Source organism: Thalia democratica, chromosome 5, assembly GCF_965202585.1.
Source record: "Thalia democratica chromosome 5, ktThaDemo2.hap1.1, whole genome shotgun sequence".
NCBI lineage: Eukaryota > Metazoa > Chordata > Thaliacea > Salpida > Salpidae > Thalia > Thalia democratica.
Genome location: NC_139169.1, coordinates 81173170 through 81244723, shown reverse-complemented (window position 1 = coordinate 81244723; position 71554 = coordinate 81173170). Strand labels below are relative to the sequence as shown.

The 71554-nt window shown below is 26.1% G+C and overlaps 4 protein-coding genes and 24 non-coding genes across 28 annotated transcripts in view; 11 read left to right on the top strand and 17 right to left on the bottom strand.

The window, feature by feature from the left end:
- Window positions 1-2970, top strand: part of LOC145835851 (putative peptidyl-tRNA hydrolase PTRHD1) — a 3977-nt gene extending 1007 nt beyond the window's left edge. The window contains exon 3 of the mRNA XM_082943589.1: window positions 2292-2970. Within this exon, the coding sequence (XP_082799715.1) occupies window positions 2292-2462 (171 nt within the window). The 3' untranslated portion in view covers window positions 2463-2970. The remainder of the gene's footprint in view (window positions 1-2291) is intronic.
- A 10101-nt stretch (window positions 2971-13071) lies between these two features.
- LOC145835621 (hematopoietic prostaglandin D synthase-like) lies at window positions 13072-15772 on the top strand. Its single transcript, XM_082943294.1, has 4 exons — window positions 13072-13219; window positions 14200-14402; window positions 15020-15121; window positions 15492-15772. The coding sequence occupies exons 1-4, from the start codon at window positions 13087-13089 to the stop codon at window positions 15672-15674; spliced, it is 621 nt and encodes a 206-aa protein (XP_082799420.1). The 5' UTR covers window positions 13072-13086; the 3' UTR covers window positions 15675-15772.
- Window positions 15773-16900: 1128 nt separating this feature from the next.
- Window positions 16901-22701, top strand: LOC145836958 (choline transporter-like protein 1). Its single transcript, XM_082944726.1, has 5 exons — window positions 16901-17452; window positions 20090-20523; window positions 20797-20971; window positions 21256-21650; window positions 21911-22701. The coding sequence occupies exons 1-5, from the start codon at window positions 16901-16903 to the stop codon at window positions 22470-22472; spliced, it is 2118 nt and encodes a 705-aa protein (XP_082800852.1). The 3' UTR covers window positions 22473-22701.
- Window positions 22702-41274: 18573 nt separating this feature from the next.
- On the bottom strand, window positions 41275-70671 carry LOC145835583 (cilia- and flagella-associated protein 20-like). The gene is made up of 4 exons (XM_082943249.1): window positions 70588-70671; window positions 63526-63717; window positions 44062-44250; window positions 41275-41385 (listed from the first exon to the last, which is right to left on the bottom strand). Exons 1-4 carry the CDS (start codon window positions 70669-70671, stop codon window positions 41275-41277), a joined length of 576 nt encoding a protein of 191 aa, XP_082799375.1.
- Window positions 42196-42277, bottom strand: Trnas-uga (transfer RNA serine (anticodon UGA)). Its single transcript has one exon. It is a non-coding gene; the product is annotated as a tRNA-Ser (tRNA).
- Window positions 42704-42776, bottom strand: Trnam-cau (transfer RNA methionine (anticodon CAU)). The gene has a single exon. It is a non-coding gene; the product is annotated as a tRNA-Met (tRNA).
- On the top strand, window positions 44867-44939 carry Trnav-uac (transfer RNA valine (anticodon UAC)). The gene has a single exon. It is a non-coding gene; the product is annotated as a tRNA-Val (tRNA).
- Trnak-uuu (transfer RNA lysine (anticodon UUU)) lies at window positions 45338-45410 on the top strand. The gene has a single exon. It is a non-coding gene; the product is annotated as a tRNA-Lys (tRNA).
- Trnas-uga (transfer RNA serine (anticodon UGA)) lies at window positions 45812-45893 on the top strand. The gene has a single exon. It is a non-coding gene; the product is annotated as a tRNA-Ser (tRNA).
- Trnav-uac (transfer RNA valine (anticodon UAC)) lies at window positions 46625-46697 on the top strand. Its single transcript has one exon. It is a non-coding gene; the product is annotated as a tRNA-Val (tRNA).
- On the top strand, window positions 47456-47528 carry Trnam-cau (transfer RNA methionine (anticodon CAU)). The gene has a single exon. It is a non-coding gene; the product is annotated as a tRNA-Met (tRNA).
- Window positions 48153-48224, top strand: Trnat-ugu (transfer RNA threonine (anticodon UGU)). The gene has a single exon. It is a non-coding gene; the product is annotated as a tRNA-Thr (tRNA).
- On the top strand, window positions 49242-49331 carry Trnai-uau (transfer RNA isoleucine (anticodon UAU)). Its single transcript is given in 2 exon segments — window positions 49242-49279; window positions 49296-49331. It is a non-coding gene; the product is annotated as a tRNA-Ile (tRNA).
- On the bottom strand, window positions 49839-49911 carry Trnam-cau (transfer RNA methionine (anticodon CAU)). Its single transcript has one exon. It is a non-coding gene; the product is annotated as a tRNA-Met (tRNA).
- Trnai-uau (transfer RNA isoleucine (anticodon UAU)) lies at window positions 50459-50548 on the bottom strand. The gene is given in 2 exon segments: window positions 50459-50494; window positions 50511-50548. It is a non-coding gene; the product is annotated as a tRNA-Ile (tRNA).
- Trnat-ugu (transfer RNA threonine (anticodon UGU)) lies at window positions 51601-51672 on the bottom strand. Its single transcript has one exon. It is a non-coding gene; the product is annotated as a tRNA-Thr (tRNA).
- Trnam-cau (transfer RNA methionine (anticodon CAU)) lies at window positions 52284-52356 on the bottom strand. The gene has a single exon. It is a non-coding gene; the product is annotated as a tRNA-Met (tRNA).
- On the bottom strand, window positions 53119-53191 carry Trnav-uac (transfer RNA valine (anticodon UAC)). The gene has a single exon. It is a non-coding gene; the product is annotated as a tRNA-Val (tRNA).
- Trnak-uuu (transfer RNA lysine (anticodon UUU)) lies at window positions 54334-54406 on the bottom strand. The gene has a single exon. It is a non-coding gene; the product is annotated as a tRNA-Lys (tRNA).
- Trnav-uac (transfer RNA valine (anticodon UAC)) lies at window positions 54805-54877 on the bottom strand. The gene has a single exon. It is a non-coding gene; the product is annotated as a tRNA-Val (tRNA).
- Window positions 57213-57285, bottom strand: Trnam-cau (transfer RNA methionine (anticodon CAU)). The gene has a single exon. It is a non-coding gene; the product is annotated as a tRNA-Met (tRNA).
- Trnav-uac (transfer RNA valine (anticodon UAC)) lies at window positions 58110-58182 on the bottom strand. The gene has a single exon. It is a non-coding gene; the product is annotated as a tRNA-Val (tRNA).
- On the bottom strand, window positions 59452-59533 carry Trnas-uga (transfer RNA serine (anticodon UGA)). Its single transcript has one exon. It is a non-coding gene; the product is annotated as a tRNA-Ser (tRNA).
- On the bottom strand, window positions 59936-60008 carry Trnak-uuu (transfer RNA lysine (anticodon UUU)). The gene has a single exon. It is a non-coding gene; the product is annotated as a tRNA-Lys (tRNA).
- Window positions 60401-60473, bottom strand: Trnav-uac (transfer RNA valine (anticodon UAC)). The gene has a single exon. It is a non-coding gene; the product is annotated as a tRNA-Val (tRNA).
- Window positions 61351-61432, bottom strand: Trnas-uga (transfer RNA serine (anticodon UGA)). Its single transcript has one exon. It is a non-coding gene; the product is annotated as a tRNA-Ser (tRNA).
- On the top strand, window positions 64411-64492 carry Trnal-aag (transfer RNA leucine (anticodon AAG)). Its single transcript has one exon. It is a non-coding gene; the product is annotated as a tRNA-Leu (tRNA).
- Window positions 65655-65736, bottom strand: Trnal-aag (transfer RNA leucine (anticodon AAG)). Its single transcript has one exon. It is a non-coding gene; the product is annotated as a tRNA-Leu (tRNA).
- Window positions 70672-71554: the final 883 nt, after the last annotated feature.

Sequence of the window (71554 nt, the reverse complement as noted above, 5' to 3'; positions counted from 1 at the left end):
CAAGATTATTAATTTTTCTATGCCTTCATCTGGTATAAATTAATAAGATATCCTTTATAAAACTGCAAAATTTTTCTAATAACATATTAAACAAGTACCCTACTTGAATGAGCAGTTTCTTTTATGCTCTTTAGTATTGATAATCTGTGGCAAGGACACTTCCATAGTGAAACTGTGATATATACACAGAATTTTCTTGCATTTCTTTAGTTATGTGATATCTCTTATGCAGCCTTTTTTGACATTGTACCAGAGTACCCAGCCTGTTGTTGCCTTTATGCGTGAGGACATTTCGTGCTTGGTAATTAAATTGCTGTGTATCATTATGAAAGACGTAACTATTACGAACCTCAGCTTAATCAGTTATTTAAAGTTGAATTAAAAGATCAAAGTTTCCCTAAAACCTGCCCTTGATCTTGGTTGTACTGTAACCAATTTGCTTAAAAATTTAAGGAAAAAAGACTTAGTTGAGGAACAAAAGGTCTTAAATTTCAACAAAGAATATAGATTATTTGTTATTAAAGCTGTTGAAAATCTCCGGAGCAGAATGGCTATTGGAAGTAGATTTGTAAAAAATATGTCATGCCTAAATCTGCATAGCCTTGAAAAATTAGGAGTCAAAGTTGTTGTTTGGCGTATTGCCAACATTGTGCACTCCTTAAAATAGTAAAAAATAATGGCTCCAACTGTGTAAGTGATACTAGCATTGAACAGTTTAGAACTTTGGTAAATTGTCTAATGAATGCATTAAAGTTCAAGAGCTTCAAGCAAAAGGAAGATTGTTTGGACCAGTTCTATTTTTGAAAACATTAAAATTTCCTACCAAATCTTCTATCGCAAAGTTGTTGCAACCATTATTTGTGTTGCACAATGACCAGGCTGAGGTCGAACTAGGGTTAAGTATTAACAAAGCTCTGCTTCAAAACAGTATAAAATGAGAAACTAATACATACAGAGGAAGAGTTTAAGATTATATGTATGCATACAAACTAGAATTGTTTTAAGTTAGAAAATACAAGTACTTTGCTGATAGAGCTGTTTATTGCTAATACATCAATCATACACAGATGGTTCAAGTGATGTGATGGAAGTTAGATGATTGAATTCATCAAAAAAACTGTTGTTTTAATCTGTATAAAAATAAAATTGAAAGATTTATATAGTTTCAAGTGTTTGATTATGTATTTTTCGAATAAGTTTAAATTAAGAGTTTAGATGTAGAAAAGTCAGGAAAATCTTAGTTAAAAGTCAGGAAATTTATCTCAGCTTGATCTGTGGCAACCATGCACAAGTGATTTGATTAATTAGTACACATTTGTGTTTATTTATCTTTTTTAATATTAGGGAATACACATCAGATCTTGATAACATGCATAAAGTTGTGCTTGGGGTTCGTTAGTTTTTTTTGGTTATCTGTTTTATTTTGAAAAGTATACCAAATGTTTAGACAATATAAGGGTTGCCACAAATTCAGGAAAAGTAAGAAAAAATGACGAAAGTCTAGGAAAATTGGGAGTTTTTGAAAAAAAAAGTCAGGAAGTTGATATAAACATGCTCTTAATAAGAAAGTTTATTATCACTATAAACTGCATTTTGCTAATAATATTTTCAAAAAACTTTTTGCTTTCGCAATTCGTTTTTTTTTTCAGGGGAAAATTTAATTTTTGGAATAAATCTTCTATGATCCCACGTGTGTATTTACTATGTGGTAGAGATATTTTGCTTATTGCATATACATCGGTCATACAAAGATAGTTCAAATGGTGTAATGGAAGTTAGATGATTAAGTCCAACAAAAAACTGTTGTTTTGACATAAGAATTATAAATAATTTTACATAATTTCTAGTCTTTGCTTATTTATTTTTGAATCGGTTTTAGTTAAGAATTTTATCAAAAAGTCAGGAAAAGTCAAAAAGATAAGTCAGGAAATTTTTTTCAGCTTGATCTTTGGTAGCCCTGCAATATTTGTAAAGCTGTTTTAAGGCTAGTTAATTTGTGTAGTTATTCTGTCTTAAATCTAGTTCAGTCTAAAAGGTATAAATTATTAATTTATAAATAAATATTCAAACTTAAGAATACATACTTAAATTCTGTTTTCATATGTAGTGGAAACATTTTGAAAATATATTAAAACTCGCAGTTAACTATGAAAACTTAAAAACTGTGTATTTGTTTTTATAATTCAGTGCAAAGATGAAAACAAATTTACAAGTTTCGTTCGCCTTCAGTAGATTTAAATAAATATATAAAATCTTAGACACAAAACAAAAATCAAAATTATAATTTTCAGTGCAAAAACGAAGAGCAATTGCGCAATCTAGCGGAGAAACTTTCACAAGAGGGAATTCACCACAAATTGTGGATTGAGCAGCCGGAGAACATGGCCACTTGCGTCGCTGTCAAGCCGTACAGCAAGGAAATCGTTCAGAAGCACTTCAAAAAGTTCAAGTTGATGAAATAAATTGGAATTTCTTGAAAAATAATTTTTTTGATAATGCTTTTAAAATTAGTAGTAAATGTTTTAAATAATGGTGTCTAGATAGGAAAATGTAGAAGTGAAATATTTTTTATCAAGATTTTATTACACTGAATTATTTGTTATTATTCCTATCTTTTTATGTTATAGTCAATTATTTATTTCAAGTTAAAATAATTAGTAAATTTAGATGAAATAAATGTTTATAAATATCTTTATTTAAGAAAAAGCTTATTGAAAGTTAAGAATTGAAAAAAAAAGATATTCATAAACCTGAAACTGTACACTTTAAAAACATAACTTACTACATTCATTATTTTTTATGCTCAACTATTTTTACCGGGACACATTCAAAATCCACCCAGTCAAATTCGAGAACCGCTTACCGATCGAGGGTTAGGGGTAACAGTAATTGTGAAAAAAAAAAAATTAAATATATGAAATAAGTTAATAAATATATAAATTATTGAAAAAATCCGGGTGGATTTTGATAGTATACCATTTTTCCCTATTATTTATAAGATAACACTATATTGATATTAGTAAATACTTGAAAAATGTTTTTTAGAAAGTTATTAATGTTTGTTACATCAATAGTTATCAACCAATTTATATAAAACATATCATGCAGAAAGCAAAATAAGAAAAAATACAGTTGTTGTTAATAGTGTGTATTTATTTTTATCAATACTTTACAGTATTTGAAACTATTTATTTATTTTACGTTATTTTACGTTGACTATTATCTGTTTATTTGTTTTTAAATATCTATATGTTTTTTTTATTAATAGTAAGTATAGAAAATGTTGTTCAAAGACTCTAACCGAAGAAAATTAGGTTTGCATAAATTTTTATTTTTTAATATTTTTAAATTTTTTTGAGATTATTTCTGACGATGCAAGAAAATAATATTTAATTACGGATAGTCTAACAGCAAAATAATTATTCTTTAAGTAGTTGTTGCATAAAAGTATAAAGCTTTAGTTAAATGGTTTTTTTTTTTCAATTTTTGTAAAACTAAATGCAATCCCATAATAGTGTAATTATACTTTATTGATCAGGCCGAAATCATGGATTTTTATATTAAAAAAAAATCGTGTAATTTTAAACAGTTTTCAAAGTCTTTGAAGATCTTTTAGTTTTTGACTACTACAAAAACATTGTTGTTTGATACTTTTGTTTATGTCTTTGTAGTTGTAAATTTTAAACTCAAGTACATATATTCCGGGATGATAAAAATCATCATTAATTAACTTTTACAAGTTTGTCTAATTGAAAAAACACTAACTCAGTTTTAAATTTTTTACATGCAAACAAAACTTAATGTAGTTTTGAAATAAAAGTTGATATAAAGTGGATTCGGTAGGTTCTATATACAAGGTGCGAACTAGATAAAAATAATTTAAAGTGTATCATTTCCCAATTATTTTTGTTTATTTTAATTGTTCCTCTTTAAAAAAGCTTGTAATCTTTTCTCGAAAATTTTTTTTAAATGCCTCATTAAATCCAAAATTTTAAAAGAACAGCTTTTGAAAGTTAAACGATTTTAGCTCCTAAAACAAATAGAAATCGAATTGTAGGAAATAATTAACATTTTGAGAGAATAAATAATTACGGTCATTGCATGTTATAAAAAAACTTTTTATATTAAAACTAAGTCTTATAATCTATTAAACGTGTCTTATAGTACATACTCTTAGAACTTGTAGATGTAAATAAAAAAAACTTTTAGCTTTCATGTATGAGCCAATGTTAATTTAAAAAATCTTAGCCCCTATGCCTTAAAAAATACATTAAAACATATTTTTAATAACATAAATAAACATTTAATCAACTAAAGTTATTTATAAAACGCATATTTTGGTTTTACTGAAAATTCTTACAGAAGCCAATTAGTAATACTTATATGGAAAAATATCATGTTATGTGAAAAAATACAGTTTTTACTTTAATATAGTTAACTTAAGTGAATGTTGTATTATTTTAAGTTTCTTAACTAACTTATTATTTGGAAATTTTTCACTACAGTTAGATCATAGTTTTTTTTTAAGAAAACATAGAGTATGTAAGCTATCACTAAGTATTTAGACTATCTATATGATATCAGTGATTTGACTTTAAATAATATTACAACCAAGACTTGAAAGAAAGAGAACTTGATTCGAAAAAAAAAATAAAACAGTTTGAATTTTTAAACAACGCACTACAACTTAACTTAAATAACTTTAAACTACTAAAACCGGCCTTTTTATTTTTAACTTAAGTTTTTACTTAAATAATGAAAAAAAAACTTATAGTTTCAAGTACAGGAGTTAATAAAATCAAAAAACCTGGAACAAATTTCCAAAAATTTTCCCTTTAATAAAAAAACTAACAATAAATGTTTCAATTTTTTATTGTTAGTTTATTTATTAAAAACTTTCACAAAATTATTCCATTCACAAGAATTTCGGCAAACTTTTTATTGTATATTTTATGAATTTTAAAAAGTAGGTAACCCAGCTTGGTACATTTTTTGATCACTGAAAAGTTTTATTCAATAGAAATCATGTATAACAGAAAAAGAAGGTTTTAATCAGTATACTTTGTTTTGTAAAAACTCGTTAAATCTGCTTTTTAATCTGTTTTTATTGTTATTTGTTCTAAAAATCTAAAAACGCTTTACTTTAAAACTCTGGAACGAGCCCAAAAGTCTTTTGATAAACATTTAAATCTTACGCCAACCGTGTACTCAAATTGTTTGTTGAACAAAAAAAAAAAAAAAAAACGCACTATTTGGTACTAGGACAAGGTTGCTACTCTTTGAGTCAAAAAATCTTTCCTGAGTAACCAGAAACTTCCCTGCGTAGCCTTAAATTTCCCTGAGTTTCTCTGAGTTTTTTTCTAATCCTTAAATATTTTATTACTTTTTAAAAATTACAATGCTAGTTCTAAGAATATTGAACAACTAGCGGCAAGGCTTAAAAATTTCTAAATAAACTTAAAAAAAAAATTTTTTTTTAATTAATATTGAAACTGGATTAAATATATTTCTTTTTAGATCTAGAAAAAACTTTCCCTGAGATTTTTGAAAAACTAAAACTGCCTGAGTTTCCCTGAGTTAAAAAAACAATTAAAAATTCCCTGAGTTTACCTGAGTCTCCCTGAGTTTCTCTGAGATTTTCTATAACTTGAAAATTCCCTGAGTTTCCCTGAAGTCCCTGAGTGTGTGGCAACCCTGTAGGACCTGTAGTCGTACACCACTTGGATACTTTTTGACATCTTATCCAGGACAAAATTCGTTTCAGAAATAAATTCAAACTTTGATTTTGCATATTAATTTAGGAGGTTTAGATCAGGCTTGCAAACAAAAAGAAAGTAATTACAAAACTAGGGAAATAAAAAATTTAAACTTACAGTTAGTTTCGAACAAGGGGTGGGCAGCAATGTATTTATTAGTTTGAAATAAGCTCGTTAGAACAAAATAAAATTGAAATCTTTCGAATTCATTCTTAAGTTAGTATCAGTATTGCGGACATTTTATTATTACTTTACTTTTAAAGAGTATTTTTAGTTTAATTTTTCAAAAATACGCAGCCTGCAAAGCATTTTTTATCAATACCGACCCGCAATAGTCTTTTTCTAATATGTCTTTCTGGCCGAATAATAAAAACTCCCTATGAAATAACAAATATATAAGAAATTAACCAAAAAAGAATAAAAAGTAAAAAAATTCAGTGTTGTAATCAAATTTTTCATACAACATTGTTAACAACTGAGATTGGTAAGAATTTGCCAAAATTTTCAATGTTTTTCTAAGTAGTTAAAGTTGTTAGTAAACATTACAAGTGGTAAAACATTTATGGTTTATGGATTAGATATATAATTTCAATCAAAAAACTAAAACTAACATTGAGAACATACTAGTAGTCTCTAAAAAATAATTTTTAGTTTTACATTTCTAGTGACTAAAAAATTTATTGTTACTGACGGTCTTATTTTAGACTAGAGCAGGGTTACCCAAATTTTAAAAATTGCCCCCTTTAAAGAAACTAAAAGACTACGGTCCCCTCCAACAAGACTTCTCAAAAACACTACCATTTAAAAACACCTAAGACCTTTTTTTTGCTCTTCATCTACAACTCAAGAATATATAGTGTAAGTTTCAAAACTTCATGAGTACGAAAACACCCCCCTTCCGCCCCTTTACTAGTTATTGTCCCCGACTTGCTAAAATTGCCCCCAGGGGGCGGTATCGCCCAATTTGGGAAACCCTGGACTAAAGTCTTGTGTAAAATAAATTTGTAAATAAAATGATTTTATACGCTTTTTATATGTTTTAGCTGGTAAAAAAATGTATTAAACTAATACATTAACTAATTAAAAAAAGTAATGAATCAGAAATAAATAAAAGTTTCAGTTTTTTTGTTGAATTTAAAAATGAACAAATTTTTTAATGAGTAAAAATATAGGTTTTTACAATGTTTAATTAGTTTTTATGGTTTCTTAATTGTACTTAATTTTTATATGTTGATAAAAAATTATACAACTTATAAGTTTGTTCTTGTTATAAAGAAAACTTTTTAAAGTTTTCCTTTCAATACAGTTGTCTAAAATTTAACTCAAATTAAAATCATTAAAATTTATAAAAATTAAAAAGTGAACTAAAGACTTTACATATAAAACAGTCAAGAAGAGGTAATTCTAAAGACTAACAATAAGGTTTTCAGAGCTTTCTTTTAAAATTTGCCGATTACCGAATGGTTCTTCTGTTCACCAAGTCCTTAGGTCAAAGTTTTTGAACGTTTTTTTTGTTGTCGCTTAATAAACAATAATGATAGTAAGATAATTAAGCCAAAGAGTGTGCTACAGTAGAAAACAAGAGAAAAATACTTTTAAAATTTTGCTGAATAAAAAAAGTTATTTTATCTTTTAAAGATTGAAAACAACACTTAAACTTCAAAAATTAATGAAATACACTTGTTTTTTCGTTGAACCTACTTTTGATAAAAAGATAATAACAAAACCTGTGATATATAAAATATTTTGTTATTATATCAATAAAAGGGTTTCTCAAATATTTTTACGTCTAAAAACTTAGGGAAGAATTTTTTTTTGTTTAGTAAATAAATAGCATAACTTTTAGTTAAACATAATGAAAAAACTTTTAGACTTAAACATACCTAAAATTAATGTTTTAAATAAAATTTCAGAGTTTTTAACCATATGTATGTGTTTAAAGTTATTCATAAAAAGTTTATTTCTATTTAGTTTTAAAGTTTCTAAACTTTTTAAATATAAATTGTTTAGATTGTATAACTGTTCTAAAGTTTACTAAATAGTTTTTAAATTTAGTTTTAAATACTTGGTAACTCACTTTTAGATAATTTCTAATGTTATACAAGATTTAATGTATAAAAAATGTGGCTATTATAATTTCTGCTTCTACAATACAGCATATTTATCTTCATAAACCGTTAATTTTAAATATTTTTGATGCTTAATTACGCGTATGTCGTATTTATCACCAACTCTCTCTGAAAGCTTTGAGCACCTTACAATTAAAAACTTTATTTAAAGTAAATATAAAAAGTCATACGATAAACTTGCCACTTAAAACTAATATTTATTTAGAAGAACGCGCAAAAGTTTCTTCTTTTAGAAAAACCGGTTTAGAAAAAGCTTTTAACTAACTTTAAGTAATTTTTTTTTTATATAATACAAGTAAAATTATAAAAAAATACTAAATAATAGTAAATTGCCACATAGGTCCTTCCTCGATATGTACAGCCGGTATGGTACATACTTTTTAACTGAAAAACGCGAATTCAATTTCTAAAAGTAGTAAAATAAAAGTACTATATTTATAGACAAATGACATTGTAGATTTAAATTAGAATTTAAATTTTAGTGTAATTAAAGTAAGTTAAGAACTTACAAAATTTATATCAAACATAATGTTTAATTCAAACATATTGCAGTTTGTTTGTTTAACGAAAACAAAGAACACTTCAATTAATATTAACAATGATTGAAACATGAATGTAAAAAGTGTGCAATAAAAAAGCAATAACAATGAAAAAAATAATTGTAATTGAGATTTATTAGAACTAGACTTTTTTGAAAACATTTCTGTTAGTGTAGGTTGCCTTTTGGGTTTAGCACACACTTTTAGTTGCTCGCTGGTTCTTTTTAAAATACTTTGAAAGTTTTTAAAAGCTGATTATTGCCGATTGTACCACTTTATCCTTTGCTGTTGTGTTTCTACCAAGACAAAAAGTTAAAAAGCGAAAATTGCTAATTAAACAGCAGCAGAAAAGTATTTTAAAACCCTAAACTAGCTTAACAATTCAATAAAAACATGATCAATGTTTTCATAAATGTTTTCATAAAATTAATTATTATTTATATTTCCTATATAAACTTAAAAAAGTACAAGGAAATACTACAAGAACTATTTAAAAACTTTGTAGGTGGAACATAGATATACGTTAATAAATAAATATCGCTTTATAATTTCATATGTTAAATGAATATTCAAGACGTTTAATATGCTTTTAACAAGTATGTTTTGTTTTTGTGTTTGTAACAAACTTATACAGTAGGTTTTAAAAAAAGAAAACTTAAAAAAAATATTACAAGTTATATTAAGAGTTATTGAAAAATTCTTGTTATGTTACAAATACAAAAAAAACATAACTTTTACCTGTAATAACTCACAATAAGTTTAACTTTAAATAACAAGATTAAAAAGTTACAAAAACTTTAATTTGTTTAGTTAAGAAATCAAACGATATTAAGAATAAAGTTACAAATCTTTGTAATATTTCTACCATCAAATCATTTAACACTTGTTTTGTTATCAAAAAAAGCAAAAACGTCTATTGTGATATTCCGTGCAAAGTTTAGTATGAATGACTTGGCGAAATATACAGTTTTACAGTTGAATGATATTGAGAAGTTAGTATGATACTTTGCATTGTCATTGTTAAATTGCATTTTCGAATATATCTTAGTTTAGTAGAAACTTACTAATTGTCATAAAATAAAAATATTTACAAAATTACTATTGTGAACAAGTCGTTATTACTAAGTTTTAATTACAAGTTAAAAATTATTTAAATTTATGTTTTTGCAATCATTAAACATGTCATTACTAAAAAATTTAAAAACTTTTGTAAACTTATTAGTATTTTTGTCAATTTAAGTACTAAACGGTATTTGTTTTCTACTGGAAATATTTTAATCTACAAATATTTGCTTAGTAGTAGACTTTACTTTTGCACTTTTTAAATAAAAAAACATTATTTGATCAATGAGCTATGTTGTAAGCAAATAAAATATAACTACTTATTTTATTTTTTATTTAAAAAACACAAAACACAATTCACAGAACTTTTAACGCATATAGAGAGTAATTTAGCTATTTTTTAATTACAATAGCAGTTTCATAAAGTCTTCAACTAAAATAATGATTAGTAATATTATCAATTTGTATTTATAAACTTAATAATTTAAGTGCATAAAGTATATAAAAGTTGTTTATAAGTTTTTAGCACCAACAAAAAGCTTTATAAATGTTGCTAAATACTTAAGATTTTGTTGTTGGCATATATTTTATGTAATAGTTTAGGCATAATAATTCTATCTTAATAAAATTTGAAAAAAATTTTTCACAAAGCGGTTAAAAAAAGCACTACATATAACGTTTAAGATATTTTTACATATTTCGTTTTTATTAAACTGCCTAAGCATGTATATGTACATTTCTTTCAAACCTTTTAAAGTTACAATTGTTACAAAAAGTTAAAAAGCGAAAATTGCTAATTAAACAGCAGCAGAAAAGTATTTTAAAACCCTAAACTAGCTTAACAATTCAATAAAAACATGATCAATGTTTTCATAAATGTTTTCATAAAATTAATTATTATTTATATTTCCTATATAAACTTAAAAAAGTACAAGGAAATACTACAAGAACTATTTAAAAACTTTGTAGGTGGAACATAGATATACGTTAATAAATAAATATCGCTTTATAATTTCATATGCTAAATGAATATTCAAGACGTTTAATATGCTTTTAACAAGTATGTTTTGTTTTTGTGTTTGTAACAAACTTATACAGTAGGTTTTAAAAAAAGAAAACTTAAAAAAAATATTACAAGTTATATTAAGAGTTATTGAAAAATTCTTGTTATGTTACAAATACAAAAAAAAACATAACTTTTACCTGTAATAACTCACAATAAGTTTAACTTTAAATAACAAGATTAAAAAGTTACAAAAACTTTAATTTGTTTAGTTAAGAAATTAAACGATATTAAGAATAAAGTTACAAATCTTTGTAATATTTCTACCATCAAATCATTTAACACTTGTTTTGTTATCAAAAAAAGCAAAAACGTCTATTGTGATATTCCGTGCAAAGTTTAGTATGAATGACTTGGCGAAATATACAGTTTTACAGTTGAATGATATTGAGAAGTTAGTATGATACTTTGCATTGTCATTGTTAAATTGCATTTTCGAATATATCTTAGTTTAGTAGAAACTTACTAATTGTCATAAAATAAAAATATTTACAAAATTACTATTGTGAACAAGTCGTTATTACTAAGTTTTAATTACAAGTTAAAAATTATTTAAATTTATGTTTTTGCAATCATTAAACATGTCATTACTAAAAAATTTAAAAACTTTTGTAAACTTATTAGTATTTTTGTCAATTTAAGTACTAAACGGTATTTGTTTTCTACTGGAAATATTTTAATCTACAAATATTTGCTTAGTAGTAGACTTTACTTTTGCACTTTTTAAATAAAAAAACATTATTTGATCAATGAGCTATGTTGTAAGCAAATAAAATATAACTACTTATTTTATTTTTTATTTAAAAAACACAAAACACAATTCACAGAACTTTTAACGCATATAGAGAGTAATTTAGCTATTTTTTAATTACAATAGCAGTTTCATAAAGTCTTCAACTAAAATAATGATTAGTAATATTATCAATTTGTATTTATAAACTTAATAATTTAAGTGCATAAAGTATATAAAAGTTGTTTATAAGTTTTTAGCACCAACAAAAAGCTTTATAAATGTTGCTAAATACTTAAGATTTTGTTGTTGGCATATATTTTATGTAATAGTTTAGGCATAATAATTCTATCTTAATAAAATTTGAAAAAAATTTTTCACAAAGCGGTTAAAAAAAGCACTACATATAACGTTTAAGATATTTTTACATATTTCGTTTTTATTAAACTGCCTAAGCATGTATATGTACATTTCTTTCAAACCTTTTAAAGTTACAATTGTTAGATTGTTTATAAGTGTGTTTCAAATGATAATTTTCTTTAAATTTTAGGAATTAGAGCCCGATAAGCTAAATAAGAATAAACTTTACTATTTCGAAATATTTTTAAAATATTTTATTCTACTTGAGTTTTTTTTTATTTATAGTAATAAGTATTTTTTGTTCTAGAAAAATTTTCCTTAATATTAACTTAATTAAAAAAGTTACTCCTCAACCAAAATTATTTAAAATAGCTTTAGAAGTTTAAATGTTTAAAACATTTTTACAATAAAATTGTTTTAAAAATAAACATAATAAATATATTTCAACATTTGCTATTCGTATTAAGTAATTAATAAAATATCAGGTTAGAAATATTCTTTTCAAATAATACCATAGTAAAATGAATTTCCTTAAAGTAATAAAATTTAGAATTTATTCTTTGAAAACTAATACTTTTGTTTTTGACTTTTATCTCACTTTTCAATAAAAGGTTAATAAAACTTAAGATAAAGCGTTGCAAATTTAACGGAAATTTCAACATTATAAATATTTTTATAGTATAAAAATTAAGCATCGACAATAAGTTAACTTTAAGTGGGTGTAACATTTAGTTTCTGGTCTGTTTACATTGAAATAACTTGGGTTTTGATAACAAAAAAATATCAACACCCCTTGAAAAGGACAATAAAACTATAAACAACGATGACTTTTTTTTTTGATGAATTACAGTTAATATTGAATGTCGAGTTTGTATTGATATTTGTGCAAGTCATTTTGATTTTTCTCGAAAAAAAATGAAGTGATATATTGGTTTCCCTTGAATAGATATGTTATGGAGGTGTGGCTACAACTTGTTTTCACTATATAATGCTTAGCAGATACAATAGCTAACACCATAAGCGATAAGTTAGTTGAGTGTGTAGCAAATTAGGCTTTAAACTTATGCAATTTTAAATTTAAAACTTTACATAACTTTTAGATTAAAACTTTTAAAAATGTTTTTAGTTTAAGGTAATGTCGACTTTTGAATAAAGTTTAAAAGTTTTGGAGTTGAAAACTTTACCATTAAGATTAAACAATTAAAAATTAGTTAATTAAACACATCTTCATTTGTAACTATTTGAATGAAAGTTGTTTTTATACAATGATTAAGTTTTTTAGCAGAAAAAAAAAATTGTATACAAACTAAAATAATCGCAAAATAATTAAATTTACTAGTTTTTTCACTATTAAGCAGACTTAAACATTAACTAAACTATAAAAAACATCACACGTTAATGCAAATGTTAATTAAACAATTTTTTTCGTAGTTTATCTAAATAAATCATGCCCTCGTACAAGCTTTCATACTTCGATGCCAACGCCAGAGCTGAGGTTGCCAGGTTGATACTGTCCTACAATAAGGTGGACTTTGAGGACCACAGGTTCTCTGGGGAACAATGGGCTTCCATTAAAGCTGGTTTGTATTAAAAAAAAATACATAAAAATTTAGTTTTATTTAAGTTTAAAATAACAACGGTCTGCTTTAAAACCATGTTTGCAATAATTTAAAAGTTAGACATAAAAAGTTTAGTTTTAGTTTGTACCAAAGAAAGCTTTGATTGTACCAAAAACTTTAAAAAATGGAAAATATAGTAATTGAATTATTTGACTTATATTAAAAAAACAACTTATAAGTTTTTACACAATGAATAAAAAAATTAAAAACCAAACTGTTAGTTTACTAAAAGTTATGAAAAAGTAATCATTTTAATGTAAACGTTTAATGTTCTAAAACTTTTCACATTAATTAAGAAGCATTTGTTTTAAAAAGTCTCACAAAAAATGAGTACTAATAGTTAAAGTAAAAGTTCACAGTTTTTAAAAATTTAGCATACATTGGGCTTTGTAGCCAACAATAACATTCAAGTTTATTTTTCTTGAGTACAAAATGCGTTAATATAAAAAATAATTTGTTTTGGATCCTAAAAATAAACTTTAAGTAATTTCAAATTGGTACAATATAAACTTAATGTGTGGAACGTTAATTGAAAATACAGATACGTTCATACAGTTGAAATAGCATGCAAGCAAAATTAAGTAATGTCATGATGACAAAGTTTTTTTAGCGATTAGTTTCGCTTCATTGAACATTTTACTACTGATGACATTTTTATTGTATCTGATTACTATCGAACTTAATACTTTATTTCGTTTTACAAATTACTTTTAAAATATCGCTTCACAATTCTATATTTATTAACTGAGATTTAGAAATAAATTTGATCGCTTTATATCTTTTACAAATAAATCTGCCTTTAGAACTTATTTAAACTAAATTTCTAACAGCAACAAAAATCATAACACTTAATTAAAATTTTCTACATGAATAAGCATTTAAAAATTAATTCTTATACAAGTAAGAAATAGTATTATAAATAAATTTCTTTTTTTTTTCAGAAATGCCCTTCGGACAGTGCCCGGTCCTCTACATCGACGGAACCCCGTTGTGCGAGTCTGGGGCCATCGTTCGTTACCTAGCAACCGAGTACGGCATGAACGGGGCCAACTCCCTGCAAGCTGCCTACATCGAAATGATATCTGGGGCCCTCGGGGATTTTTTCATGAAAATACCCTATTTCGAGAAAGACCCCGTCGAAAAGGTTTAAATAAAAATAAATTTTTTGTTCATAGATAATGGTTAATTTGTCCTTAAAAAAAGTTTTTTTAGTTGAAATGTTAAAGTTTAAAACACAAAAGGTTCATTATCATTTGTACAGAGGGATGCAAAAATATTAATTTAGTAGGTTTATACCGTCGTTTCTATTTCTTTAACTTATAAAATCGCAACACGTGGCATTATTTATAAACTGACCACCGTTGGTTTTTAACATTGCTTTTTAAAGCTTAAAAAGGGTTTTGATTTTGCCCTAATTCACTAAATTAATGTTTCAAATGAAGGATATTTGACATTTTTCCTCTGCTTTTGAAAGATTTTTAATGTGTCTCTTAAGCAATATAAGTATTTTGAAGTACAACAGTAAACTATCTGAAACATTGAAAACTATTATTTATACTTATTTTAAGCGATAGTATAAAACAAAATCTTTAAAATTTGTTACTTCCTGTTAAAACAAAACTTAATTATTTACTTAAAGTCAACTGAAAAAACAAACAGCTCTTAAATGTATTTTAAATTCAAGCCATTTCATACAGTATTTAAATTCTACTGTTGCATTACAAAAATAGTACAAAATCATAACAAACAACTTTATTCCAGGCAAAAAAGATGAAAGCAGCCTTTGACGATCATATTTGCCCAGGACTGGCAAAAATGGAAAAGAAATTTGCCGAGATGGGAAAAGACTATTTGATCGGAGATGTGAGTCAAATATTTTTGTTTTAAAACATGTGTTACACTACTTTTTAAAAATTTTGTTCTTGTTTATAAGAATTAACCAAAATAAATTTTTGAAGGAAAAACTTTTTGTTTTCTAAAAAAGCAAGTGTTTAACAAACTGAAAAGTGTTTTACAAAAAGCTTAACCAACAGTTTAGAAACGTTAAAAACAATTGCCTAAAACTGGTAGTCTAACTTATTTTGTAATAACGAAGCTAAACTGAGAAAAAAAAGTACGAATCATATTAAACATCATACTTGTTTTTTAAATACACAAAACTTATTTCTACTCACACAAAAAAATATTTCAAGAATATTTTTAAGTTTTAAACATATTTTTATTACTCACGCAGAAATATTCGTACGCCGACTTCGCCATGGCCAACTGTCTTCTGTTGACCGAGGCCCACGACGAAGCCACGGCCTCCTACTTGAAGGCCTTCCCCAAGCTGTGCGCCCTCAAGGACCGCGTCAAGAACCTGGACGGGGTCAAGCAGTACTACGCCAAGCACCCCCCGAAGGGGTTCAAATTTTAAATGTTTTTTTTTGTGAAGAAAAAGTATTTCTTGTCCGAAACTTGTTTTCGTTTATGTGTAGCTACCCCATTTTTATAATAAACTTTCTGTTTTTATAATCATCTTGATTTTTTATGTCAATTTTAAGCTTTTTGGTAAAAGTTTTTGTTGATAACTTAAAACAAAAAGTATAAAGTATGTGTTTTAAAGTAAAGGATATGACTGATAAAGTTTCTAATTAAGACGAGTTTCAATTAGTAAAACAAACAAAACCGGTAGACTTAAACTTTAAAATGTTTACAACAAAGTGTTTTTGTGCTTTCTAGTTAAAAGTAAATCACAAAAAACTGGATTTAAAAATAATTAACCGACTTAAAGCAATGCATTAATACCATAAAACTAAAAGTTTTCTAAAAAACTATTTAACAATGATTATAAAAGTTTGTTTAACGTTTATTAATTTTAAACATAAACTTTTCTAAAATGTTTTTGAGTAATAATAATTAGAGTTATTCACTAATATTTTAATGTTTTGACTTATAGCAAATTAATCTTAATATGTGAAAACTATTTATACCATAAAAATGTAAGTAAAATATAACATTTTAGTTATAATTTGCTCTACCATAAGGGTTATTTTAATTAAGCTTGTTTTCCTAAAAAAATATCAGTTTTATTAGTCAGTATAAAAAAAAGTATTTAATTACTTAATGCTTGTAAATTGTAAACAAAAAAACGTTTATACATATTTCTAATTTAATTTAACAAATTTACACCAAAATAACCGGTAGCTTACTTTCGAAAAAACGCTTCGAACGGATTAAATAAAACTTTATGCAACAAATTGAAAATATATTAGACAGTTTAAAATCATACCTTGGTTTTAAATTTATGGTAGTTTTTATTCTGCAACAAAAAGTAAGTTGTACTTTTAAAACTGTCAAACCAAGGTTTAAAGTAAAGTTTTCTAGCCAAGTAAATATTAAAAAATAAAAGTTACAATCCGTTTTAGTGACAGCGTATTAAAACGTTAAAAGCTGGTTAACAAAAATTTAATTTGTTAAATCTATAAAGCACTTTTGAAATTAAGTGGAATAAATTTTCTGGATTATCCATTAAAAAATGCAGCTTACACACTTCTATTATGACGTAATAATTAAAATCTCATGCAAAAGTTGTGCAAATAAATTTGAGTTTGAATTTTATTTAGATGCACACTAAATTACTTTACTGGTAGCTTGATAAACATGGGTTGTTTCAGTGCAGTGGCTGATATTAGCAGCCACAAGCCGAGAACTCCAATTCGCGAGTACAAAATTCACGACACCAAATTTCTCTTCTTGTTCTGCTTGGTCATCGGCGTTACGCTGCAAATTCTTTTCGACGCATCGGTGAAAGGAAAACCGGAAATTTACCTGGATGGCCATGACTCATGGGCAAATGTTTGTGGGAAGAAAGAAAACGAAATCGTGCCAGGTGTACCTTTGTCTGGTTTGGACAGAGCCGAGTATAAAAAGCAGTTCCTTTACAGTTTTGCCAAATTTGACATCAGCAGTGTCCTGGCAGCCCTAACATTTGGCTACGGCGAAGTCAATCAAACGGACAACATAAAGTTATGTGTCAAAGAATGTCCTAAGAAGTTGACGATGTGCAGAGAACTTTTAACAATAAACGGTTACGATTTGTCAAAATTAAATGACAAAGTTGTTACGGATAAAATTTGTGAAGGGTTGCCTTTTGATCACATTATTCCCCACAAAGATGTTTTTGGGTACTGCATTCCTGATGTAACAAAACTGGTTTGTTGAAAATTGTCCTATATAATTAAAATCATAAGTTATACAACAATTTTACTTCTGGCTTTAAACTTTTTTATTTGAAAGTTTGAACTGTGCAGTCTTTGTAGATGAAAATATAATAGTCATTAAAAGTATTAAAAATATTTTTTTGTTACTGTTATTCAAAAGTGTGTACTTTTTGTAGGTAACAACAAGTAAATAAGTGCTTAAGTTTCGAAGTGACAACAGTATATACTTAAAACTGTTAATGATTAAAAGGTCCAACAATTCAATTTATTTGAACACAATTATGACAAACTATAAAACCTAACACTTTATTAAACCTTACTGTGTCACTTTACAAAATTTAGTTAGTTTTAAAATTAATTCATTTATTTTATTTATACAAATTTTCAGGATATAAAACTGATAATTGTATATATAAAGGAAATATCGTAAACTTGATAAAATGATTTTTAAAAGACTGCTTTCAAAAATTTTAAAAGTTTTTTTAAGTTGCTTTTAAAGAAATAATTAGTTTTGTCGATACTAATGTACCAAAAAAGTTGTAAAACTTTCAGAAAACATTTATTTAGTTGTCTAGTTATTTATCTAGTTTTTTTAGTTGTAACCAACTTTTGAACTGATAAGAATAACTTTTGTGTTTAGTTTTTGACTAAATAACTATATTGATCTTAAAATTATAAAACAACATTGTCAAACTATAGGGCTTTTTTGTACTAAAATTGTTAAAATTTTAAACAAAAGGCTTCTAGCTGTTTATAAAAGGTACAGCATGTTTTCTAATAACCTACAAGTTATTATGAAGAATGTTTGTGCAGAAGGCTTTGGTTTTATTTGAAATAGTAACAAATTGCATTTAAAACAAAATGTGAAAAACCCCTTAACAATAAGTTTCTACCTGTAACATTATAAAAGTTTTAGGTTAAAAATAAATCAGTTAAAGTGTTCCAAAGTAGTCGATAGTAATGTAATAGTGTATTTTGTTGTTGTTATTACTTAGCTGTAATTGTTTTAATAATCATCTCCATTTTAAATTCAACATTTAATAACGTTACAAAACTTTTATTGCTTTGAGCCAGGGATCAGCAGTCTTTTATAAAATTATTTTTCTAGAAAAAAAAGTCTCGGGCCGAAGTTATTTAAAATAACTTTAGTAAACAACGATAAAAAGTACTCGTTTAAACCAAAAAGGCGATAAAATAGGTGATAATAAGGCACTAGTAATTACTAATGATTAAAATAAGAGCAAATTGCTCATTTTTTACTCAAAAACTACTTTTACTTGTTTTTGAAATTATTTCTCAAACTTACGGTCTGCATACTTTTGCTTTGCCCACTAATTTTCCTGTTTTAAGGTTTTATCAAAAATAAGCTTAAAAACTTGAGATAGTTCATTTGACAAAGTTTCGAAATTTGTTAGAAATTAGGGTCAGCCTAAAATTGTTTTAAAAAAATTTTGATTACATGCTTCACAACCATTTAGCATAACGTTTATCGTCGAAGAGAGTATAATAATTACTAATAATTTTTACTAATAAAATGTTTTAAATAAAGAAAGAATTGCTTTGTTTTTAATAAAGTTTGTAATAAATTACAAAAAACTCTTTCAAATAAGATACGGGTGTTAAAAATGAAACTTATTTTGTATTAGATAATTATTAATAATTTGCTTTACATTTTAGTTTTATGTATAAATATTTTTAAAGCTGATTCTATTAGATTTTAAAGCAAGATAACTAACTACATTAACTTATGAAAAACATAGAAGAAAATATTTCAAAAGTTAAAAAAAATGTAGTAAGCTTAGTTAAGTTTTTACAGAACGAAATAAACTTACTTAATTATACTTTTTGAAAAGTTTGTTAAATATTCTTTTTATTTTATGAAACACCCTATTATTATTACTTCACTAAAGTTGTATTGTTTATAGTGTAGTTGTTTATAAGTCTGTGTTTTTCAATGCATATTCGTGTATAAAGTAGCTTGAAGGGAAGCTTTTTTGTTGCGGGTGAAGAATTTGATTGGCAACTAAAATGTACATTTTAAGGACAGTTCTGAACGCTGTTTTTTGTTATTTTCTCATTTGTTCAAGAACAGACTATTATCTAAAGACAAGTTAAGTATTGAAAACAGAGTTATAATTAAGGGTTGAAGTTGTAGTAACCACATCAATATGTTTTAAAAAGCTATGCTAACCTGAATTCATGAGTCATTGTAAACTTAATCTGCTAAACCTTTGTGGTAAACAGTGTAGTCTAGTAGTTGTTCAAAATTTTTTAAATTTTGTGTGTTAGTGTTTCATCACATACAAGGTTTGATAAATAACTATTCTTATGCTTAGTAACAAAAAATGTTATTAATAATATAAAACTACTATTTAAATACGAAAACCTGATAAAAACTGAAAATAAAGTAATAAATTATGTAATGTATTAATAACTTTAACTTAAGAGACTCACCAATTTTTTACCAACAAATTAGAAAACTATAAGCACAACACTTTGAAGAAACATTTCAAAAAATACTTGTTTGTGTAAAACACAAGTTATATCTAACCAGGTTAAGCTTTTTAGCTCTAACAGTTCAAAGTTTAAAAATAAAAATCGCAAAACAAGTTAAAAATTTTTCAAACAGGAAATGGTCCTGGACAAGGACAAGCAGCCTCCGGGCCACATCAAGAAGGCGGCGGCCGACCTCGAGACCGTCCTCAAGTCGGCGCTGAGCAGCCTCAAGTGGATCGCCCTCATCCTGCTGGTCAACTTCGCCCTCTCGCTCGCCGCCCTCCTCCTCATCCGGGTCTTCATCCGCGTCTTCATCTACCTCGTCATCGCCGCCTTCGTCCTGGTCGCCCTCGGGTCGATGGGCCTGCTGTGGTTCAACTACGCCCTCGCCCACGGTCACCTGACCGAGGAGACGGTCAGGTCGCTGAACGGGCAGGTGTCGAAGGACGCGGAGGACCTGATCTTCCAGGAGACGATGGTTGCCAGGGAGAAGATCGTCAGGGCGTACGACAGGATCATCTCCATCGTCAGGGAGAACGAGCAGCTGGAGACGCTGAGGAACACCAGGTTTTGTTTTTACTAGCATAAACAAGTTTTTCAACTTTTAAGACTTTTAGTTAAAGTTTCTTTGTTAGTTTTTTTATTATAATACAAAATAGTATTATCAGTTTAGTAGTTCATTGTTATAATAATACAAAGTAAAACCGTGGTTGAATCTTTCAATCAATTTAGTTTTGTGACTGTTAAACAGCGAAGACTTTTAAAAATTCTGACGAGTATCGTTACATACTAAAGAAAAAAAGTTCTTTTGAAGCGACTTTTAAAACTTAAAACTTTCAGGTACTTGCTGGCTATCTGCTTGCTAGTGAGTGTGGTCAACGTTTTGCTGGTCCTCCTCATCATATGGACCCGCAAGTCGCTCAAGCTGGCCATCAAGTTGATGCAGCAAGCCAACCACGCCCTATTCAGCAACATCGGGGTCATCGTATCATCTGTAATCACTTCGTGTTTTCAGGTAAACTGTTGTAACATTTTACTACAGCCACTTTTCTGAGGTGAGCTACTTTTTATATCAATTTTACAAAGTTGTGACTTTTTATAAAATATTTAAATGTTCAATTTTAACTTTAATAGTGTCAGAAAATAAATATTAATTACTAAAAATCGTAAAAAATATAGCTCAAATTGTAAGGGATAATGAATTAAGTAATTGCTTTTTTAACTTTTTTCAAAATTATGTTTAACTTTATAAATTTTGATAGTTCAATAAAATTCTTCAGCAATCTTCATCTTTTCCAGGTGATCGTCCTGGCCTCGGGGGTGATCATCGTCGCCTGCGTCTGCTCCAACGTCATCCCGCTGGTCGACAGCGACGGCTTCGTCTCCTACGTCATCGACCCGGAGTACCACGCCGTCCCCAAGCTGATATTCGTCGTTACCGCCATCTACTGGATGCTTTTCTTCGTCATCGGCTGCCAGAAGGTCATCCTTGCCGACGTGTTCAGCTCGTGGTTCTTCAAGAGGGCGACCCTCAGCGGATGCCTCCACAACTGCTTCTGCCCCACCCTGATGCCCACCGTCCGGTTTTTCAGGTTCAACGCGGGAAGCGTGGCGTTCGGGAGCCTCCTGATCTCGATTTCGAAGATTCTGAGGCTGGTCGCGTTCCTGTTGAGCAGAAAGTTGAAGGAAAAAGGGTCGGTTGATTTTTTTTTAGTTAAATTGAAAATAAAACTAATGCAAATGTAGTTTGTTAGTTTTACTTTGTAGTAAATGATTTGTGACACGGTTGTCACAAACTTTGAATTTTATTTTTCAAATGTTGTATTAACTACTTTATGCATTGTAGTTTGAGTTTGTGGAACTCCCTGACAATTCAATTTATATTTTGTACAAACTTGCTCCTAAACCAATAAGGCCTGTACAAACATCATCACTCAACTTTTTCTCGTTTCAGGGGGTGTTTGGGAAAATGCTTGGCGAAGTGCGTCAACTGCTGCACACACTGCATCGATGAGGTCATCAGCTACGTCAGCAACCAGGCGTACATCTGCATCGCCGTGCACGGGACCAGCTTCCTCGCCTCCGCCAAGAAGGCCGGCCACCTCATCGCCACCAACGCCACCAAAATGGCCGTCATCAAAGTCGTCACATCCTTCTTCATCTTCCTCGCCAAGTTCTGCGTCGTCCTGGGAACCATGCTGATCGGCTACCTCCTCCTGAAGAGGGCCAACCTGCAGGAGGAGAACGGGAGCAGCAAGTACCAGCTGTGGGTCCCCCTCCTCCTCTCCCTCCCTCCGTGCCTGATCGTGGTCAACGCGATCTTCGACCTCTACAGCGTCGCCATCGACACGCTCTTCGTCTGCTTCCACGAGGACATGCAGGAGAACAACGGCAAGGGGCACCCCTACTACAGCTCCAAGAGTCTCATGGAGCTGATGAGGGCGAGGGAGTCCGTCAAGAAGGAGGTCGTCGAAGTCGAGGTCAGCCAGCACACGGTGACCACTGTTCAGGAATAAAAAGTGGAAGTGTTACGTAACAATGTAAGGTTTTATTTGAAAACATACACAGATTTGAATAGTTGAACAAATTTAAATTTTAAATTTTTACAATCAGTTTTTCATGTTAGGTTAATAACTTAAACTTCTTGCTATGAATATGTTAACTTTGTCAAAACTTCTTTATTGATAAAGTTATAAATAATGGTAATAATATCAGAAATATTTACAGGTTTTTTTTATGTATTAATTTCAGGCTTACTTCTTGAATGAAGAGTTGTTTAAACAAAATGTTTTAAAATTTTTGTACAAAAGTTTTTATTTCACTCAATCTCTTAAACGTAGTTATTGGAAAAACTTAAACATTTTATAAAAAACTGTTATTTCTTAAATATTTAACTTTTCTTACAATCAGCAATATTTTGTAAAATTTAGTTGGTCAAGTTATAATTAAATACAATACATAATATTTGTGCTTCTTTAAACAAGTAAGATTCATCAAGTGGCAAAGTTTAACTTGTATTTTGAAAAATTTAAAAGTTTTTTTACTGAAGCCAGCTTTAAAACTTAGTTTAATTTAAAATATGTGAGTTGTGTTTTAATTTAATTTTGGAAATTGTATAAAATTTGTTTGAAATAACCTATATCGCTTACTTTAAATGAAATAGTTAGATAATACTTTAAGGTATCTACTTTTGTATAACAGCTAAATTGTTTTCGCTTTAAAACACAAACAATAAATTTTATGCTACCAAATAAGTTTTATGAAAACTAAATAAAAACATTGGCAACAACTTATTAAAAAAATTTTTTGGTTCACTTAATAGGTAATCTTATTGTCTTGTAAAGCTGTAAAAAATTACCAATAAATCTTACCTACTTTTGTTTTTAAATTATTTTTTAAGTTTTACAAAACACATTTCTATTAAAGGTTTTTTATCACAACAACTTCTACTCTTACATGTTGTAAAGTGTTACTTATAAATTAAGTTTCTGAATAAAATTAATTTCATTATAAAAGTTTAATAAAATGTTTTGTTTATTGACAAAGACTTAATTTAATTAAGTCCAAAAGTTAGAAGTATAATTCTGCTAGAGGTTAAAAAAAATTGTGAGCATTCTCCTGTTAATCAATTTAGACCCGTGTTTTATCATTTTTGTGAGATTCGACCCACGAGTGCGTAAGTGGCAATCAGCATAGTAATGCTTCGAACCATCCTGGCACACGAGAAAATAAACTTTTTTAATATATAAACACTAAAATAAGTATGCAGCTGATGATTTCACGTTCGCTCATTTTTTCTCTTGTTCAACTTAACTTTAATGACTCATATTTTATTTAAAGTTAAAAAAAGTGCTTAAAAAACTCTTAATTAAAAATCTTTTTTTTTGCTGGTTCTTGGTTTTAAGTTTGTAACATTGTATTGTACCAAAGACATTGTTTTTGGAAAGTTTTTATTAAAAAAAAAATTAAGTAAAACTAACAGAAAGCTACAAAAAATTCTTTAAGGTTTTTCTGTATATTTAGTTTTAATGAAGTTTTAAACTAATTTAAACTAATGTTAAAAATTTTATAAATCAATATAAAAGATCAAGTTTCTTCATAAGCTTTAGAACAAGTTTGTTTAAAATAGATTTATTACACTCTCATAACTTTTAATTTTTCGAAAAATTGCGGGCATGATGTTTTTAAAGTCTGTAAGATCAGACTAAAAAGATAGCAGAAGAGGTAAATAGATAAAGAGACAAGTAAAAAACTAAGAACTTTTTTTTGGTTTTTTTAAATTAAATCCGTTAGAAGGTTTCGTGGGTACGGCAAGTATTTTAAAACTGCAGTGTTTAAAGTCGTAAAATGTTTAATAACTTTTCTTTTTGTGAAGAAAAAACAAATAAATTGTCGTGAATGATTGATAAAACGGTTTAAAAATTTTGGAGCAATGATGAAAATTTGAATCAGGAGTCAGAAAACTGAGGCCTAGCTAAAGTTAACGTAAGAGATGAAAGTTTAAGCTTTATCACAATAAATTTCACAAATATTTTCTTTTTTTATTGTTTTGAGTAAACTGAATAAACCTATTTTTATGTTTAATTCATTAAAATATATTTATGTAAACTTTTTAAATTTTAAATCGAAATTGAAAAATCACTATACCCTTCGAAAAACTTTTCAAAATACAGCTTACCCATTTCTTTCAAAAGTCCGACCCTTGGTTAAATTAAAGTAACAATTCACAAAATTAAGTAATGTAAATCTTAAGTATATTAAAAGGTACATAAATAAAACTATGGATTTTACTATTCTATTTCAATTTTTTTGTTAAGTTTGATAACTTGTTTAGTGATGTTAAAAGCGTTTATCAAACTTATGTTGTCGTTTATACTTTATGAAATTGTTTTAATTAAATATTTTGATTAGTAAATAATTAAGAAAAGTTATTACAATAAAATTTTATAACTAAAATTTAAAATAAAAATAAACACAGTCTAGATTCAGTTTATAAAGCAAAAACTTAAAATCTCTTATTGGTAAAATTTACAAACTATTCATTTTGAAATTTGTTACTACTTTTAGACTAAATTTTTTTAAACATTTTTCTATCTAATATATACTGTTTACTCACCTCTATTATATTTACAGATTAGCTTTAATGTTTGTTTTCAGTTAAAAAAATATCCTTTTTATAATACTTTATCTATAAAGCTAATTAGCAAAACTATATAGTAAAAAAAAAGTTATTTTAACATTTTGGTTTTGTATAAAACTTGTTATATTTAAACTATATTGTCATTATAAATCATTTAGCAAATCTTACTTATAGCAAAAAAATGACAAAGTCTTGTTTATTAAAACAATTTAAAATTTGCTTTCAACATGTTAATTTTTAAGTCTTATAAGCTTATTCATATAGAAATAGTTTTTGAAAAGACAAACTTTATTTTTATCACAAATTTTACTTTAATAGGAGTAAATAATATTAACATTTCAGTTAAAAGTAATAGATAAGCGATATTACATTACGTTTAAAACAATAATAATGCATAGTAAAAAATGTTGTTAGTATTTTTTTTAGTTTTTTATCAAAAAAATTAATCAAAATGTGATCAGACCCATTTTAATTTTAGCTTTAAAAACAAACAAATAAACAAACGGTATTGTAAGTTTAAATTTTTTATAAACTATTCGTCGTTAAAAGTTTGAATTGATTAATGTACAATAAAGATTACGATAACTTGAATACACATAAAAAAAATTAAGTTAAAAAATTATAAACTCCTGTTATCAATTATAAATACTATAAGTTTGCGAGTAAGCTTTTATAATGATTTTTGTTAGTGAAATTTTTATAACTTGTTTTTGATGTTTTCGATATTTGAAAACTGGGAACAGTAAATAAATAAAAGATGTTTACGTTTTTGTACAGAACTTACTTTTGTTAATTTTTGTTTTTGAATTAATAAATTTGTATAGTGCTAACCCTAGAAACTATGCAAAAACATCATACTACTTCAATAAGTCTTCTATAAAAGCAGTAACAGTTTAATTATTTGTCAATTTTTATTTTTCCTTTAATAGTTCTATAGTTTTTTTAATTGTAACAAGTTAAAGAATAAGTGTATATAATTTTTTTTTTTTCAAGATTTCATTATGAAGATGATAAAGGTGTGTAAAACTGGTCAGAAATTCTTAATACTACATAATAAAAGTTTACTTTTAGTAACAATTGCTATTATTTAATGGTTTACTTATGAATGTTTGTAATACTGTTAAAAAAATGACACTTAAAAAATTAAAAGCAGGATTTTTAAGCTACTTCTGCTGCTTTTTTTCTTAAGTAATTTTAAAAGTACATAATTCTTAATTATACACAGAAAATCTACTTCAAACGAAAAATTAAAACAGTTTATTCTTTCAAAATTTTAATAGTTACTAAAGAATTATATTTGTTATAAGCAAAAAGATAATACATAAATAATATGTTTATTATTGTTTGTTTAGGTGTTTTTTAGTAAACTAGAGTTTAAAAACTTAATATTTAATTTATTTTTAAATAAGGGTTTTTACGCATAATCTAAAATGTTTAGAAAAATAAGCTTGTTCATATGTAGTACAACAAAAGTTTTATAGTTTCAAAACTGTAATTAAACCACACGAAGAAAACTAAACATATTAAAAAGTAGCTTTTTTGGATGCATATAAACATCAAAAAAGTACTTAACAAATATCGTTAAAACACATAATTGCCTTTTAACTTAGCATTGAACTCATAGTATAGATAAGTGTGTGGCCTTAAAACGAGAGTTTTATTTTAAGAGTAGCGACTAGAAAAAATGCTAACTGTTAAATAATAATGGAAGCGAAAAATATTTCTTGTCGAAGAAAGTTTAATCTTTTGAAAAGCTGATTAATAAAATAAACTAGTTTTTGTGTAAATGTGTTGTTTGAAAAGTAAGCTAAGTTATAAGTTATAAATAGTGTAAAACTTTATTTTTTTTTAAAGGTACTGATACATTTTTTCTATAATATTAAAATAAGCTTGTTATAGTTTATTTTAAGTAGTATGATGATATTAAAAAGAAGATAATTTTAATACCTACAATTCTTATTTTTAGCATATAATTAAAAAGCTTAAATAGTTAATGCTAAATTAGTTTGTTTAACCATACTATAGAAACTTAATTAGCTATAAAACAGTTACTTTAGTATAAAAGTGTTATATAAAATTAATAAAAAATAAAAGTACATCTATCTGTTTATGGTTACTTATTTAATCAGATGTAAATAAAAAACAATAAGTAATAAGATTACTAAGAGGTCTTTGGACTAATATTTTTCTGGGCATCTACTTATTTTTGTTCAATAGATTTACATAAAAACTTTACGAATAAATTTACTTAGTAGTTCAGTTTAGTTTTATGTTGTTAAAGTTTAGCTTTCTTATACAATAAAAACAAATTTTAGGTCTTGTTGTATTGTTTTTTTATTAAACTACTTTAAGCTCATTTTGCATTAAGGTTAAAGTTATTGAAAATTATTCTTCAAGTATTAAGTCATTTATATAATGTGAGCTTTATAACTGACTTTAAACTTCGTTTTAGTGAATTGATAAATTTAGTGGGGCTATGTTGTGTAGTAAAGTAAAAAGTTTATTTTTTACTAATAAACTTTTGTTGTTTTATTTATATAAGTATTAATTAAAAAAAAAGTTTGGTCATAGATATAAACTAATTATATAAAACAATGAAACTCTAATTTTATTAGGTATTACTAAATGTTAATTGCTATTATATTAATGAAATTCTTAATTATAAATTATAATCTAATTTGATTAGACTGTTAAAAAATGAAATTAAAGTTTATGATTTTGTCATAAATAATTAGAATTCAATAAAAAAATTACATAAAAATTTATAGTTACAATAACTTTAAGGTCTTATTAAATACAACAACTTAAACAATGAATTAGTGTATTTATTAAATTACTTTTATTTAGTAGTTAGGTAACTGCCTTATAAAGTAATAACTTTAGTATATAAGTTATGTTTAAAATTAATTCAATAGATGAAAGTATATATTTAAACAATAGTATATTTATACTAACAAAATGTAGATAACAAAAAGATATGGAAACTTTTATAAAGTACATTATTAAAAGTTTGTTTAAGAGTTTTATTTTATCTTTGTATATTAAAAATAAATCTATAGTGCATAACTGTAGCTTTTAACTTGATATTTTTTTATTTTTTAAAGTTGTTAGTGAAGTTTTTGTTGAAACAAATAATTAACTTTCAACTTAGTATTTGATTCGTAGAATGTTCAAATGTGTGGCCTTTTAAAATTCGAGAGTTGATTCTAGTAGTAACGAAAAAAAGCTATTTTGAGAAAAAGAAACGTTTAAAATAATTTGATGTTTTGTTCGAAATGTAACAATTGTTTTACGAAGAATAGGCAGAAACTAAATTTTTAGTCAAAATCATAAATCTTTAATTTATTGATTGAAATAATACTTCATTGACAATAATACTTCAAAATAAACTAGTGAAAGCATAGGTTATTATTTTATTTGATACAAGCAAAGTTTTTTTTTTTTGATAGTTGCTAGTATGTTAATAGACTATTTGTTTTAGTTTTCAGTATGTTTACAAATTTAAACTTTATTAAGTTATTGAATTTAAATTAAAAACTTATAGCAATAGCATGACATATAGTAAATTTCAATACGTTTTTTCTAAATATTTTTCTGGATTTCTATTCAACTAAAAATAATTATTTAACTTATCTCTATATTATCTTTAACTTTTGTCAATAAAGTCATAAAAAAGTTTTAAAGTATGTTTTCAGAAGTTATAACTTTACATTTGAAACATAACAACTTAAATAATAATTACTAAATTATTTTATTTATTAATTGTTTTATTAAATTCAAAACTAAATTTTTTATAAGGTAATTAGTTGAGTATTTAAGTAATATTAAAGCTAATTAAAAGCACAAAGTTATATGTTTGTTTGTTATTACTTAGCAGTTAGCTTTAACACAGCTAATTAAAATACATGATAATTTTATTATAAGCTATGCTAAAACTGGGTATAAAGTGTTTTAAGACTAGTTTTTTTAGTAATACGAGTTGTATTACAACACAAAATTAATTAAAAGAAAGTGTTCTATTGTTAATCCTACTTTAATAACCTTAAGTTCTAATTGTAGAAAAAAATTCAAGTATTTTTAGAAATTTGTGAAGTTCTTTATGTAAGTTTTTTCAAGTGTCTGATATCAAGTGTGTTTAATTACCGAAATAACATTTCGTTTATATTGATAATTACGTAATTCATCGAAATAAAAAGCCTGCTAAATATCAAACACAATTAATTTAAGTAATATTAAAAATGACTTTATCGACCAACTTTAAATAAATTGTCACTCTTGATATTAGTAAACAGATCAATTAAATTTGAAGTGGTTGAATTCTTTTGTGCAAGATTAAATAATTGGTTAAGTGTTGCTTCAAAGAGTTTTATTTCCGATCAACTCCTTTTTTTAATTGAATAATTTTCTCAGTTCAAGTTTTTTATGATGATCTAACTCAAGTAAATTGGAAAAGTTATTTTGTTTATATGATATTTCGAGCAATGAAGATTTAAATTTTACCACTACTACAAAACAAATTATTACTTTTACACTCTTAATGTCGATTTATAGTTATTACTTCTTTACTATCAAATAAAACTTAAAACTGATAAATATGAGTTAACTTGTTATATATTTTCAATTTAAGCTATAAAGTTTTTATAGACCATCTTTTTTGGTACTGCTACACAGATTTTGGAAAAAAAAAACTTATTTGTTTTCAATACAAAACTAGTAAGTAAATATAACACTTAAGTTCAATTTTTTACACACGTAACAGCACAAGAATCAATATAATTACACACAACATTGACATCAATCAATACAATCTGCATTATTACGTCACAATCTGCAATATTGCGTAGTTCGTATGTCGCATAAAAATGACGACATAAGTTAAACTGACCCGCTCAAATTCGAAACATTTTCAATTTGAGACATTTTCCGCGAAAGATCTCGCGATTAATAAGTTTTTTTTGACTTGCCTGGCGAAAATCTGCAAAGCGAACAAAACTTGAATGATGATACGACCGCAAGTTTTATTTCTTATCTTTATTATATTTTTTGTTAAAACTTTTATTGAGTTAAGTCGAGTTTCAAATAAAATTTCATGAGATAATCGAATTTGTTTAATTCTGAGACTTGGGTGGTCTCGTTTCGAATTTTTTCAGTATCAAGCTGTGACTGTTTAAATTAAACTAATTACGAGGAATAAAAACTTTCAAAACTTTTTAGTTAAACACTTTGTTATTTATTGCTAGTATAACATATTATAAGCTTTGTGAACAAGTAGTTTTGATGTTTTTTTTTTCAAATTATGAACTAAGAAATCGTCATCACAGCGTTTTTGATAAAAAGTTTTACTCTCAAAACTTCGAAAGATGTACAAAATCGCCCAGGAAACCGCCAACAGGAGCAAGTCTCACATCGAAATCGACCAATCAAAAATCAGCCAGGCGCAAATCAACCAATCACAGCGAGCAGTCAGCTCGGACAGCAGTGGCAGCGGCAAGAACCGCAACTCCTCCACGAGCTCCGACGAAAAAGTTCCCGCCAAAACCAACCACGCGGAACGGTTCAAATCGCCCATCAACGCTGATCCTATGAAGTGCCACTTTCAGGCCCCTAAGTTGAACCAGGGAGGTCAGGACCCACAAGCTTTGCTGTTGGACTACATCAAGCTAGTCCAACAGAATGCACAACTTGGAAGACTTCAGGTTGAAACTTGATTTTTTTACCTTTTTTTTGTGCAAATTTATTGTTTCTGTTTGTGACACAATTTTGATAAAGTTTAAGTAATTTTTGTTTTTCTTAATGTTTAGTTTAATGACAGAATTTCAACGAAGTTCTTGCGATGCAGCAGAAACTTGTCAATGAAGCTCAGCAGAAAAACTTACCGACTACAAGCGCGACTAATCTTCAAAATAGTGTTAGTGTTGTTGATAAAATGTTGGTGGTTTTAGGATTACATATACGAGTTAGCTGTTATGAATAAAAGTTTCATGAAGTTAGTCTTACTTTTGTTAAGATTTTTGAAACATTAAATTAAAAAAAAATATTAGTATCAGTTTTAACTTTTTACCTTACAAAGCTCATTAACTAACTTAAAAATATATTTACCACTAAAAAGTCGTTTTTAAATTAAACATTTTTCATGCTGCAAAAATGACAAACATAATTACTCTAGACATTTATTACTTGTAGACAAACTTCAACTACTTCAACTCGCTGAACAAAACCCCAAGCACCTTGAACAACGCCATCGCGAATTTGTCACCCACAATGAACAGTGTCACTACAAGTTTGTCACCCGGAATGAACAATGTCACTACGAGTTTGTCACCAGGGAGTTACGGCACGTCCTACATGACGCAGCAAGACTGGACTTTCGAAGAACAGTTCAAGCAGGTTTGTTTTAGTTTTGGTAGCGATGGTGACCTTAAAACTAGTTTCAAAATTTAAACTTGATCAGAAACATAAGTATATGAAATAAGTAAATAAATTTTTAAATGTTAAAACTTAAAATAGTATTTAGAATTATTAGAATAATGTAATAATCTACTTTAAGAAATACAAATTAATTCACAAATAAAGTTGAGTTTACAACTATTTAATCTGAAAACTTATACAATAGTTTGGTTTGTTTATTACATGTTTTATATGTTATTACTTAAACTTTTTATAGTGGTTAGTCTTAAAAAACACTAAAGTAATATAGTTTTTTGAATTAGGATTATAAACACGCTTTTTGAAAACATTTAAGTTGTGGAATTTTATAGTTCAGGATTAAAATTTTGCCCTACATTTTATGACGTAAGCACTTCAAAGTTTTCCTTAAATGAAAGAATGTCATTCAAGACAAAAACTCAATTAATTTTCAATTTCCGTTCTAAAGATTTCTTACACTTGAAAAATTAACTGTTATCAAGTATTAGAAAAATCTTTCGAGTTCAAATTAAAATTTCTTGCAGGAAATAAAAGTATTTAAATGAGTGGAAAAATAAAACACTTAATATCACTTACTAATTCTTTTGAATGCTCTTGAAAGTTTTTATTTCGAAAAGACAAAGGGATAAAAATCTTGATTGTTTTGTTTTTTAGCGTTTAATATTTTCTTGAAAATTTCTTGGTAATATTCAAAGAAAATGAATTTAAACTCAATTGTATGATATTTTTCGTTTTTATTTCTTTTATATTAGTTTATAATTAATATATATTTGCGACATTAGCAATTACCGAACTTTTAAAACAAATAATTAAATTTATTAAACAAGTTGATTTTGTTTTTTCATTAAGCGATATTGACAATCACATTTACGAATCTAAATAAAGGAAACCTTTTATGTAACATTTATTTTATTTACAAAAACTTTTTTTTTCAGTTGTACGACATCGACAAAGACCCTGGGAGAAAAATATTTTTGGACGATCTTTTCAAGTTTATGCAAGAAAAAGGTTACTTAAAAGTTTTTATCAACTTCATTTTGATATTTTTCATTGTTATAAATAAATCTTAACAAGTTACTTAAAATTATAAACTCTACATTTTATTAATCATAAGTAACTAGTTTTTTTCTTTAGTTGTTTAGGTACTTTTAAAACAAAGAGCTTAGAAAATTATCTTGAAAGTAGCCAACTTAATGGTTTAAAACCAAAATGTAAAACAAAGTTAAAATTCATAAGCTCTAATTTAACAAAATAAACACCTGAGTTTTAAAATAGCTGTTTTTTAGTGTATTTTCATTAACTTTGAAATAAACTAGATTATTGAATTTCGAGAACAAAAAAAAAAAAACACAATTGATTACTTAAGATTGTTGTTTCAGTAAACTTTTTGCTTGTCAAAAATTTATTTATTTATTCTTTCAATTGCTGTATAATCTTAATGTTTTGATTTTATGTGCTTTATCAAAAAGTATCTACCTGTTGAAAAATAAAACAAAACCACAGTAACTAAAGTATTAAGAAATATTCTTACCAAAGTATAATTTTTACAATAGTAACAGCTCTAAAAATCCCCTTAACAGGTAAAGCAGTCAGTAGAATTCCCATCATGGCAAAGCAAGTGTTGGATTTGTACAGGTTTGTAATATCTACACTGTATATATACTTAATGTTTTTAGTTTATTTATGTAACAATAGTTTACAACAGTACTACTATTAGAAAAACATTTGGTGAGTTTAATAAAGCAAATCACATAAAGTTATTAAGTATTAAGAAAATATTAAGTTCTTACTACTTTTATTTTTTTCAGGTTGTACAACTTGGTGGTTGAAAAGGGAGGTTTGGTTGAGGTAATCAACCGCAAACTTTGGAGGGAAATAACCAAGGGACTGAACCTCCCAAACTCCATAACCTCCGCTGCTTTTACGTTGAGAACTCAGTTGGTTTTATTTAAATTATCAAAAAAATAAAATTAAAGTTTGTAACTTAAACAGCAGTTACACGTAGAACAAGAGTTATACCAGATTGATTACAAATATTTTCAAAAAAAAATCAAAAACAAATGCCAATAAATGCTTTTTATAAAAACTACAACAGGCTTATTGTTGCCAAGCTCTAATGAATAAGCGTAAAGAAATGTTCATTTATCTAAAACCCTTTTATTTTTTGAGTTCAACTGAACTAAAAAAACCTATTTAAGATTTCATAGCTTCTAGCTACTAGTTGTTCTAATAAAGTATTGGTTATTATTAAGCCTTTTTGCTTGGATAAGCAAAAACAATTACTAAATTTGATACAAAAACGTAGTTCACAAATATTTATTTTTTTTTTTTAATTTAGATGAATGAAACAAACTGTTTTTAATTTTTTTATAGCTGCTAGCTAGTATTTCTTTTAATAAATTTTACTGATGAGGTTGTTATTAAGTATTAATTTCTCGGATCAACAAATTAATTCAATAAAAAACATATTTCGTCAGGTACATGAAATACTTGTACGAATACGAATGTAAGAAGAGAAACTTGTCTAGCCAATCAGAGTTAGATGCTGCTATAGAGGGTAATAAAAGGGAAGGTAGAAAACCTAACTTCATGTGGATGAACCAATACAATAGTGCATACTCGAATAGCAGGTACAAAATTTTTAATGCAAATTAAGGTAAATATAAAAATACTTTACCTCTGGTTTACAAATTTTAAATTACTAATTATAGGTATACTTTTGTCATGTTTTAACAAAATTTCAAGGCTTCAGTTAAAAAGAATTAACTGTTCAACTAATATAACGAAAAAAATACTTGTGAATAAAAAACAACAAAAAAAAATAAAAATTGAAGTCTAGTACTGCTGTTCTATTTTTATTTTGTTGTTGTTTTTTCTGAAGTTAAACAAATGATTGAAATTTTTTAAAGTTTTGTTTTAGTACTGATTAAAAAAAAGTATAAATACGTATAACTCATTTTAAATTATTTATTAGTTTCGTTTGGCACGTCATCAGAATGAATTTGCTAAAAACTCACAAAAGTATAATAAAAACTTTATTTAAGTAAAAAATTTCTAAATATCTAGCTGAAAATAGTTACGTCATACAAATTAACCTGTGTAAAGGTTTAAATAGTATTTGAATTTCTGTTAACTCCATACTTTACTAGTTACTAATAATATTTTTTCTTGCTCAAATAACTATCAAAAGTATAAAACTTTCAGGCCCACAATGGTCCCATACCCCAATCAAAACAACTTGACCAATTCTGCAAGATTTTTGCTGAATGATCCTTACAGACAGCAAATGATGATGCACAAACCAGTGCTCCCATTCAACTTCAACAGGCAAGACGTTTATCCACAGAGATCAGCCTCAGTGAGAGATTACAATCTTCAGAACTTCAACAAGGTTTTAGATTCGTTTGTTTTGTTTAATTCTATGATATATAAAAAAACATCTAGCTAAGTATACCATTGTTGATTAAATTAGATAAAAGTTAAAGCTTAGGAATAACTATAATAAACTTGTATGGTTGTTATAAAAAATTAACAAAGTAGGGTAGCTTTAGTTTGAAAACAAATGTAGATTATAAAATTTAAAGTTACAACCAATTTTAAAAATAGTTTCACGACTTTAAGAAATTAGAAAAAGTTTATTATTTAATTAATTAAGAAAAAAAAAACAATATAGCGAAATTCTGAAAGTTTTTGAGTGCATTTACACTAATATAAACTTTAAACAATATATAATGTTTTACAAAATATAGAGTTATGTGTTTAATTAAACATTCTTTTAAAATTATATTTATAAAAGTCTTTTAAAATAAAACAGCACGAACAGAAGAACGGTGAAAAGCGTAAAGTTGAAGAAGTATTTGGGGAAAACCCTAAATCAGAAACATCCCTGCCAAAAAGACCCTGTCTTGAAGATTCCATTGCAAAGTTTGTGGCATTTAAAAATTTTATTAAATCATGTTGAAAGAAAAACGTTAAAAATTACTGAAGTATATTAAAGAGTGTTAGTAAAAATAAACCATAAAAACTTAAAACACCAATTAAGCATTTTACTATATTTTTTGATGGGTAAGATATTTAAATTTGGTAAAAACGATTATTGAATAAAAATAAAAAACTTATTATTTATGTATTGAAAAAAAAAACTTTGTTATTAGGTGCGAAGATGTGAAAGCAGAAGAAGAAAAGACAACTTCGGTGGAAAACAAAAGTGAAAATACCAACGAGCCAAAAAGTAACGGTAAGGAAATCGCTTGCTTGGAAATAAACATTCCGGACAGTTCTGCACAACAAAAACTAGGTATATTATTTTAAGTGTATTTTAAAAAGGTTAAAGCAATAAAATGAGCTGTAAGTTTTATTCAAGAATAAAATAAATTAATTAATGCTGCATTTTTAGACGTTTGAAAACAGTTTTGTGCATTTTAGATTTATAACCCGTATAAAGAATTAAGATATTTTCGAGAAAATTGAAATTTTTATTGATCAACTAATTAAAAAAAATGTTTATTTTTATTTACATAAACTACATATTTGAATTTTAATAGCTGTACAGAGTTTAATTTGTTGGGGAAACTATTCAGGACTGTCTACCAAATAAAGCAATTAAATAACCTAAATAATTAAACTTTGCTGTCAAAATTTTATGTAAGTTTATATTGTATATATTGTTGGTTTTATATAAAAACCCTGAAAATAAATAGAACAATTTTGCATTAATCGTAGATAGATAATTAGTTCCAAGAATGATAAATTCGAATAGCATAAATTTTATCTAAATATAATCACATAAAACATGTATTCTTTTTTCCATTCCTAGGAAATACTAATAAATGATATGTTAAAACATAATTAAATCTTTTTTTTTATTACAGCCAGCAATGAAAATGATGATAAATTAGCAAATGACGTTGATAATTTGGTCACCATAAATTTGCACATGAACGGGAGAGTTTATGAGGTGAATGTTTGTTTTATTTATCTATGAGGTTAATATTTTGAAACAATATTTCTTAAAATGTTGAAATTTTTTGTTATTATTAAATCATTTAAAAAAAATGTTTGTTTTTTTGGAATATACTACTATTTTTATTAGTTTCGTGTTAAATGTTTAGCTTAATACTACTTTAAGTAATTTTGATTCAACATATAAATTAAAAAATATACTGTTGTTATCAAAAGCTTATTTAATCTAGTTTTAGCTCATGTTGTTGTTATTTTATAATAATCGACTTTAAACTATTCAAGGGTACAATTCGACTGAAGAAAAAAAGTCAATCAGAAAATGGGCAACAAATTCAAAAGTGTTGAAAAAACTTACACATTTATTTTAGCCCATTGAAAGTCTATAGAGCTGTCTTATTTATTTGAAAAAGCCGGCAAGATAAATTCTAGTGGCTAATACAAGTACTAATATTTCAAAGTTAAAATGTTCTTTCTTTTGAAGTCTAAAAAAAGTGTATTCTATATAAGTTAATTTGCTATTTTATTAATTTAGTTTACTGCTTACTGCTGCCTCAATAGGAGAAATGAAGTACTTTTTTGGTAGACTGTTAAAGTTTTGATTGCTTTTCAACAAGTACTTTTTGTAAGTAGCCTTAACTACTATTTATAATGAATATTGATTAAAGTTTTACTGTAGACGGTACTATCTTGTTTATACGTACTTTATTCTTAGCTAACATATAGAATATATAAAACCTCTACAATTTTTTTCCTACTAGATCAAAAGATGATATTAAATGAAATTCTGAATTTTTTCAGAAGATAATTTGAACAATTTTATATTTAACAAAACTAAAAAGTGTTAATTGTTTGTTTTTTCTAAGATTCTTAGATTTGAAATTAACCATGGTTAATTAACAATTTTTTTAAATTTCATTTTTTTTTAGTTTTTAATAATTTATAAAAGAACTTTTCTTGATTATCTTTAGGTAAGTTGACCTCTTTAAAATATAAAAGTTTTTCTAAACTTGTTTAAATCGATATTTTAGTTTTGTTTTTTATTTGCTTACCTATAAAGTTCTTTTTTGTTTTTTCGCTAACTTAAGAAATAAATAGTTGTTAATTTTATTTTTGATTATAAAAAGGTTTCGAAAATTTAGTTTTGGTTCAGTTTTGTTTTTATCTCGAACAAAGCAATAAAATATACAAAGTTTTCAAATTGACAAAATTAGTTGATCGTATATAAACAAAAGCTTCCACTTTTGTTTTAACAGCTACAAATTAGCCTCTCTTAATTTATTAATAATAGTCTCTTTAGTTAATTAGCAAAACAGTTAACGAAGTAAAAGTGATGAACACTTTGAATTTTGTGCAGAAGAAATAAAAACAATTTAATCATCGGCGCCAATAATTTGTCATTATATTTAAAAACCTCAAGTCAAAAGTAATTAGCAACAATTCTTTAAAAGAAATATATTATTTTTTTTAACACACACACAAACTTCAACTTCAAATTAATTTACAACTACTTTTTAAATTGTCAATGTCACTTATAAATTCATTTTTGTTTTGATTAGATGAGTTGTTTATCTATAAACTATCAAAATTGCTTTACTGTTCAAATAACAATTTAATAATAAGCGCGTTTATTTCTAACTTATTTTGTTTTAAGTAGCAAAATAACTGATAAAAAAATTTTGTTCTACATTGTATACTAAACTGTTATTTTAACCATGATTATAAGGTCAATAACTTTATTGAGATCTAAAACTAAAACAATTATTGTTATGTAAAATATTAGTTTATACAAATTATTCAGTTTAGGTCAGCTTTGTTAAGATTTTGACAAAAACTTCTTTTTCATAAAATTATCTAAAAGCTTTCTTATGAAAATTATTTCTTTAAAAGTTTACTAATACTTTAATTGTTTTAATCAAATATCTTTGAAGTTTTGAAAACAAAAATAGTTTATGTAACAGTTTTTATTGACATATCAATTAAAAGTCGAAAAATAAGTAAATGACGACATTGTTTATACTAAATAATTGTCGGATGAATAAAAAATATTTACATTAACCTTTTATTTCATTCGTTATTCAGTAATAGGATTAAATATTTTCTTATTTGATCAAAGTTGTTCTTCGAATCATAAAATTTCAACAAAAAGATTAATTTGAAATTGTAAGCTTTGAAAAGAGATTAATTTTAAGTGGTTTTATATATTTCTTATTTCTATTATGCCTTTTAAGTGTATTACTCACGATAAATATAAAAGTTTTCAGCGATTAAAAGTATATGGTTTAATTTGAAAAATTTCCAGATTAAGTGATAAGGTCAATTGAATGTAACATATTTGTTTAATGTTAAGCATAAAAAGCGATAAAAATTTAGATATTTTTTTATGTAAATTTTTTCTTGTAAAGGTAATCTTAAAAAAATAAACGAAACTCAATTTATTTATATTTGATAGGATTGAAATAAAACAGTTATTTTTGTAAGTTTACTGTTTTATAAGTAACTTTGAAAAAGTTTATAAAAAACAACTTTTAATCATTTTCCATTTTGAAAATTAGTTTTGACCATTTAAACATATTTTTGTTTATTTTTTATAAGAAAAAAATCTATATTAAAATTACGAAGCATTTTATTAAGTATTGTGAGAAATAAAAACTCAAAACTAATAAAGTTCCTAAATAATTTGTTTAATTTAAGGTTGTTGTAGATTACACATACTTGCAGAAATTCTACTAAAAACTTTTTTTAAGTCTACTTCTGATAAGAAAATTCAAAATGTTAAAGTTTCGATTTGATTTTAATGCCATTTCGTAGAATATAAGTATACTAATTTTCCACAAATTTTAACTTGCATACTTTTGCTTGTTTTTACTAATACTTTGTATTACAACATAAACACTGCTTCTAAAAAGTTTATCAAAAAAACAATTTGTTAATCTAGTATAGCTCAGTAAAATATATTAGAAACTAAAAAGTTATGTCAAAGTTTAAGTGAACTTTTTTTAAGTAAACTGGTCTAAGAAAATTTGGTGTTTTAAGTAAACTACAAAACCAATAAGTTAAGGGTTTCGTTAGTTAAATTAAAACAACTAGAAATAATAAATTTAAGTTTGTATTTATTTCATTAACAAGATTTTGTTAAAATTAAAACACTTTACGAAATATGTTATTAACTTTTATCATAGTCTTTTAATCTTGAGTTTAAAATTTTTTTAAATAAATTTGACTGAGTTTTATATGTTTATTTACTTTTAATTGTCATTAAAACTAATGCTGTTTTACTTATATTTTAAAACCTTCTTTTGTTCTGTATACACAAAAAAAATTGTAACGAATAAGGATTTGAAAAAGAAAACAAGCAAATGTTTAGTTTTTTGTTTATTGATGTCAAGATATGTATTAAAAATGCTACAAAACATTAAAAGGTATCCAAGTGGTGTGCGACTCGATAACTAAAATGTTCTTCGCGCACCAGGTCCTAGGACCAAGTCTTTTGAGCGTCTTTTTGTGGCTTAATAAACTATAACTTAATGTTACAATGTAACTAAATCTGTTTGTAAATTAAAAATACTCTTTAGACGCTTTACCATTATTTTGACTGAAAGCCTCGAAATCTTTGTTTGAATAAAGTATACTATTATTAAGTATATGTTTAATATGAGAACTTTACCTTTCAATAACTTTTTTTTCAAGTAATTACAATCAGTAATTAATAGAAAAGTTAAAGTAGAAAAACTTTAATGAAAAGTAAGTTACATTTGTATCCAGTATTTGAAAAATATTTAAAATTCCAAGTGAAACGTTTAAAAATGTTTTGAAATTTTTTAGTTACATCATTAGTACTAACAGTTAATTACAATAAAAATTTTTTAATTAAACACAATTTTTTATAAACTTGTAAAAAATTGAAATTGTAACTTCTATAGTATAAGCTCAATAACATTTTTATAAAATATTAATATAAGTTTTAACAAATTTACTGGTAATATTATGCCTGTTTTCTTTTATTAGTTATAGTAAACATTACACAGTATATATTTTTAAATATCCTTTATTCTCATGATGAAGGTAAATGATAGTTTTTTTAAACCCAAACTTATAACTTATTTGAAATTTATTTATCAATATTCTTAAACACTTAAATAAAGTTGATAAAACCAATAACTTCAGATTATATATTTTTAAACTGAGTTTTATGAAACTGTGTGTCTCTATGTTTTAGCAAAACTACAACCCCAAAACCACTTTTGTTCCAAACAAGTAAATAAGAAAAGAGTTCATTTAGTACGCTATTTTAGTTTAAAGGCAATCCATCTTACAACTAAACTGTCAAACACTAGGTATTTTTTTTTCTTGAGTATAAAGAAAACTTTAATTGTTACAGAAACTTATTTTAAAAGTTATAATAAAATCTTAAACTTTTTAGCAAACTTGTATCTGGCGGCGAAAATTTTGACCAATGTCTGTTATGTTCTGGAAAGTGTTTAAGTTTTAGGAGCAAGCACTTTTATTAAAGTTTTATATGAAAACAATTTCATGAACTGTAGTAATCAAGTACACTTAACAGAATTTTAACAAGTAGTTTAGTAAGAATTTATTGCACGAAAATAAATTATTAGCTTAGTATAGTTTTTAAAGTGAAAAATAAAAAAATAAAAATAATGCTCTAAAAATAATTGAAAAACAAAATTCTGTTGTAATCTAACAAAACAGATCTTCGGATTTTAGAACTATTTTAAAGTATTCAATAATTTTCAAAAGTTGAGCTATAAAAAGAATTAAAAAAAAAAGTAAAGTTATTTTTTAGGTCCCATGGGTAGAAAAAGTTTAAATTCTGTTGGTAATTCATCTTCTGAGTAAAGTCGATCAGAAAAATAAACCCTGCGGATTCTGCAATTTGCGTGAATCTAAAATTGTTATATTAAAAAACAAGCAAGTTATATAAATATTTAATATTATAAGTATATAACTTTGAAAAAAAAACTATAGTTATGCTTTTTTTATTAACTGTTAATCTTTAACTGTTTAGGTATATGCAACATATGCATTGCATACATATATATATAAACTTAAAGTATTCCTTTAAAATTCACAGCTTTAGAATTAACTCTGACATAAGAACATTATACTTAAATATTTAATATAAACTATAGAAAAAACTTGGTTCTTTATAATTACTTGGTTTTACTTATGTATACGATAAAAAACAATACTATAAGTTATATTACAACGTGAAGCATAAAGTAGTAACAAAGAAATATTAAAACTTTTTTTTTTGTAAAACTACATGACATAGATATATAGATTAACTAATACAATAAAAATTGCAAAACATGAATTAAAACAACTTTGAATAACTACTTGTAAAAGCTCGAAATCAACTAAAACAAAAGATCTATACCTTAACAACATTTTTGTATTACATCTTGTGACAGCATATGACCAAAACAATAAGCTATGACATTATTTTGAAAATGAAAGAAAGACCAAATTAAATTCAAACAAAAGTTTTCTTGTTTTGGTTAACTTTTCAAAATGAATTATACCAGATTGAAATAAATTTTACGCATTGTATTGATAAGCCTTAGTTGAAAGGTCTTTACAATAATTTACTTTTTATGAAATATCTACTGTATGCTGAAGTAAATTTTAGAACTATGCTTATTTTGGTAAAAACTTAACTTTTAAAATAACTTTGATATAGATCAAAAACAAAGCGCTGCGAGCAGGATTTGAACCTACGCGGGGAGACCCCAATGGATTTCAAGTCCATCGCCTTAACCACTCGGCCATCGCAGCTGTTGTCATGGTGATGATAACAGCGAATATATATTGCTTAGCAATATTCATGTTTGTGAACTTTACAAAATTTACGGTGTACAAATATTAGCTAATAACTTTGTTGCGTACCGAGGCATAACATTTTTAATAAAAATACTGGATATTTGACGAGGAAGTTCAATTGATACTTTTATAACAAATTAAAACAAACCGTTTTCAACTTTTTAGTGATTATCTTATATATGTGTATAATTCAGACTACTTTTATCAATTTGTTATTTTTTGTTACACACTTCTGACTTGTAAGGTTATAATTGACTAACTGGATAAGCTTTGTACTTTATAAAATGTTTAGTGCTTGAATTAACAGTATTAATTTTTAAAAACTTTTTGAATTTATTACTAGTCATTACAAAGAATTGACAAAAATATGAAATAAAAGCGTGCCTCGAGTGAGGATCAAACTCACGACCTTGAGAATATGAGACTCACGCGCTGCCTACTGCGCCATCGAGGCTACGATGAAGTAAACATTGTTGCGTTTATAATATTTGCTTACGTTAGTGACGTAATAATGCATTTCAATTTGATTAGGCACCACTAACAGATGATCTTGGAAATTTTGTTTAAAAAACTGGTTTGTCTTACCCACAGGCTTGTTTGATTTTTTTTATTGCAAAACTCAGACTAAATTGGACATGTTTCCTAATTCTCAGTCTAGTTATTTACTTAATTTTTGTAATGTGTTTTTATTAACAGGGTTGCCACTCTTTTTGCCAAAGCATCCAGCCTAAATAAAATTAAAAATGAATTTGAGCCAAATAACTGAAACAAATTTAGTTATTTAGAGAGTTATCAAGAATGTGTGGCGACCCTGTATTAATTCCTTTTGGTAATAATCTTAATATTAAAGCTACTAGAATGATATCTAGTTTTAGACTGAAGGGCTTATAACAAGCGAAACGTATTTCTACACAATCACTTAACACACTGTAACAATGAACTAGTACAAGAGAACAGTATAGTATTTGAACTAAAACTTAAAAAAACTATTTATTTAAAAACACCACTTATCAAATTGAAAGTACTTCTGAAATTAAGATTTTTTTACTAAAATACTTTTAGTAAAAAAAATAACCTAATTATATTTTGTAAAAAAAAATCAAAATTGACAAAAGAAATACTTACACTATTTCAATAAAAAGGATTTATTGTTTTAAATCCTACAATCACTAACTTAAGATTTAAATAATAATAATTTTATACTCTCTTAATAAACACAAGACTTTTAAACTTACATGAGCTTTAATAATTTTAGTATTAAAAAAAACTTACATGAAATTTCAAAGCTTCAATCTAATTTGTACCGTAAATATTTTAACATAATCATAATTGTAAATAATAATTGAAAAAAAATATATTTATATATTTGTTAGTTAAAACATATATAGACTTTCAAAGCTTCAATATAATAGGTACCGCAAATTTTTTAATATTAATTTTTAAAAGACATTCATTAATTATAATATGTTATTTCACCTCCTATATTAACACTTAAAATGATTTATAAATAATTAATACATTACTAACTGAATACATAGAAAAAAAAAACATTTTAGATTATTTTTGTATTTTATTTTATTCTAAAATGCGTAACTAAACGAGTGCGTAGATTCGCGAGAGGTGACTGTACGTGAAATTTTAGAACTATATTAAGGTTACTAATAGTTACTTAATATAGTTAGTACCGCTAATATTTTAACATAACATTAAAAAAACATGTATTTACAACTTAAACATACATGAACTTTTAGAGCTTCAATATAGTTGGTACCGTATGCCCTCCTGGTGAAATCTGACAAGTTGAACTGAATTTGGTTCCAACCCTCGTCTAATCTCATTGGCATCGTGCAAATGAATGGCTTAACTCGAGTGGATGAGTTGTAATTTGAAGCCCTGAATCTCCTGCGAAGTCCTTTGTCGTCTAATACCTTTAAATTTATTAAAAATATTTATAATTTTTGTATTAATAACACTGTTATATTATTTTGAATTACTGTCATTAGAAGCTTTGCATCTCTTAATGTTTATCATCTGTGGTTTGAAATACTGAATAAAAGTTTAAAAAATCGTTCAAGTAAGAAAACTATATGTAAGGAGTTTGAAGTTTGAATACTGAAGTTCAAAGATCATGGATTTAGGCTACTCTAATACAATCTAATTAAAAAATTTAAGCTGATCAAAACTGGTTAGTTGTTAAGTTAAAAGTAAGTTATAAATGTAAGCTACAATCATTCTTTAAAAATATTTTTAATTATACTTAATATAGAAATTTGATTATTGCTCACAATTAATATTTCCTTTTGTTTTAGTTAATTAAAGCTTTAAAACCTTAGGATTGTAAAAAAATATTTCTAAAACACTTGTTATTTTATAACATCACTTTAAACTTAACTATGTACATATATTCTTTTTATTCATAGCTTTAAATGGATTTTCACAAAAACATGTAATTAAAACAAATTGTTGGCATTTATATTTTTTATATTTAAATCTTGAGTTGTGTAACCATTATATATAAACTCAACAGTATATATTGGTTCAACAGGTTCCATAGTGTAGCGGTTTTCACGTCTGCTTTACACGCAGAAGGTCGCGGGTTCGAGCCCCGCTGGAACCTTTTAGAATTATTACCTATTATATTTTGAAAGCATTAAAACAATCGTTTGTTTTCATAATCTAATTTCAGGCCTAGAATTAAAGTAGTTTTTGATTTTGGCTTTTTAGTTCTAGTTTATCTTCAAATGTGAAACATTTTATTTTTAACTTACTCATTTTTTCTAAACAATTTTTACATTTACAACGTAGTGGATTACAATAAAAGTTTTTGAAGAAGGTTATTACTTATCAAAAAACTTAGGTTTTAAACTATAAATATACTAGTTTAACTCTTTCTGGCAACCATGTATAAGCATAAAAATAATCAAAATTAGTTTACTGTATACTTTAGAACACAATCGTTACGTCATAAAAGCAGATATTAGCTTCATATAGCCCAATAATTATCTTATGTCATGAGCCTGGCTAGCTCAGTCGGTAGAGCGTTGGACTTTTAATCCAACGGTCAGGGGTTCAAGTCCCCTGTCAGGCTCCTATTTTGTCATTTAAAAATCAACCTCAAAGTATTTGGATTGGTTCTTTAGAAAAACACATTGTTTTATATTTCTTAATTTTTTTACTACATTATAAATTACAGTACAGTTTCCAATCAAAAGTAGGTGATTTAAATGCATTAAAATCTCTTCTTTCCTAATATATTATTTGCATTTTCTTCGGTTAGAAAAGACTTCAAATTATTTCATTATAAAATTTTCCAGAATAAGTTTTTTTTAAATGAGCATTAATTCAAAATTAAAGGTTTCTGTAAAACTGCATAACTGTTTATACTATTGTTAAAGTTACTACACTACATTGTATGTTTATCCCACGAAGCATAAACACACGATTATTCCTAAGCAATATATATTTGATGTTATTTTCACCGTTACAACAGCTGCGATGGCCGAGTGGTTAAGGCGATGGACTTGAAATCCATTGGGGTCTCCCCGCGTAGGTTCAAATCCTGCTCGCAGCGCTTTGTTTTTTATCATGTCAAAGTTATTTTGGAAGTTTAGTTTTTACCAAAATAGGCATAGTTCTAAAATTTACTTTAGCATACAGTACATATTTCATAATAAGTAATTTATTGTAAAGACCTTTCAACTAAGGCTTATCAACAAAATATTTAAAATTTATAAAACTTGTTATAAGCGAAATATTTAAAAGCTCTTAATGTAATTTATTTATTTAGTAAATAAAATGTTTAGTTGTCTGCCTGTATTACCACATTGTTTGTCTCATCTGCTGTTATTATAATAAACCTATAATAAATATATGTAAACGTTATGCCTTTAGAATAAAAAACTATTAAGCTATAATACAATAACAGATTTTTGTTAAGACTTTTTAGTATCTATTAGTTCAATTACTTAAAAAACTATTCAACATAGTTTGCTTACTGTTTAAAGACACTAGTTATATAGTTTGAATAGTATTTATTTATGATTTTTTCTGCCTGTATTGGTAATTGTATAAGAAAATGTTTGTAAGGGGTAGAATAAAAATCTGTAAGTTGGCATTTATTCTATGATTGAATTTATTGTTTTGTGTTTTTATGTTGTTATTTATATTTATAGTTATAAAATGAATATGCTTTTAGTTCAAAGACGGTAATTAATAAATACAAGTTTTAAAAAATATAGTCTTCTAATTTAACTCCTTCTTTGTAAACAATTTATAAACACAACAATGTATGTTCATTCAACAGGTTCCATAGTGTAGCGGTTATCACGTCTGCTTTACACGCAGAAGGTCGCGGGTTCGAGCCCCGCTGGAACCTTTTTATTTCTATGAAACTGTGCGAGTATGGCTTTTGATACTTTTATTAACACAGGGGTGCAAAAAACCTTGAATTTATGAAATTTTAAACAGAAATCACTAAAATCTTGAAACAATTGTTAATTAATGATGAAATTTTGACCAGGTACGAAAAATCTATCATACACGAGTATTTAATGTGTTGTTAAAAGTAGCTTTACAGTATCTATTTGATGTCGTTATAATTTTTAAGACACTTTTTAACCTTAATATTAATTTAAACTAAAAATTAATCAACCCCGAAAGCTCTTTTAAAAAAGCTGGAAGAAATTTTTTTAAAACTTTAGGTAACCACGTTAACAGTTTTCTATTAGATTCTAGCCCTGTAGTAGTCAAAAATATTAATATTTCCTTAAATAACAATCCTATTGTATTAAAAAATTAGTATTTGTTGAAATAATTGAAGTTGTTAATTCAGTATATTTTTATAGATCCCAAATGTACTTCGGTTCCAGTCGTTTTTTAATTAATCAATTTAATTTTTCAACTACTGTTTTAGTAATTACAAGTACTCTAAAAACTTATAAAGCGTAAGGAAAATTCAAAATAAAAATTAAGTTATTAATCTTTATAAAAAAATTGTTACTAATATGTAAAAAACAAATCCTGAGTTTGAATTGCGGTGATACCTGACCTTTTTATTACTGAAATAATCTGCATTATTACGTCACAAACATAAGCAAACCTGGATATAAACGGAATAATGTTTATTTCATCGTAGCCTCGATGGCGCAGTAGGCAGCGCGTGAGTCTCATAATCTCAAGGTCGTGAGTTCGATCCTCACTCGAGGCACGTTTTTTGATACTGTCATGTTAATTTAAACCCTAGTTAAAATAATATTTGCTAAGTTTGAACCACATTATATGTACAATGATAAACTAGTTTTAGTTTGGCCAAAAGTTATTGCTACTTTATTAACCAAGCGAGAAACGTTTTGTACATAAAATATTGTTTTAGGTTTTACACATATAAACACAAAGTTTTTTAGAGTAAATATTTTTTTGATATTTTGCTTTGTTTATAAATTTATTATGTTTTATTATCAGATGTTTTTAAACAACTAAAATATATTTGACTATACACGTTTGTTTCTAGTAAAATATTTATTTTTTTAATATTTATTTTATTAATATAAACATAAATAAAAAAAAAAGTTTTCATACTTTTAAAAGCTTATACTAAAGCAACTAAAAAATATAGATTTCTTAATTGAAATAAGAACAATTAAACATCTTTAACTAAAATATTTTTTTATAATTAAATACTTTAGAAATAAGTAGTCATGCTTATTAAATGTATTCATATTTTTGTAGCAGAAATCAAAAATGCTCAGTATCAATATAACAAATACAGACTATATACATTGTGACGTAACGATTCAAGTAATTATATACTGATTATATCAAATCTCAACAAGCCGCCATAGCTCAGTGGCAGAGCGCTGGTCTTGTAAACCAGCGGTCGAGAGTTCAATCCTCTCTGGCGGCACTTTTTTATCATTTTATGTAAATATCCTTTAGTTGAAATTTTTTAACATATGAGTTAGTTTTCAAGGACTGAACTTTACTGGTTTAGTCATGTTTTAAAAGAGTTTCACATTTTGAATAGTAGTTTATAATTTGAAACACAACAATAAAAGTGAAAAATAAACATGCTTCAATCCAACACACGTATTTCATTATGAAAATTAAAAAGGAATTTTTGTATTAAATATTTAACACTTTTAAAATTAAACAACAACATATTTAAATTATATTATCTATGCATGGAAATATTTTAAAACAAAGTTTTTTTTATGGTATGAAAATTTAAAGCATAGGAACATTTTTTTAAAATCAAACAAACTTACAACTGAAGTAAGAAAAAATTATATTTATATATTAGTATCTGAAAAATGTTTGGGGTTTAAATATTAAACTTGAAACATATGTAAAACATTGCTTATTTCCTTTTTAGTTGAGTTTTTTGCTTTATTTGTGATTCATTAACTGGTCAAATAACAAATTTTAACATGTTATTCAGTTTCTTATTACAACAATCATCAGTTAATTGGATTATAAATAAATACTCAAATGTACATTTCAGTAGTAAATAAATTATAAGAAAACAAAACAAAAACCATTGTGACGTAATTCGCTGAGGATTGTAGCAATATGCTACATGAAACAATTGTACTATTTTTCGGAAAGTTTTGTTTGAAATAAACTATTTAAAAGACTTGCCAAGCGGGCTCAGACAAAATTATAAAGTTAAATAAATTTAATTAAATTTTAATATATGTATAAAACTACATGTGTAATTTTAAGAATGCATTTGTTATATTTAAAATTAAAAGAATTGCTAATACGTAAAGCTAAGACACTTATGTTTAAAAATCAGTAGTTAAGTATTTTTTACCCATCAAAGTATCTCCTTATAACAACATGTTTACATTGCATTAGAATCATAACTGTTCATTCACACAAGAAATCATTTAAAAACAAAAGTTGCCCAGCTGCATGTGTAGCTCCTGTGGCGCAATCGGTTAGCGCGCCGTACTTATATGATAGTATCGGAGAAATGCGGAGGTTGTGAGTTCGAGCCTCACCAGGAGCACTTTTTATTTTATTGAGAAATGCGTTCTTGTTTGATAAAAGTTTAAAAATAAAGTATTGATTAGTTCATTATATACTTTTATAATTTTTTATAGTAAGATTTTCAAAATTACATGGCTCGCCAAGGTTTTTTAAAAGTCTAGCCCGCGTAAAACGGTGAATATGACCTGATGACTAGTAAAAATGATACCCTTATTTTGAGGTGAAAAAAAAGATTTATGACTAGAAAAATTCCTTATTTTCAAAGCCTTCCAGTGTCTTCATCTGAAAATTGAGTATATTTGTAAATTTCTGTTAAGTTTTGCAATTTTAGTCTGATTTTAATAAATTGATTACCATTTGAAGCTTTGAAAATGAGGAATTTTATAAATTTGAACTAGCAAAATCTGACGTTTTTTCAAATTTCCTGACTTTCTCTTTAAAACCTTAATGTATTCCTGACATTTGTCATTCATTTTAGTTTTTCCTGACCTTGTGGCAGCCCTGTACTAAGTTTAAAATAAAAGCGTGCCTCGAGTGAGGATCGAACTCACGACCTTGAGATTATGAGACTCACGCGCTGCCTACTGCGCCATCGAGGCTACGATGTAGTAAACATTGTTGCGTGTATAATCAGGTTTGCTTACGTTTGTGACGTACTAATAGAACAAAACTAAGCAGTAAGGTCTTACCGAAATTTAAACTCTGGATCTCCCGTTTACTAAATAGGCAGTTTAATCATTTAAGTCTCATAAAATTATTCACAGAGGGAGGTATTTCCTTTTTTTTTTTGGGGAACCCTACCCTAATTTCCCTTTCACCCTAAAAGAATTGCATACACTATTCGTACACCTAAAATCAATTAACCTATAATACACCTTTAACCTTAAACTTACAGTTTCAAACCATATAAATGAAATTTTTCTAGTCATAAATCTTTTTTTTTCACCTCAAAATAAGGGTATCATTTTTACTAGTCATCAGGTCATATTCACCGTTTTACGCGGGCTAGACTTTTAAAAAACCCTGGAGAGCCACGAATTTTGAAAATCTTACTATAAAAAATTATAAAAGTATATAATGAACTAATCAATTTTTTATTTTTAAACTTTTATCAAACAAGAACGCATTTCTCAATAAAATAAAAAGTGCTCCTGGTGAGGCTCGAACTCACAACCTCCGCATTTCTCCGATACTATCATATAAGTACGGCGCGCTAACCGATTGCGCCACAGGAGCTACACATGCAGCTGGGCAACTTTTGTTTTTAAATGATTTCTTGTGTGAATGAACAGTTATGATTCTAATGCAATGTAAACATGTTGTTATAAGGAGATACTTTGATGGGTAAAAAATACTTAACTACTGATTTTTAAACATAAGTGTCTTAGCTTTACGTATTAGCAATTCTTTTAATTTTAAATATAACAAATGCATTCTTAAAATTACACATGTAGTTTTATACATATATTAAAATTTTAATTAAATTTATTTAACTAAATAATTTTGTCTGAGCCCGCTTGGCAAGTCTTTTAAATAGTTTATTTCAAACAAAACTTTCCAAAAAATAGTACAATTGTTTCATGTAGCATATTGCTACAATCCTCAGCGAATTACGTCACAATGGTTTTTGTTTTGTTTTCTTATAATTTATTTACTACTGAAATGTACATTTGAGTATTTATTTATAATCCAATTAACTGATGATTGTTGTAATAAGAAACTAAATAACATGTTAAAATTTGTTATTTGACCAGTTAATGAATCACAAATAAAGCAAAAAACTCAACTAAAAATAAAACAAGCAATGTTTTACATATGTTTCAAGTTTAATGTTTAAACACCAAACATTTTACAGATAATATTATATATATAAAATTTTTTCTTACTTCAGTTGTAAGTTTGTTTGATTTAAATAAAATGTTCATATGCTTTAAATTTTAATATCATATAAAAAAACTTTGTTTTAAGATATTTCCATGCATAGATAATATAATTTAAATATGTTGTTATTATTTTTTTTGTAAAGATAAAATTTTAAAAAGTGTTAAATATTTAGTACAAAAATTCCTTTTTAATTTTCATAATGAAATACGAGTGTTGGATTGAAGCATGTTTGTTTTTTACTTTTATTGTTGTGTTTCAAATTATAAACTACTATTCAAAATGTTAAAGTTCTTTAAATCATGACTAAACCAGTAAAGTTCAGTCCTTGAAAACTAACTCATATGTTAAAAAAAACTTAAGTTGTTAAAAAATTTCAACTAAAAGATATTTACATAAAAAAAAAATGCCGCCAGAGAGGATTGAACTCTCGACCGCTGGTTTACAAGACCAGCGCTCTGCCACTGAGCTATGGCGGCTTGTTGAGATTTGATATAATCAGTTTATATTTACTTGAATTGTTACGTCACAATATATATAGTCTGTATTTGTTATATTGATGCTGAGCATTTTTGATTTCTGCTACAAAAGTATGAATACATTTAATAAGCATGACTACTTATTTCCAAAGTATTTAATTATAAAAAAATATTTTAGTTAAAGATGTTTAATTGTTCTTATTTCAATTAAGAAATCTATATTTTTTAGTTGCTTTAGTATAAGCTTTTAAAAGTAAGAAAACTTTTTTTTTAATTTATGTTTATATTAATAAAATAAATATTTTTTACTACAAACAAACGTGTATAGTCAAATATATTTTAGTTGTTTAAAAAACATCTGATAATAAAACATGCTTAATTCATAAACAATGCAAAATATCATAAAAATATTTACTCTAAAAAAATTTGTGTTTATATGTGTAAAACCTAAAACAATATTTTATGTACAAAACGTTTCTCGCTTGGTTAATAAAGTAGCAATAACTTTTGGCCAAACTAAAACTAGTTTATCATTGTACATATAATGTGGTTCAAACTTAGCAAATACTATTTTAACTAGGGTTTAATTAACATGACAGTATCAAAAAACGTGCCTCGAGTGAGGATCGAACTCACGACCTTGAGATTATGAGACTCACGCGCTGCCTACTGCGCCATCGAGGCTACGGTGAAATAAACATTATTCCGTTTATATTGAGGTTTGCTTATGTTTGTGACGTAATAATGCAGATTATTTCAGTAATAAAAAGGTCAGGTATCACCGCAATTCAAACTCAGGATTTGTTTTTTACATTTTATTAACAATTTTTTTTATCAAATTAATAACTTAATTTTTATTTTGAATTTTCTTTACGCTTTTTAAGTTTTTAGAGTATGTACTTGTAATTACTAAAACAGTAGTTGAAAAACTCAATTGATTAATTAAAAAACGACTGGAACCGAAGTACATTTGGGATCTATAAAAATATACTGAACTAACAACTTCAATTATTTCAACAAATACTAATTTTTAAATACAATAGGATTGTTATTTAAGGAAATATTAATATTTTTGACTACTACAGGGCTAGAATCTAATAGAAAACGGTTAACGTGGTTACCTAAAGTTTTAAAAAAATTTCTTCCAGCTTTTTTAAAAGAGCTTTCGGGGTTGATTAATTTTTAGTTTAAATTAATATTAAGGTTAAAAAGTGTCTTAAAAATTATAACGACATCAAATAGATACTGTAAAGCTACTTTTAACAACACATTAAATACTCGTGTATGATAGATTTTTCGTACCTGGTCAAAATTTCATCATTAATTAACAATTGTTTCAAGATTTTAGTGATTTCTGTTCAAAATTTCATAAATTCAAGGTTTTTTGCACCCCTGTGTTAATAAAAGTATCAAAAGCCATACTAGCACAGTTTCATAGAGATAAAAAGGTTCCAGCGGGGCTCGAACCCGCGACCTTCTGCGTGTAAAGCAGACGTGATAACCGCTACACTATGGAACCTGTTGAACTGACATACATTGTTGTGTTTATAAATTGTTTACAAAGAAGGAGTTTAATTAGAAGACTATATTTTTTAAAACTAGTATTTATTAATTACCTTTTTTGAACTAAAAGCATATTCATTTTATAACTATAAATAACAACATAAAAACACAAAACAATAAATTCCATCATAGAATAAATGCCAACTTACAGATTTTTATTCTACCCCTTACAAACATTTTATTATACAATTACCAATACAGGCAGAAAAAATTATAAATAAATACTATTCAAACTATATAACTAGTGTCTTTAAACAGTAAGCAAACTATGTTGAATAGTTTTTTAAGCAATTGAACTAATAGATACTAAAAAGTTTTTAACAAAAATCTGCTATTGTATTATAGCTTAATAGTTTTTTATTCTAAAGGCATAACGTTTACATATATTTATTATAGGTTTATTAAAATAACAGCAGATGAGACAAACAATGTGGTAATACAGGCAGACAACTAAACATTTTATTTACTAAATAAATAAATTACATTAAGAGCTTTTAAGTATTTTGTTGATAAGCCTTAGTTGAAAGGTCTTTACAATAAATTACTTATTATGAAATATGTACTGTACATATTATGAAATATGTACCTACGCGGGGAGACCCCAATGGATTTCAAGTCCATCGCCTTAACCACTCGGCCATCGCAGCTGATGTCATTTTATAGATATTAACGATTATATATTGGTAAAATAACAAATATATGGTAATGGTAAAAATAACATCAAATATATATTGCTTAGGAATAATCGTGTGTTTATGCTTCGTGGGATAAACATACAATGTAGTGTAGTAACTTTAACAATAGTATAAACAGTTATGCAGTTTTACAGAAACCTTTAATTTTGAATTAATGCACATTTAAAAAAACTTATTCTGGAAAATTTTATAATGAAATAATTTGAAGTCTTTTCTAACCGAAGAAAATGCAAATAATTTATTAGGAAAAAAGAGATTTTAATGCATTTAAATCACCTACTTTTGATTGGAAACTGTAATGTAATTTAAAATGTTGTAAAAACATTAAGAAAAACAAAACAATGTGTTTTTCTAAATGACCAATCCAAATACTTTGAGGTTGATTTTTAAATGACAAAATGGGAGCCTGACAGGGGACTTGAACCCCTGACCGTTGGATTAAAAGTCCAACGCTCTACCGACTGAGCTAGCCAGGCTCGTGACTAACACTAATTATTGGACTATATAAAGCTAATATCTGCTTTTATGACGTAACGATTGTGTTCTAAAGTATACAGTAAACTAGTTTTGATTATTTTTATGCTTATACATGATTGCTAGAAAGAGTTAAACTAGTATATTTATAGTTTAAAACCTAAGTTTTTTGATAAGTGAAAACCTTCTTCATAAACTTTTATTGTAATCCACTACATTGTAAATGTAAAAATTGTTTAGAAAAAGTGAGTAAGTTAAAAATAAAATGTTTATCATTTGAAGATAAACTAGAACTAAAAAGCCAAAATCAAAAACTACTTTAATTCTAGGCCTGAAATTAGATTATGAAAACAAACGATTGTTTTAATGCTTTCAAAATATAATAGGTAATAATTCTAAAAGGTTCCAGCGGGGCTCGAACCCGCGACCTTCTGCGTGTAAAGCAGACGTGATAACCGCTACACTATGGAACCTGTTGAACCAATATATACTGTTGAGTTTATATATAATGGTTACACAACTCAAGATTTAAATATAAAAAATATAAATGTCAACAATTTGTTTTAATTACATGTTTTTGTGAAAATCCATTTAAAGCTATGAATAAAAAGAATATATGTACATAGTTAAGTTTAAAGTGATGTTATAAAATAACAAGTGTTTTAGAAATATTTTTTTACAATCCTAAGTTTTTAAAGCTTTAATTAAGTAAAACAAAAGGTTTTTCTAGGTGTAATAAAAACTTAAACTATCTTTCATAGTATCAATTGCTTATTTTAAACAATTATTAAAGTTTTACTTCATTAAGCAGATCACCTATTCAAAGTTTTATATACAAATACTCTTTAGCAGTTTCTTGCTTGGTAATTTTAAGTAAAAATAGTCTAAACATATAATTGAATTAATTGAAAGCTGTTCAGGTTTTTTAAACAGCTTTAGATTCTTAAACATAACTGTTTAATTTAATGAAGATGTTATTTAAGAAAAAACTAAAAACAAATAAAAAATCAAATATTTCAGTTCATATATAAAGTTAACTCCTTTAAACTATCAAATTAGAAACATACTAAAGAAAAGTTGGTTATTTAGAAAAGTTCTAACAATTTTTTAAATAAATTAATGCAACGTTTTATAAAGTAATAAAAGTTATTGTGACTAGAATTTAACTTATTAACTATATTACTGTACTATGTTTTGATGTCAAAAATTTTCAAGCTAAATTTTGTAGCTAAAATGCATGCATACTGGTCATTCTATGCTAATCAATGTCTGGTTAATCTTTTTTTAAATATATAATTATTATTTTCTTTCTATCAAATTAAGTATTAACCTTTTTTAACTATTTTTTTGTGTAGTCATATTTAAGAAAAAAAGTTTTCGCTTTATTTTGTAAATTAAATTAAGTTTTAATGTTTGCTTAAAAAAACTCAATGCAATTTTTTAAAACTGACACAAAGCAAGTAATAATATTAACTAGATGGATCATTTCCTTTTGTTATCATACTTTAAAATCTGATATAGTATAATAAAGTGTGTGGAAATATTAATTGTGAGCAATAATCAAACTTGTACATTAAAAATAATTCAAACTATTTTTAAAGAAAGATTGTAGCTTACATTTATAACTTACTTTTAACTAAACAACTATCTAGTTTTGGTAAGCTTTAGATTTTTAAATTAAATTATAATAGAGTAGCCTAAATCCATGATCCTTGAACTTCAGCATTCAAACTTAAAACTCCTTACTTATAGTTTTATTATAGATATTATTTTGTTTATAAATTATATCTTAGCTTTTTCAGGTTTAATAAAACTAGTTCTTTACTTAAAAACTAGCATGTTCTTAAAATTTTTAACCAAAACACTGAAAGCTGTACTAAAAAACTAAGTAAAAAATAATTTCTACATTTCGTAAAAAAATTATTGAAAACAAGTTTTCAATCAATTTAAAGAATGATATATATCCAGTTCATCAATATTTAAACTATCAAGAGTTTACAATGTGGATGTCAGGTGTAAACGAAAACCAAGTATCTAATAAGTTTTAGTTTAAATTCTCCTTAATACAAAACGGCTTTCAATAAAAGTTTTGGACCACTAAAAATTGGTTGTAAAATTAAAACTTTAAACAGAAAGTTAAAGATATTCTACAAGATTCTACAAGATTACATAATTCTACAAAAAATTGTATAGTCAAAACTATAACAAACTCTTAAGAAACTACCAAAACATGATTAAAAAATTAAACTATTTGTTATAGGGTTGCCAAATGTTTTTGACAATCTTTTTCCAGGTTTTCAAAATTTCCTCCAGGTTTTTAAAAGTACACGTTTTTAAGTGTATTTTTAGTATAAAGTTAAGTTTAAGGTAAGAAACTGTGTTAAATAATATAAAAACATTATATATATACACTGTAAAGTAACTTTTAATGTGTTTTTTGTGTAATAATTTTCAACCGATTAGTAATTTATCTATTACAGAGGCATAAATCAAAGCTACATTATATCAGTTTACTACACTTTTTCGACTTATACGGTTATAATTCACCAATCGGGTAAACAAAAGTATATTAACAAACAGCTTCACTTGTATGTTTTTAAACATCTTTTTTCAATGATAAAACATGCTTTATAATTCAGCAATCTAAAGTTCTTCAACTAATTTTATTAACTTTAAGAACTTTAGGTATTTATTTACTAGTGACTAAATATGCGACAAATAATTTTGATAAAAATTAGTTTTACTATGTCTAACATAGACAAATTTACAAAAAACAAAATATTATGCATAATAATGTATATAAAAACGTGCCTCGAGTGAGGATCGAACTCACGACCTTGAGATTATGAGACTCACGCGCTGCCTACTGCGCCATCGAGGCTATGATGATACCAACAATATTGCGATTATATAGAGGTTTGCTTATGCTTAAGACGTAATAATGCATTTCAATTTCATTAAGAAAATCAAGGCACCACCGAGATTCGATCACTAAATTTTGATATACAAAACAGGTAATTTTAACCCGGTAAATGCAAAAAGTTCAAACGCTTTTCACAGTAAATTACTTTTTAGAATTTATGTGCACAACAAAATTATGATTGTTAATTTATTACTAAAAGTCATCTAACTAAAGTCATAAACGCATTTACTTGGAATTAACTAAAAATTGTTAAGGACTTAGAAATTATAACATTTGTCAACTTTAATTGCAATATTTTTGGTTTTGACTTTTATTTTAAAAATAGAAACAATAGTTTTTCTACTTGTATGGAATTACTCCAAAAATATCTTCTATATTTTATATACAGTTTTGAAATAAATTTTAACCTTCTTTTTGTAAAGGTTTTTAAATTGTATAAAAACTATTGAAAAAATATTTCATGATTTTTTTAAATAAAACTCTAATAAAATGCTTACTCAGTTTGAATTCAAAGCTTACATTTGAAGTTGTTTTTGAATAGCAAAGTAGTCAGAACTATTAACATAAAATAGGACATCAATTTAGCTACTGTTCAAATGATTATATAAATCATTAAACTTTTTTTTAAACCTAAAAACACTGCAATTAAAGTTTACAAATTTTATAATTATGAAGTCAAAACAGAATAACTGTATTAATAAGCCTAAAATATTACTTTATTATATTTAATTTGTTTGTAATATATCTGCTTATAAGCCTAGTAGTTTTATAAAGAAAAATTAAGGTTCCAGCGGGGCACGAACCCGCGACCTTCTGCGTGTAAAGCAGACGTAATAACCGCTACACTATGGAACCCGTTGAATGAACTTACATTGTTGTGTTTATAAATTGTTTTCAACGAAAGAGTTTAATTAGAAGACTATATTTTTTAAAACTAGTATTTATTAATTACCTTCTTTTAAGTAAAAGCATATTAATTTTATAACTACGTATAATATACTTATATATATATAGAATTGAGTTATTTAACTTGATAAATTAAATCTTTCACACTGAGCCCACCTTAAGTGCTTTGATAATAATGATTTATTAATTTGATGAGTGCATAGGCACGAAACTCGAGTCCTTTGAGTTTTACATCTTGATATAAACTTATATATATATATATATATATATAAAATTAAAATACACAAAACAAAATTTTGCTTGGGACAGCTGTTTCTGCGTTTAATACGCGTCTTCAGCCAAGTTTTATTCAATAAAAAGCATATTTGTAAGTACAGCAATAAAATTAGGTATTACGTAATAATAGATAGTTGATTTTAGACAAAATTATTAACATAGATATTAAATAAATTGTTTTCGATAATTTATGCAGTCAGTTTGTAATTCGTTTCTTTTGTTTAGAGATTCTGATTTATTAACTTTTAAAATTTCGATTTTTTCCGCATTACACAATTTACATCCGTTTTTTAAACTATATTTATTTTTCGTTCTTGTATACTATTGTTTGATATATATATATATCTATAAATCAAATAACAGTATCAAAAACACAAAACAATAAATTCCATCATAGAATAAATGCCAACTTACAAACTTTTATTCTACCCCTTACAAACTTTTTCTTTTACAATTACCAATACAGGCAGAAAAAACCATAAATAAATACTAATATAACTAGTGTTTTTAAACAGTAAGCAAACTATGTTTAAAAGTCTTTTTAGCAGATGAACTATTACATACTAAAAAGTTTCATAACAAAAATCTGTTATTGTATTATAGCTTAATAGTTTTTTATTCTAAAGGCATAACGTTTACATATATTTATTATAGGTTTATTAAAATAACAGCAGATGAGACAAACAATGTGTTAGAAACAGGCAGATAACTAAACATTTTATTTACTAAATAAATAAATTACATTAAGAGCTTTTAAATATTTCGCTTAAACTAAGTTTTATAAATTTTAAGTATTGTATTGATAAGCCTTAGTTGAAAGGTATTTAAAATAAATTACTTTTTATAAAATATGTACTGTATGTTTAAGTAAGTTTCAGAACTATGTCTATTTTGGTAAAAACTAAACTTCCAAAATAAATTTGATATTGATAAAAAACAAAGCGCTGCGAGCAGGATTTGAACCTGAACGGGGAGACCCCAATGGATTTCAAGTCCATCGCCTTAACCACTCGGCCATCGCAGCTGTTGTCATGGTTAAAATAACAGCAAATATATATTGCTTAGGAATAATCGTGTGTTTAAGCTTCGTGGGGTAAACATACAATGTAGTGTAGTAACTTTAACAATAGTATAAACAGTTATGCAGTTTTACAGAAACCTTTAATTTTGAATTAATGCACATTTAAAAAAAACTTATTCTGCAAAATTTTATAATGAAATAATTTGAAGTTTTTTCTAACCGAAGAAAATGCAAATAATTTATTAGGAAAGAAGAGATTTTAATGCATTTAAATCACCTACTTTTGATTGGAAACTGTAATGTAATTTATAATGTAGTAAAAACATTAAGAAATACAAAACAATGTGTTTTTCTAAATGACCAATTCAAATACTTTGAAGCTATTTTATAAATGACAAAAATGGAAGCCTGACAGGGGACTTGAACCCCTGACCGTTGGATTAAAAGTCCAACGCTCTACCGACTGAGCTAGCCAGGCTCGTGACTAAAGCTAATTATTGGGCTATATAAAGCTAATATCTGCTTTTATGACGTAACGATAGTGTTCAAAAGTATGCAGTAAAACTAATAATGATTACTTTTATGCTTTTACATGGTTGCCAGAAAGAGTTAAACTAGTATAGTTATAGTTTAAAACCTTTAATTTTTTGATAAGTGATAACCTTCAAAAAATTTTTAATCACTACATTGTAAATGTAAAAGTTGTTTAGTTAGAAATGAGTAAATTAAAAATAAAATGTTCAACAGTTAAAGATAAACTATAATTAAAAATCCAAAATCAAGAATTACGTAAAGTTTAGGCCTGAAATTGGATTATGGTAAAAACAATTTCTTAAATGCTTTTAAAATTTAATAAATAATAATGCAAAAAGGTTCCAGCGGGGCTCGAACCCGCGACCTTCTGCGTGTAAAGCAGACGTGATAACCGCTACACTATGGAACCTGTTGAACCAACATATACTACTGCGTTTATATATGTGCTGGTTATGCAACAAAAGTTCAGTGCGAATAAAAACCTTATAAATATGTGATTTAAACTATATTTACCATATTTTACCTCTTTAAATTAGTCTTAAAGCTAGTGCAACACTTGAACAAGTATGTGCAAATACTTACGGATTATTGATTGTTTTGTATATAAATAAAATCAGGAAACTTAGAAGTAATTTTAAAAAATCAAATACAAACTTCAAGTTTTTTACACTGCTCAATATATTTTTCATCACAAACCTTTTAAATAGAAGCTTTTGTCAATGAAGCACAAACATTAAAAAACATCTAATTTTATTTTTTTATTAAAACAGTTACTTATAAACTTTAATAGTCACTTTAACTTATAAAAATATTATGTAATCAAAATTATTATTTTCTTGCTTATAAGTTTTAAAACAAAACGTAGTTATATATCCTACATACTCTATCAGCAGATAGGAAATATTTTAATAAAATTAGCAAAATCTATTACTAGTTAATTTACAAACGTAACTTTAAAAAATATAAATTTTGATTGTATTACACATGGAATAAACTAATAAGAATAGCTTATGCATTTAATTAAAGTCAACAGTTATATAACATAAAATTGTTTTACTAAAATTGATTGAATAAAGTTATCATAATATCTAAATAGAATGCATATTGATATAACATTACCTACATGCTGTATTAATTCAAAGTTAGTTAACTTGTATTTAGTTTGATGAGGGCTTATTTTTATAAGTATATAAATATTTCTACAATATGAGTTTTACATTTACAAGCTTATAATATATATGATAATAATTTTTCATAAACCACTAAGTTTTCATCAAAAAACAAAGCGCTGCGAGCAGGATTTGAACCTACGCGGGGAGACCCCAATGGATTTCAAGTCCATCGCCTTAACCACTCGGCCATCGCAGCTGTTGTTAAGCTGATGCTAACAGTGTTTATAATTTGCTAAGCAACGGTTTAAGTACCTTAACACGTAATAGTCTACATTATGTGAAATGTTCAACACGTTTATTAATAAATACAGTAACCTCTCGCTTATTTACGCACATTGTGTCCACAGAAAAAGTGCGTAAAGATATGAGAGATCGTAAAGAAACGAGAGGTACCAAATATACTCACTAAAATGGCTGTTTTTTAATATTGCTTCTAGTTAAAAGCAGACTGGGCACTTTCCCACTTTTAACAATTTGTTTACTTTATTTATAAATATGAAAATAACAGATAAAACTATACATATATTAAAAAAAGGATTTGAATTTCTATAAAATAATAATACGAGTAGAAATAATTTTACTATTTTAATAATAAGTAGAAATATTCTTTATCTTTATTTATATGTGGCATTTATATTCTATTCTACTTAGCAAATTCAATTTATAACTAAGCATTTCTTTACAATTATAAAATAGTGTTTATTAATATATAATGCAAGACTGCTGTATTATTTCTTTGTGTTTTAAACTCTCATTATTTCATTATACTTTCATTATTAAAAACAGTCATGTTTATTTCAGAATTTTGATTTAATCTCTTATTGTTTACAAAATTTCTGATATACTGAGGTATAATTAAATGTTTATCAATTAGTCAAGGAACATAAATTTACAAAGTCTAAAGATATAGAGAGGTGTGTTAGCATTCAAAAACATATTTTAATTTAAAAATTTACATTAAACCTAATTTGTGCAATATCAAAAAAAATAAAAATTTTATTTTCTGAATTTTATAGAATTCTGAAATGCGTAACTAAACGAGAGTGCGTAACGTCACGAGTGCGTAAAGATCCGAGAGGTTACTGTAACTGCAAATTCAAAGAGCATCAGTATTTTATCCATTGTAACTTTGCTTAATAAGGCTTAATAACTATAAAAACATAAATTTGTTATATTTTAAATAAGCATATTGCTTAATATAAATAAACATAAAAAGTTTTAAAATTGAAAAACTTGTTTTACTCATAAAGTTAGTTAAAAACTTTTGACAAGTGTGCTTCTGATTTTTATTTTAGACGGTTTTTCATTAAAAAAAAATAACTATTACTTATATAACCTAAAAACTGAATTAACTTTTACAAACTGGCTGTAATTGATGTTTGTAACTTTTAAAAACATTGTTATTTTTAAAATATAAGCAGGAAAACCAATTTTTAAAAGTTTTAAAGTGTTTTAAACATATTTGTATCTATACAAAGAGTATAAGAAGTTTTATATGATATAAGTATGTATCAATTTTGCACAGAGATTAAAACCTTTGCCTCTAATTTTTAAACCTAGTAGCTTTTAACCTGTAAGCCTAACCTCAACCTATTAACCTGTATAAATAAACAAACTAGTTTTTTTTTTCATTTTTTAAGCTTTTAATATTAAAACTTTAAAACATTTTCATCTATCAACATAATTCCTAACACTAACATTTAGCCTTTTTATACACTAAAATTTTTATCTTAGCTTATACAAGTTTAAACATTACTCTTAACCTTTATAAAGGGCATAGGGGGGTTACACCTAGTTTTGTACAAGTTTATCTTATTTTGTGGAGTTTTATCCGAGCTATAAAAAATTTTATTTGACTTATAGTTTGTACTTTTAGCTTTGATATAAGAACCAAAATAAAATTCTGTAAAAAAAAAGTTGGACCCCTTATGCTCTTAATAAACACCTTAATTTTACACATCTAAAACTTAAGTACATAAGGTAGTACAGGTTTTATTCAGCAACTGTGACTTTCACCTTACATAAACTGTTGAACTTTAGCCTCTGTCTCAAAACTCTGTCTGAAAAAGTAGCTGGTAGTTTTAATCAAATACTAAAATATAAGATCAAGTTGGAAAATATTACCCCGTTTAAATATGGTAGACCTTATTTACAAAACAACAGTTAGTTTAAACACAACAATTACATATATGATATGTACCCTTGATAGACAAACTACAATTAATTTGCAAGGCGACATACTTGCTAAAAACTTATTAAAACACATCTACGTCAAATATAATCACTAACCTTGACTTCAAAAGAGAAGTATTTCTTCATGTTTTTGATGATCATGACCAGAAATGGCAGTTTTATTCCCAACGTTTTATTGGGTTGTGCGGGGCAGGTTATGTATGTGGTCGCCACATTGGTTCCTTCCAATTCCAACACCAGCGATTGAATGTCTGTATCTGTTATCCTCTTTATGTGTCCGTTTCTTACCTATGGGTTTTTATTCATAAATATACAAACTGAGAAATTTATTAAAAATTAAAATAGATTTATGTATGGTTTAAGTTTAACCAAACTAATTCAAGATTTTTTTCATTGTTTAATTATAAAGGGTAACTTACTTAATTCAAAGTAAAACAATTATTGTTCTCTTAAAATAAATTACAATAAGTTTATTAGAAAAAAAATTATGTAGTTACTTTCAATAAAAATTAGTAAACTACAATGTTTTAATATGTTTCAAGTTATGAGTACTAGGTGAGTTTTAACCTTTTCAAATGTTTTTGTTGACATTAAGTTTCGTAAACCTTACATTAAATTATATTAAGGTATAGGTATTTCTTAACTTTTATTGAAACTTTGTGAACTATGTATAGTATGTTAATTGCTAAGTTAAAATAGTAATAAAATAGCAGTGTTTTATGTTAAGTATCAACTGTAAGCTTAGTAACAGTATAAACTTAAAAAAATATTTTTTAACAAATAAAAGGTTAGTGAATGCTTTAAACAACCCTTGTTCTAAGAATAAAAACACCTTATATGTTAATTATAGTAATCAACTTTATGATTTGTTTAAATAACTTGGTTATCAACAAGCAGTAACAAGTTGTAAAAAGTTGTAAAAAGCTTACTAGGAAATTTATGCTTAAGTTTATAACATGCACATATTGCTTGTAGTCAAGTGGTAGCATGGCCGAGCGGTCTAAGGCGCTGGATTAAGGCTCCAGTCTCTTCGGAGGCGTGGGTTCGAATCCCACTGCTGCCACTCTTCCTTTTATTGTTTGCTTGTATCCTTTTAAAATATCTTAAAACTTCACAAACTACAAAAAAATTTATGAAATTATCTTTTTACTTTTGTAAACCCATAAATTTTGTTCTACCTATGACAAAATGCAAACAAACTTTATTGTACTTTGCAACTAAAGTGTTGGCATGCATTATTTAACTAATCATTAAATATTTAGTATTAAAACTTAATAACTATTTGCAGTAGTGTTACTATAATCAAAAATGAACATTTCTATATAAATTAATTGAACATTTATAAATTATATTAAAACAGTTGGTTTTAATTTTTGAAGTTTTACTTAAAACTTACTGAATAAAATAATTGAAGTAAAAGTAAACAAGAACTAACTTATAAGACTATAAATTACAAAAATAACACTAAAACTTATTTTTTGTTATATCTTTGGGTAAGGTATAAGGGCATATGTTGCATTATTCATGCAATAAATTGATTTAAAAGCGGATGTTGTAAACTGTTTTATGCTTGCTTCCAGTATTAAAAAAACAAACATTTATTTTTATTTTTAGGAGTTAATATTCATTTCAATGCGTATATATTTGTGTTTGTCTTTGAAATATGTGCTTACTTAAAACACAAGTAGTTGAAAACAAAAAATGTTAGTTTGCCAACCCCTGGTTTAATTTAATGGACAATTGTCAGTTGAAGTTGGATATGAAGTAATTTTTTAGATCTGCCATTACTAAAGTAAATTAATGGAATTACTAGTAGTGTTTGTAACTAAGTTAATTAGTATTTTAGTTTGTTCTTGTTTACTTTCACTTCAATTTCATTGACTAAGTTTTAACAAAAGTATTCAGTTAATTAAAAAACTCCAAACAAACTGTTTAAATATAATTTATAAATGTTCAATAAATTTATATAGAAATGTTCATTTTTGATTATAGTAACACTACTGCAAATAGTTATTAAGTCTTAATACTAAATATTTAATGATTAGTTAAATAACGCATGCCAACACTTTAGTTGCAAAGTACAAGAAAGTTTGTTTGCATTTTGTCATAGGTGGAACAAAATTTGTGGGTTTATAAAAGTAAAAAGATAATTTCATAATTTTTTTTGTAGTTTGTGAAGTTTTAAGATATTTTAAAAGGATACAAGCAAACAGTAAAAGGAAGAGTGGCAGCAGTGGGATTCGAACCCACGCCTCCGAAGAGACTGGAGCCTTAATCCAGCGCCTTAGACCGCTCGGCCATGCTACCACTTGACTACAAGCAATATGTGCATGTTATAAACTTAAGCATACATTTCCTAGTAGCAGTTAATTTTTACAACTAATCACTATTTGTTGATATACAACTTATTTAAACAAAACATAAAATTGATTACTATAAGGCGTTTTTGTACTTAAAACAGGGTTTAATAAAGTGTGGTTTCTGTATTTACAAGATGTATAAATACTTAACTTTTTGTATATCTTAGCTCTTTTTTATTTACAGATTTGATTAACTAAATAGTTTTGTAAAAGCTATCTATTTATTTAAAATAGTATTTATTACCACTCTTACAATAAGCAACTGATATTGATTCTGAAAAGTTTTAAGAATTTTAGAACACTTTTTTTATCAAGCAATAAAAATTTATTGCAAAGTAAAATGCAAACCTTAAATTTATGTAATAACTTTAGTTAACCACTTTTCTTATAAAAATTTTACAAGAAACGTGAATCATTTTAAAATTGCTTATATCTTTATCACAATTTTACTCATTCTCAAACCAACAACTATAATACTTAGAATGAAAATTTACATATATAATGTACATATAGAATACTAAACTTGTACATTGTACAAGTTTCTTATAGTTAAATATTTGAAATGGCAATAAAATGAAAGAAGTTAATTAGAAAGTATTCCCAACTGATCTCAAAGTATTTCATCAAAATAATCTATTTTTAGCAGCAGCCAGTAAAATAAAATTGTTTTGCTTACTCTATTAATAATAAAAAAAATTAAATTACAAAAATAGTTATTGAATATTAAAGATAAGACAGGTTAATCATTACAAAATTCTATAAATGTATTTTATTCAAAGTTTATTTTAAAGCTAGCTAAAATGTGTAAACTACAAAAAGCTTTATATACAATTTAATATTTCATTATATTAAAATAGTTCATCTCTATCAGCTTTGTTAAAATTTTCTGATACAAAGAAAAAATTTGGTGACTATCTTTAGCAGAAAGTATAAAAACTAACTACAATTTTATAGCCTTTTGTGCAAGAGAGTGAAAACAAAATTTTCAAAAATGTTTTTTAATTAGTTGTAAAAACTAGTGTAGTAGCACTTTTAATAAATAAAAATTAGAAATCTATATTAAGGGCATAAGGGGTCCAACATTTTTTTTACTAAAAATAACACTCTGAAAGCTTCATGTACAAACTACTAGCCAGTTTTTATAGAATTAAAAAATCTTATACTTTTGAGATATTGTAAATTTTGTAAAAAGTTTCCAATACAACAAATGGACACCCCAAATTTTTTGGGGTCAATTTTCTTGGAAATAAAAAATCACTAAAATTCTATCTTCTCCTTAATTTTTTGAGCTAGAGACCTCAAACTTTCAGAAAATATTCTTTTTATAATTTAAAAGACTTTGGATGTTGCAATTTTAAAATTACTAAAAAATAAAAGAATTAAAAAAAAGTGTTTTTATTATTATTCAAATTTTAAAAAAATTGTGCAGACAATCTATTTTAAATTTAATAATGGACTTTCTGTGAAAATTGAAGAAGATTAGTTAAAAAATAAAGGAGAAGATAGATTTTTAATTAATTAGTCTTTTTTCACCTTCCATAAGGACCTTATGGAGGTCACCAACTTTAATTATTTATACCTCAAAAATTACTTTGAATTTTTTTAAGTGGTCAAAAATGTTTAAAAGCTCAGATAAAACTCTATAAAAAAAGATCAATTTGTTAAAATCAAGGTGGACCCTATGCCCTTAAAACTATTGAAAATTAAAAAGAAAAAACTGATATTGTTTCCAATTCTGAAACAGATAATTTGTTACTTAATAAATACTAGATAGATACTAGGATTGCTAAAACAGCAAATAACTAGAAATAACTAAAAATCTATCTCCTCCTACCTTTTTTTGAGATAACTACATCAAATTTTAAGGAAATGTTCCTTGCAACATTTAGAAAATTCTGTGAGAACAAAATTAAAAATATTATATAAATTTTTTTTTTTTTGTTTATACTTTATATATATTTTTTTTAAATTCTTTGTGACACGATTTTTTAAATATATCAAGAAACACTTCCTGAGATTTTAATGTTGCTATAACAAAAAACGTAAGAGAAGATAGATTTTTAATAAAACTGCTAATTTTTGCTGTTTTAATTTGTGTCTCCCATAAGAAACCTATTGTTACCTCCAACTTTGACCTGCTATCTATCAAAAATTATTTCAATTATTTAAAATGTGTAAAAAGTATTTTGTAGCTTAGTAAAAACTATATAAAACAAGATCAAAATGTGAAAAAAAGTGTTTTGTTACTTTTTACAGAATTTTAACATTCAAATTTTTGATATAAATTCAGTTGAAGTTGAAGAGTTAAATATAGGATCCTAACAGGAGGGAAAACTAAAACATCAAATAAATAGAAATCACTAAAAGTATATCTACTCCTACATTTTTTAGATTATTTCCTAAAAATTTGAGGGAATTATTTCAAAAAACGTAGAAGATAGATTTTTAGTGAAATATTCTTTTTTCTTCTTTTTAGTTTGTGCCTCCCATATAGAACCTATTATTCTCTCCAACTTTAACCGGCTATATCTCAAAAATTAGTTTGAATATTTAAAATAAAGCAATGTCATATAAACATTTAAATTGTAAATAAAAATTATTTACAATTCCATATGCCCTTAACCTGTTCTTAATATGGCTTAGTGTTTGTCAAAAAATAAAAGTAAGCTGTTTACAAAATCCAAACTTTAGTACTTTTATTTTAAATTGCTATTTAAAAAATATCAAATAATGTTAAAAACAATCCTTTCAGTTTTGAGCTATATGACCCTCAATTGACCCTTAAATTAGTCTCAAATCACTTTTGATTGATATTTTCTAAAAAATAGCAAATTTAACAACAAAAAACATTTATCAATTTTAGAGCTAAAGAGGATTCCAATTTTTTTTAATTTAAAGTTGGCTCTTAAATAAGGGTGGCCACTTGTTTCTTATATTCCAAATTTTTTGAATTTTTTTGAATTTTTTGTTAAATACAAGTTGACCAAGGTAAAAACCTGCTTTAGGTAGTATAAGGATACTTAAAAGACACAATAATGCTACTTTAATGTATTTGATAGTAATTAAAAATATAATACAAAAAAAATTAGATATTTTCTATCTAATCTAAATTTCATTATTTTACTGCCAAGCTTTTTAAATTCCTTTTTGTTTTGCCTAAACTTTCAAACTCTAGGTTAAATATCTGCCATGTTAAATAAAAGCTTAAAAACAACTTGAAGTCAATTTAAAAGTTTAATTAATTTTTTATATTTAGACAGTTTTAAAAAAGTTGTTGACTATTGACTGCAATTTTTTATAGTCACTTTTCTCCAAAATTAAAAACTAACCAAAAATATGTTTTTACATAGACCTCAAATTTTTAGAAAATGTCCTTGCATTGTTCAGAAAATTCTTTTAGAGTATACTTATGAAAACTTGCAAAAAAATTAGATATTAGTTTGAAACTAAAAATTTCTTTCTAGAATATTTTTGGAATATTCAAAGATTAGACTGGAGTGTATGATAAAATTGTTGTAGATTGTTAGTTTGAGCCCTCCATATGGAGCCACTTAAACTCTTTAACTTTGATTGTTTAAATTTTAAAGGTTACTTTAAATTAATAAAACAATAAAAATTAACTGGGAGCTGAACTCATAATATTAAAACAATAAGACTAAAAAAAGTTGTTTACCCCCTATGGCCTTAAGGGCATAGGGGGGGGGGGGGGGGGGGGTAAACACCCTTTTTTGGTTTTTGATCTTATTTTATATAGTTTTTTAGTTTTTACCAAGCTATAAAATACTTTTTACAGATTTAAAAAATTCAAAACAATTTTTGAGATATAGCCGGTCAAAGTAGGAGGCAACAATAGGATCCTTATGGGAGGCGCAAACTAAAACGGCAAAAATAGACTATTTCACTAAAAATCTATCTTCTCCTACGTTTTTTGAGATAACTACCTCAAATTTTCAGGAAATGTTCCTTGATATATATTTAGAAAATTCTGTCGAAAGGAATTTTAAAAATATTAAAAAATAAAAATTTAATATAAAAAATGAACAAAAAAAACAGTTTTTTTTTAGTTTTTTTGTTATAAATTTTTTATTTTTTTATTTTTATAAATTCTGTTCTGACAGAATTTTTTAAATATTGCAAGGAACATTTCCTAAAAATTTGAGGTAGTTATCTCAAAAAACGTAGGAGAAGATAGATTTTTAGTGATTTCTAGTTATTTGCCCTTTTATTTTGCGCCTCCCATAAGGATCCTATTGTTGCCTCCGACTTTGACCGGCTATATCTCAAAAATTATTTTGAATTTTTAAAATCTGTAAGAAGCATCTTGTAGCTTAGTAGAAACTATATAAAATAGGATAAAAAACCAAAAAAGGTTGTTTACCCCCCCCCCCCTATGCCCTTAACAGATATAAAATCTCTTTGGTGCTAGGCACAAAGATCAAACTAATTCAAATAGACAATTCTGATGAACTTTTTTTTGACTTTACTTGTACTAAGACTTAAGATATTTTTAGCCTAACTTTAAAATACTTTAGATCTCTCATAAATTTAAAAATATACAAAAATAAATTATTTATATTTTGAAAATAGCATTAACACTTAACTTAAAACCACATATATAAAAAGGATATCTATAGTTAATGTTAGATATTACCTTTAGGTGAGGAAATGTTGTATCATAACTCATAAGATTAATATCCTAGTTTTAACATCCTAGTATAATATAAAAAGTAATTTTCTAAAACTTCAAACTTTTTTTTTTTATCAAAACTTTTCTTCATAATTAAAAAAAAAAACTTACTTTCCTACTCCAAATGTGCAAAGGTTTACTTCCAATGCTGTATAAAATGGATAAAAATCCAGACTGAAACATATTTTTAAACATCTTTGCTAGTTTCTTTTGTTAAGTTTTGTAAGCTATGCCTTTTTTTGTCTCTTGCTGTGTGTTTTGTCTCTGAATTTGTTTACAGTAACTAGCTAAGAGCTAAATTTCAATAGTGTTTCTAATTTATTATTACTAAATCTTAACAGGGCTTATGGTGGTTTTTAGCAAATATACCATAATTAGAAAGGGAACCGCTCAGTTCTAACCCGCGATCATTTCCTATCCGAGCAAATCTGAGAACCGTTTACCGGACAAGGGAAAAGGGTAACATTCATAGTAAAAAAATAAATAAATAAAACTTAAAAAGAAAAAAAATAAAAAATAAAAATAAATAAAAAGTAGGAAATTATCACTGGTGGGAATTGTTAGTATACCAATTATTAAACACCATAATTTAAGTTAGTATTGTATATACGATCCAGTATATCAATGTTTAAAAAATATTTCTAAATTGTTTTAACTAGATTTGAGATAGATTACGTTTTTTAATAGTCTACAGCAGAGATGCTAAATCGCAGAGCACAAAATCCCCGCAGTAGAATAAAAAATAAAAAGCATGGCAATAGAATTAAAATTTCTTATGAAAGCAAAAGCTGTATTTTACAAGTTGAGAACATAAAAGTTTCATATATTCAATTACACCAACATATTTAAAAGCATATTGTTTTTATAAGTATGAATGCCTTAAATGTAAGTTTATGTTTTTTATTTTCATAAGGTTAATTTTATTCACTTTATTGTTAATTTAATCATAACTACCTATTAACCTTGTAGTAGTAGGTAATGTTTGGTTAGAAAAATTAAAGAAAAGTATCTTCCACTTATTTAAATGGTTAATAAACTAAAAACATTGTAGCTTTGGAACTAATCGATGTTAAATTAA

Coding starts and splice junctions, on each gene's coding strand:
- LOC145836958 (XM_082944726.1), top strand. CDS start 16,901: ATGGGTTGTTTCAGTGCAGTGGCTGATATTAGCAGCCACAAGCCGAGA. Junction 20,972..21,255: donor TAATCACTTCGTGTTTTCAG/GTAAACTGTTGT, acceptor CATCTTTTCCAG/GTGATCGTCCTGGCCTCGGG. Junction 21,651..21,910: donor AGAAAGTTGAAGGAAAAAGG/GTCGGTTGATTT, acceptor TTCTCGTTTCAG/GGGGTGTTTGGGAAAATGCT.
- LOC145835621 (XM_082943294.1), top strand. CDS start 13,087: ATGCCCTCGTACAAGCTTTCATACTTCGATGCCAACGCCAGAGCTGAG. Junction 13,220..14,199: donor ATGGGCTTCCATTAAAGCTG/GTTTGTATTAAA, acceptor TTTTTTTTTCAG/AAATGCCCTTCGGACAGTGC. Junction 15,122..15,491: donor AAGACTATTTGATCGGAGAT/GTGAGTCAAATA, acceptor TTACTCACGCAG/AAATATTCGTACGCCGACTT.
- LOC145835583 (XM_082943249.1), bottom strand. CDS start 70,671: ATGTTTAAAAATATGTTTCAGTCTGGATTTTTATCCATTTTATACAGC. Junction 44,251..63,525: donor ACTTCTCTTTTGAAGTCAAG/GTTAGTGATTAT, acceptor ATAAATTTAAAG/GTATTAGACGACAAAGGACT. Junction 41,386..44,061: donor TTGAAGCTCTAAAAGTTCAT/GTATGTTTAAGT, acceptor TAACAATTTTAG/ATTCACGCAAATTGCAGAAT.